The sequence below is a fragment of the Argopecten irradians genome, chromosome 4, assembly GCF_041381155.1.
Source record: "Argopecten irradians isolate NY chromosome 4, Ai_NY, whole genome shotgun sequence".
NCBI lineage: Eukaryota > Metazoa > Mollusca > Bivalvia > Pectinida > Pectinidae > Argopecten > Argopecten irradians.
This window is the reverse complement of record NC_091137.1, coordinates 2,364,249-2,436,337: the sequence shown is the minus strand read 5'-3', so window position 1 is coordinate 2,436,337 and position 72,089 is coordinate 2,364,249. Positions and strand designations below refer to the sequence as shown.

At 35.3% G+C, this 72,089-nt stretch overlaps 1 protein-coding gene and 3 long non-coding RNA genes across 4 annotated transcripts in view; all 4 read left to right on the top strand.

Moving 5' to 3' along the window:
- Positions 1–8,646, top strand: part of LOC138322033 (uncharacterized) — a 17,248-nt gene extending 8,602 nt beyond the window's left edge. Inside the window, exons 15-19 of the mRNA XM_069266089.1 lie at positions 478–535; positions 4,869–5,465; positions 6,446–6,649; positions 8,146–8,313; positions 8,638–8,646. Of these exons, the coding sequence (XP_069122190.1) occupies positions 478–535; positions 4,869–5,465; positions 6,446–6,649; positions 8,146–8,313; positions 8,638–8,646 (1,036 nt within the window). The remainder of the gene's footprint in view (positions 1–477; positions 536–4,868; positions 5,466–6,445; positions 6,650–8,145; positions 8,314–8,637) is intronic.
- Positions 8,647–23,848: 15,202 nt separating this feature from the next.
- On the top strand, positions 23,849–28,433 carry LOC138320355 (uncharacterized). The gene is made up of 2 exons (XR_011208172.1): positions 23,849–27,284; positions 27,567–28,433. It is a non-coding gene; the product is annotated as an uncharacterized lncRNA (long non-coding RNA).
- Positions 28,434–33,092: 4,659 nt separating this feature from the next.
- Positions 33,093–43,119, top strand: LOC138322371 (uncharacterized). The gene is made up of 5 exons (XR_011208374.1): positions 33,093–34,105; positions 35,985–36,161; positions 36,450–36,473; positions 36,880–36,961; positions 42,826–43,119. It is a non-coding gene; the product is annotated as an uncharacterized lncRNA (long non-coding RNA).
- A 23,037-nt stretch (positions 43,120–66,156) lies between these two features.
- Positions 66,157–68,570, top strand: LOC138320354 (uncharacterized). Its single transcript, XR_011208171.1, has 3 exons — positions 66,157–66,555; positions 67,891–67,976; positions 68,345–68,570. It is a non-coding gene; the product is annotated as an uncharacterized lncRNA (long non-coding RNA).
- Positions 68,571–72,089: the final 3,519 nt, after the last annotated feature.

The following is a 72,089-nucleotide window of genomic DNA, read 5'->3' as shown; positions in this document are numbered from 1 at the left end:
ACAGTCATTACGAGATACTAACAATCATTACGAGACACTAACATTTATTACAGGCATTTCGAGACACCAACAGTCATTACTAGACAACAACAGTCATTACGAGACACTAACAATTATTACGAGACACTAACAGTCATTACGAGACACTAACAGTCTTTACGAGACACTAACAATCATTACGAGACACTAACAGTTATTACATACGAGACACTCACATTCATTACGAGATACTAACAATTATTACGAGACATTAACAGTCATTGGTATATAATAGGGATAAGGTTATTATTTCATTTACATTTTTCATTGATTTTATACATCAAATGAACTGGAAATCACACTAGGCATGTGTGTATCAAAGTGATGATGTGTGTCTCATGATAAAATATCCCACCTACTTGTTCTCCACTACGAACTGTACACAAGTATTAATGACCGTATATGACTAACCGTGTTTAACCAATGTTGTCTTTATAGGAAAAAACTAACACGCGATTGCGCAACATATGATTTTGAACTGCCAGGTGTTGAACACGTAAGTTTTTTTTATTCATTGTCATCAACAATTACAGTCGTATCCTAATTGGTGTGAGCATTAGCTTATTCTTTGATATATATATTTCGTAAAAAAAAAGAAATATTCATCAAAGTATCGTTTAAAATACACGAGTCTGGCTGCACTATTTAATATCATATCCCTTGTGTAGACTACCCGGATATTGTCAGGCTAATGGTAGAGGGAAATATATCATACAACTCAAACAAACATGAATACTGATGATGAAACTGGGGAGAAAAACTACCTCACTGGTATTGTGTTATTAACAGAAAGTTCTTTTTGATTTTTTTTATATCCGCACTATTTTTTTTGTCTTGCTGGCTCTTTTCCAATTTTCATTGAGTGATTCTTGTAACACTTTTTAAAAGCTTACTGTAATTCTCATTAAAATGGGAGCTTGGCCCCAATGGACCGAACTGACTTGATAACGGGTTTTGTTCTTGTTGTGCAATCCTGTTATCCATAGCAACTGACGTTGATTTCTACATTATTGTAGGAATATAGATGTTGTGATGAGTCTAAATGACAATATAAGGCCATGGGCTAGGAGGGTCCCACATGCACCCCCCCCCCAAACCTCCGAACCAATATTTTTCTTAACCCTTATGACCCACTGATCACAAATCAAAATGTTAACATTGCATAAGTTGGGATGAACTTCCGGTTATGACGTCATCAAGATGGCCGCCATCTCAAATTTCACTAAAAATGAAAAATAGTCATAACATTGACATTTTTCAACCGAAGCAGACATATGAGGTATCAAAATGACCACAATAGAACACGAAAAACATATCAGAACCAAATAACCAAATATATGTAGTGATTTTTACGCAGGAAGTGAAAAAATAGGATTTTAAGCTCAAAAATGGTAATTTTTTAGTATTTTTTTCACATTTTGCTTGACGCAGCAAAAACGTTTTCCAACCGCAAGCTATTATTTCTAATTAGTTTTTTGTCCGCTTATAAAATCTGTTTAAACAAAAATAACAAAAAACCCAATGTTAACATTGTGTAAGTTCCGTTTATGACGTCATCAAGATGGCCGCCATCTCAAATTTTACTAAAATATGAAAAATATTCATAACATTGACATTTTTCAACTGAAGTAGACAAATGAGCTATCAAAATGACCACAATTGAAAAACAAATACATATCAGGACCAAATCATCCAATATATGTAGCGATTTGTACGTAGGAAATGAAAAAAATAAGATTTTAAGCTCAAAAATGGTAATTTTTCAGCACATTTTTCATATTTGTCTTCATGCAGCAAAAATGTTTCCCAACAATTATTATTGATCATAATCAGTTATTTGATCTCTTGTCAATCAGTTAAAACAACAACAAAATATATAGAAATGTAAAAGAGAATTATTGTTATACCATCATTTGGTTTACAAAGCATCAGCGTTTGCGTATACAGGTCATATAATAGTGTTTTTTCCCCAAACCGCCGACACTACAGTTTCCTGGTGTCTTAGAATTTCCTGAATATAACAGTGGCTATTGAAAATTTAAATCTTAACAAAGAATTTTAAGTTGGCTGAATATCTAAGTGGGACTTCAAAATAATTCACTTTCATGTTCGAAATGTTGTACACTAGTAGCGTCTCAAACTGAATTATTACAGCTAAATGCTAACTAATAGCTATATGGTATCAAATTAAACCTGAGGTAATTCTGTCATACCGTAAATACCATGACACTTTCCGAAACGTTTTGTGCCTTTTAGAATGAGCACATCCAGTGTTATTTCCTGTGAATAACGTCAGGAAATGTCAGGTGGTTACTTAACAGTGTCACATATTTCTTTCACTAGTTCTTTGTCTTCGATAGCGATGAGCTGATGAGCTGATGTGACATTACATTACCGGGTTGCTATCGTGGTTGTAGCTTGTCAGCCGTCTATGGCCAGAGTTAACATAAGAAACATCAGTTTCAGGGATGTAGGAGCTCTTCCTGTTTCCAACCTAGTGATTCAAATATCGTATATGATGTTCCAGACTATCAGATCCACATTCTGCGAAGGTTTAAGCTGGTTCTCCTTATTTCGTATGAAGCACGATTTCTCATTCTTGTGAACCTTCAGTGACCATAGATGGCACAGGTGGATTCTTTGAGGTCATAAATGAGGTCTGCAGTGAAGTTCCACTATTTGCTAAGTCTGGAAAGCACTGTAGAAAACATTTTTTTCTGGAGAGTCTTCAATGGTCTCTTTACGCATACACCAGATGTGACACAACCAGCACCTTCAAGGGAGTGGGAAAGGTCAGACCAATGAAAAACATTTAACATTAATGGCCTCATTAATGACCTCGATGATATCACCTGTGACATTTATGGGCGCACGAGGGTCCACGAGATTAATGAATGGTACTTCATACAAATTATGGAGCTATGTGCTAAGGAGAACCAATTCCACCATTCGAATAATGTGGATCTGGTGTAGTTTCAATTATGCCGAAGAAGTCTGGAACAGCATATACGACATGTGAGAATGTGAGGGAGATCCTACATCTCTGAACCTATTGTTCCTGATATGAACTCTGGCCAAGGATGGGTTATGAAAGATGACAGGATAGAACAACATTGGTAATGTACTGTCACATCAGCTCAGCGACAATGAAGACAAAGCTATGGCTTTCGACAAATTTGTTACTGATATCTCGATTATTCTGATGATTTGGACTACCAGCTACCCGACATGCCGAGCCTCTTCAGTGGATGGAGCAGTGAGGCGAGAAAGCACGCACAATGATAATATATAATGTTTATCATTAAGAACTAGTGAAAGAAATATGTGATACTGTAGTTACCATCTAACATTTTGCCTATGCTATGCATAGGAAATAAACAATGAATGTTCTCATTTTCAAAGACACAAACATTCTGGAAAATGATATAAACAGAAACACAGGCTTGGGTTACATTTGTTACTCTATCAGTAAGTGTTGTGCTGTAATAATTATTTTTGAGACGCTGGTCAGCGTCAGCGGTTTTGAGTTCTAAAAAATAGCATATGCCCATTGTACGCACCTGGTGATGTTTTGTAAACAAAATGAGGGTATAACAATAATTATCTTTTGCATTTCTATATAGTTTTGTTTTTGTTAGTGTTTTCATTGATTTGTTGATTGATAAGAGATCAAATAACTGATTACGAATAATAATTTGTTGTTGGGAAATATTTTTGCTGCGTGAAGACAAATATGAAAAAATTGCTGAAAAATTATCATTTTGAGTTTAAAATCTTATTTTTTCATTTCCTACGTACAAATTGCTACATATATTGGATTATTTGGTCCTGACATGTACTTGTTGTTCTATTGTGGTCATTTTGATACCTCATTTGTCTACTTCAGTTGAAAAATGTCAGTGTTATGAATATTTTTCATTTTTAGTGAAATTCGTGGTGGCGGCCATCTTGATGACGTCATAACCGGAACTTATACAATGTTAACATTGGTTTCTGTTGTTGTTTTTGTTTAAACTTAATTATAAGTGGACAAAAAACCAATTAAAAATAATAGTTTGCTGTTGGAAAACATTTTTGCTGAATCAAGTAAAATATGAAAATTTACTAAAAAATTACCATTTTTGAGCTTAAATTCGTATTTTTCCACTTCCTGCGTAAAAATCACTACATATATTTGGTTATTTGGTCCTGATATGTTTTTCGTGTTCTATTGTGGTCATTTTGATACATCATATGTCTGCTTCGGTTGAAAAATGTCAATGTTATGACTATTTTTCATGTTTTAGTGAAATTTGAGATGGCGGCCATCTTGATGACGTCATAACCGGGTGTTCATCCCAACTTATGCAATGTTAACATTTTCATTTGTGATCAGTGGGTCATAAGGGTTAAGAAAAATATTGGTTCGGAGGTTTGGGGGGGGGTGCATGTGGGACCCTCCTAGCCCATGGCCTAATAGTTTCCGCTATTCATAGCCGCTATGAAAATTAGAAAAATACATCCAATCCCTATACATATACAGTATAATTTACCTCAACCACCGGCCCTTGCCTATCCGGATCTTTGTGTAATCCGGTATAATTGTTTGCCATTGTCTGACCTCTTAATTTATAGTTATTAAACTGGTATAATTGTATGGCATTGCATGACTTCATAATGTATAGCTATTATACTGGTATAATCTGGAAACCTGGCTACACCGGCTAAATATGATGACCGCAGTGACATCCGAAATAGACAAGTTACAATGTTTGGAATGTCGATTTTGTATATTGACACTAAACACATATGGTATGTCATACTTCTAAAGTATAGACGTATCGTTACAGGTCAACCAGCAGCGTGGCCCAGTCCACATGGAAGCGTGTGAATCTATCTGCCGACTGGAGCCTGTAGAAGAGGAGCCTGAGGAGACGAGGAGTTCTGAATACAGCCGTCTACATCCTACAGGTCATGGATTACCAGGTGAGGAGACGAGGAGTTCTGAATACAGCCGTCTACATCCTACAGGTCATGGAGTACCAGGCGAGGAGACGAGGAGTTCTGAATACAACCGTCTACATCCTACAGGTCATGGATTACCAGGCGAGGAGATGAGAAGTTCTGAATACAACCGTCTACATCCTACAGGACATGGATTACCAGGCGAGGAGACGAGGAGTTCTGAATACAACCGTCTACATCCTACAGGTCATGGAGTACCAGGCGAGGAGACGAGGAGTTCTGAATACAACCGTCTACATCCTACAGGTCATGGATTACCAGGCGAGGAGACGAGGAGTTCTGAATATAACCGTCTACATCCTACAGGTCATGGATTACCAGGTGAGGAGATGAGAAGTTCTGAATACAGCCGTCTACATCCTACAGGACATGGATTACCAGGTGATAGCGGAGTGATGTCCCCATTTGTGGGGCCCAACAAGGCAAGTTGTAGCTGGAATCCAAGGGTAAGATCATCTCTCACCAACTTACTTGGATCGCGAAAATTTGCGGAAGTAAATCGCACTTGAAAAAACAGTTGGTTTATATCAGCCAGATTTATACGACAAATCGTCGATTACTCAGAGAATAAATCCTGCCATACATTTCTACTCATAATTCAACAACATTTTACTCTTATTGTATTTTTCGGCAGATTGTTCTATTTCAAAAATTTCTTTAAAAAAAATGGATCATGCAATATTTATCAGTACCTTTAGTAATACACTAATTGGTTAGTATCCAACACTTATAGATGATAGATGAACAGATTTTAATTTACCAATGAAAATTGAAATTAACTACATCCGTGATAATATCTAAGGTCTGTCATGGCTGTATCTAAGGTCTGTCATGGCTGTTTTCAAGCCTCGCAGTGCAAGCTCAGCTACGCTTAGATATTCATTTAGAAAGATTTTGTTAAAGTTTCATGCATAACCCATTCTATCTCAGCTGAGTACGTTGTTTCATATAGTGTGCGCTTGGAGCTTTGTTCAACTTTCGTTCCTTTCACATCATTTCCAAACTTTTCATTAGGGTGTAAACAGAACTATATGGGATGGACTTAATTTTACACGTATCGGATTCTGTAAGTGGTAAACCAAATCCAGGTCACGATCAAGAAATCATTATTGAACAACAGGTTTTGGATTCCGTAAGTGATATACCCAAAACCTAAAATGGTCTTGTTATAGCTATCGAATTTGAAACAGTTGGAGTATTTTTTAACTTGTTCTTCGAATCATTGCTTTATCTATTATTTATAGTTTTACTTCTTATTGATTCATTTTTTGTTATTGCTACCGTTGTTCTCCAACGAAACTTTTGATGATGAATCATTTCCATGCTTAAATATTTTTATTTTGTAATTATTGTTAATGAGAAATGATAAATGATAATGAGACAATGCAGTTTTTTCATGTAGAGAGATGATAATGCTGGTCGATGGACAAGAGTCATGTTCACAAATCAACTGAACAACGATAAACTATCTGAGTTACAAGAAACTGCGAATGGCACCTTTTTGCATTTTGAATATAGTCGTCTTCATCCAGGAGACAACACCGGGAGCAGTACTGCCGTGTCTGACAACGAGTTGTGTCCCTCTGAAGATAGGGAGGCATGTGAGGTAAAGATAAAATATCAATTAATGCTAGTAAGGGCGCCTTTTATTTTAACTTTCATGCTAATAACCAATTTATGATAGTATGGGCGCCTATCATTCTAACTCTCCTTGCTGATAACCAATTTATGTTAGTATGGGCGCCTATCATTTCAACTCTCCATGCTGATAACCAATTTATGTTAGTATGGGCGCCTATCATTTTAACTCTCTATGCTGATAACCAATTTATGTTAGTATGGGCGCCTATCATTTTAACTCTCCATGCTGATAACCAATTTATGTTAGTAAATAGTTTGGATCCCTTTGATCTCCCACACAGCTCGGCGACCAATCAGGGAACAGTATCGGCGTGAGTGTAACACTTTGATTGACTAAAAGTTTGGAAAGAAGGCTGGGCCACTGTTTGTCGCATTTTTTTTCTTTTCAATTTAATAGTTTGTACCATTACTTTATAAGTGATCTTCTTCCTTATTTGTACCGATACACATAAATTCACGATACCAGAAAAATGAATGATTTGCTAATTGTGTTCTCTCTTCCCTCTGCCTACATATTGCCTAGATTTTAATCCAGTTTAAAATGCGTTTTGCAAATTGAAATCTGTAACCAAACATGCAGGGACTATATACATATACGTGTATGTTAACATTTGCTTAGGCAATCTTAAAGTATGAAGTTCTGAAGCTCTGCATGAAATATCCTTGGCAGACATGCAACATTACTGTCGAGATATTTGATATTTGAATGTAATCTTTGAATGTTAAAATTCTATCATGTTTTGAATATTCCGAAAGTTCCATATTTGTAAATTTTCAGATCAACAAAAATGATTGGTTGAACTATTTTTAATAAACTGTTAAAAAAGTTATTTCTTTCATAAATCATTTTCGTCTGGTGTATTAGCTTTTTAACTTATAAGGCAAATTTTCAATAATTGATACATGTACATGGTTATAAAATATTATTTCCCTACTTTATGTTACACATAAAAAAGAAGTTGGTTACAAACTGCACGCTGTGTTTAACGAAAGAGAACATTTAAATATTATCCAAACAATAGTAAAGCAAACAAAAAAGCCATGACTTTTACCGTCAAACGTTGGTCCCGCCTACAAGCAAAACTATTAGTCTATCAAAGTGTTACGCTCACGCCGATACTGTTCCCTGATTGGTTGTTCCAGTCAGAAACGTTATGTAAACTGAACGTCGCCGAGCTGTGTGGGAGATCAAAGGGATCCAAACTATTTACCGTTACAAGTTTTGCTAAATAATAAGCGGTATCGCTGTAGTATACCTGATATAGTGATGGTGAAGATATAACTGGTAAAATTGAAGGTAGCTAGGTCAAAGGAGAACATAACAAATACGTGGAACCTGTTTACTAGAACTATTATTACTGCAATATAACCTATTTACCAGAATATGTTGCTTAAAATAAGAAAATATTATCAACATGTTTCTGGTTAATTGACTGTGCGCTATCTAACAAATCCTGTCAGAAACAAGATCAGCAAACAGAAATGAGGAAACCTTTAAACAGACGTTCATCCTATGTATGTATTCCTGGAGACACTCGGTGTCCTTCCAGCACCACCACCAATAAGGAGGAGGAACCATGCACACAAAGCTGTGAATCGGACGATTCTGTTTGGGTCGAATTCAAAGCAGTAAGTCTTATTGAAAAAATGCAATGACAAGGTGCCTTGATCTGTTACATATTCTTTAATTAGGCGCATTGATCTGTTCTGTTACATATTCATTAATTAGGTGCATTGATCTGGTACATATTCATTAATTAGGTGGCTTGATCTTGTACCTATTCATTAATTAGATACCTTGATCTGTTACATATTCATTAATTAGGTGCATTGATCTGGTACATATTCATTAATTAGGTGCCTTGATCTGGTAGCTATTCATTAATTAGGTGCCTTGATCTGTTACATATTCGTTAATAAGGTGCCTTGATCTGTTACATATTCGTTAATTAGGTGCCTTGATCTGGTACATATTCATTAATTAGGTGCCTTGATCTGTTACATATTCATTAAATAGGTATCTTAATCTGGTACAATATTCATTAATAGGGCCTTGATATGTTACATATTCATTAATTAGGTGCCTGATCTGGTACATATTTATTAATAAGGTGCCTTGATCTGGTACATATTTATTAATTAGGTGCCTGGATCTGGTACATATTCATTAATTAGGTGCCTTGATCTGGTGCATATTCATTAATTAGGTGCCTTGATCTGGTACATATTCATTAATTAGGTGCTTTGATCTGGTACATATTCATTAATTAGGTGCCTTGATCTGTTACATATTCATTAATTAGGTGCCTTGATCTGTTACATATTCATTAATTAGGTGCCTTGATCTGTTACATATTCATTAATTAGGTGCCTTGATCTGTTACATATTCATTAATTAGGTGCCTTGATCTGTTACATATTCATTAATTAGGTGCCTTGATCTGTTACATATTCATTAATTAGGTGCCTTGATCTGGTACATATTCATTAATTAGGTGCCTTGATCTGTTACATATTCATTAATTAGGTGCCTTGATCTGGTACATATTCATTAATTAGGTGCCTTGATCTGTTACATATTCATTAATTAGGTTCCTTGATCTGTTACATATTCATTAATTAGGTACCTTGATCTGGTACATATTCATTAATTAGGTGCCTTGATCTGTTACATATTCATTAATTAGGTGCCTTGATCTGGTACATATTCATTAATTAGGTGCCTTGATCTGGTACATATTCATTAATTAGGTGTCTTGATCTGTTACATATTCATTAATTAGGTGCACTTGATCTGGTACATATTCATTAATTAGGTGCCTTGATCTGGTACATATTCATTAATTAGGTGCTTGATCTGTTACATATTCATTAATTAGGTGCCTTGATCTGTTACATATTCATTAATTAGATACCTTGATCAGGTACATATTCATTAATTAGGTGCCTTGATCTGTTACATATTCATTAATTAGGTGCCTTGATCTGGTACATATTCATTAATTAGGTGCCTTGATCTGGTACATATTCATTAATTAGGTGTCTTGATCTGTTACATATTCATTAATTAGGTGCCTTGATCTGTTACATATTCATTAATTAGGTGCCTTGATCTGGTAACTATTCATTAATTAGGTGCCTTGATCTGTTACATATTCATTAATTAGGTGTCCTTGATCTGTTACATATTCATTAATTAGTGCCTTGATCTGTTACATATTCATTAATTAGGTGCCTTGATCTGGTACATATTCATTAATTAGGTGCCTTGATCTGGTACATATTCATTAATTAGGTGCCTTGATCTGGTACATATTCATTAATTAGGTGCCTTGATCTGGTACATATTCATTAATTAGGTGCCTTGATCTGGTACATATTCATTAATTAGGTGCCTTGATCTGGTACATATTCATTAATTAGGTGCCTTGATCTGGTACATATTCATTAATTAGGGGCCTTGATATGTTACATATTCATTAATTAGGTGCCTTGATCTGGTACATATTCATTAATTAGGTGCCTTGATCTGGTACATATTCATTAATTAGGTGCCTTGATCTGGTACATATTCATTAATTAGGTGCCTTGATCTGGTACATATTCATTAATTAGGTGCCTTGATCTGGTACATATTCATTAATTAGGTGCCTTGATCTGGTACATATTCATTAATTAGGTGCCTTGATCTGTTACATATTCATTAATTAGGTGCCTTGATCTGTTACATATTCATTAATTAGGTGCCTTGATCTGGTACATATTCATTAATTAGGTGCCTTGATCTGGTACATATTCATTAATTAGGTGTCTTGATCTGGTACATATTCATTAATTAGGTGCCTTGATCTGGTACATATTCATTAATTAGGTGCCTTGATCTGGTACATATTCATTAATTAGGTGCCTTGATCTGGTACATATTCATTAATTAGGTGCCTTGATCTGGTACATATTCATTAATTAGGTGCCTTGATCTGTTACATATTCATTAATTAGGTGCCTTGATCTGTTACATATTCATTAATTAGGTGCCTTGATCTGGTACCTATTCATTAATTAGGTGCCTTGATCTGGTACATATTCATTAATTAGGTGCCTTGATCTGGTACATACATTATTAGGTGCCTTGATCTGTTAATATTCATTAATTAGGTGCCTTGATCTGGTACATATTCATTATTAGTCTTAGGTGTCCATTGATCTGGTGCCTGATTGTACATATTCATTAATTAGGTGCCTTGATCTGGTACATATTCATTAATTAGGTGCCTTGATCTGGTACATATTCATTAATTAGGTGCCTTGATCTGGTACATATTCATTAATTAGGTGCCTGATCTGGTCATATTCATAATTAGGTGCTTGATCTGTAATATTCATTAATTAGGTGCCTTGATCTGTACATATTCATTAATTAGGTACCTTGATCTGGTACATATTCATTAATTAGGTGCCTTGATCTGGTACATATTCATTAATTAGGTGCCTTGATCTGGTACATATTCATTAATTAGGTGTCTTGATCTGGTACATATTCATTAATTAGGTGCCTTGATCTGGTACATATTCATTAATTAGGTGCCTTGATCTGGTACATATTCATTAATTAGGTGCCTTGATCTGGTACATATTCATTAATTAGGTGCCTTGATCTGGTACATATTCATTAATTAGGTGCCTTGATCTGGTACATATTCATTAATTAGGTGCCTTGATCTGGTACATATTCATTAATTAGGTGCCTTGATCTGGTACATATTCATTAATTAGGTTGCCTTGATCTGGTACATATTCATTAATTAGGTGTCTTGATCTGGTACATATTCATTAATTAGGTGCCTTGATCTGGTACATATTCATTAATTAGGTGCCTTGATCTGGTACATATTCATTAATTAGGTGCCTTGATCTGGTACATATTCATTAATTAGGTGCCTTGATCTGGTACATATTCATTAATTAGGTGCCTTGATCTGGTACATATTCATTAATTAGGTGCCTTGATCTGGTACATATTCATTAATTAGGTACCTTGATCTGTTACATATTCATTAATTAGGTGCCTTGATCTGGTACATATTCATTAATTAGGTGCCTTGATCTGGTACATATTCATTAATTAGGTGCCTTGATCTGGTACATATTCATTAATTAGGTGCCTTGATCTGGTACATATTCATTAATTAGGTGCCTTGATCTGGTACATATTCATTAATTAGGTGCCTTGATCTGGTACATATTCATTAATTAGGTGCCTTGATCTGGTACATATTCATTAATTAGGTGCCTTGATCTGGTACATATTCATTAATTAGGTGCCTTGATCTGGTACATATTCATTAATTAGGTGCCTTGATCTGGTACATATTCATTAATTAGGTGCCTTGATCTGGTACATATTCATTAATTAGGTGCCTTGATCTGGTACATATTCATTAATTAGGTGTCTTGATCTGGTACATATTCATTAATTAGGTGCCTTGATCTGGTACATATTCATTAATTAGGTGCCTTGATCTGGTACATATTCATTAATTAGGTGCTTGATCTGGTACATATTCATTAATTAGGTGCCTTGATCTGGTACATATTCATTAATTAGGTGCCTTGATCTGTTACATATTCATTAATTAGGTGCCTTGATCTGGTACATATTCATTAATTAGGTGCCTTGATCTGGTACATATTCATTAATTAGGTGCCTTGATCTGGTACATATTCATTAATTAGGTGCCTTGATCTGGTACATATTCATTAATTAGGTGCCTTGATCTGTTACATATTCATTAATTAGGTGCCTTGATCTGGTACATATTCATTAATTAGGTGCCTTGATCTGGTACATATTCATTAATTAGGTGCCTTGATCTGGTACATATTTCATTAATTAGGTGCCTTGATCTGGTACATATTCATTAATTAGGTGCCTTGATCTGGTACATATTCATTAATTAGGTGCCTTGATCTGGTACATATTCATTAATTAGGTGTCTTGATCTGGTACATATTCATTAATTAGGTGCCTTGATCTGGTACATATTCATTAATTAGGTGCCTTGATCTGGTACATATTCATTAATTAGGTGCCTTGATCTGGTACATATTCATTAATTAGGTGCCTTGATCTGGTACGTATTCATTAATTAGGTGTCTTGATCTGGTACATATTCATTAATTAGGTGCCTTGATCTGGTACATATTCATTAATTAGGTGCCTTGATCTGGTACATATTCATTAATTAGGTGCCTTGATCTGGTACATATTCATTAATTAGGTGCCTTGATCTGTTACATATTCATTAATTAGGTGCCTTGATCTGGTACATATTCATTAATTAGGTGCCTTGATCTGGTACATATTCATTAATTAGGTGCCTTGATCTGGTACATATTCATTAATTAGGTGCCTTGATCTGGTACATATTCATTAATTAGGTGCCTTGATCTGGTACATATTCATTGATTAAGTGCCTTGATCTGGTACATATTCATTAATTAGGTGCCTTGATCTGGTACATATTCATTAATTAGGTGCCTTGATCTGGTACATATTCATTAATTAGGTGTCTTGATCTGGTACATATTCATTAATTAGGTGCCTTGATCTGGTACATATTCATTAATTAGGTGCCTTGATCTGGTACATATTCATTAATTAGGTGTCTTGATCTGGTACATATTCATTAATTAGTGCCTTGATTTTAGCTATTCATTAATTAGGTGCCTTGATCTGGTACATATTCATTAATTAGGTGCCTTGATCTGGTACATATTCATTAATTAGGTGCCTTGATCTGGTACATATTCATTAATTAGGTGCCTTGATCTGGTACATATTCATTAATTAGGTGCCTTGATCTGGTACATATTCATTAATTAGGTGCCTTGATCTGGTACATATTCATTAATTAGGTGCCTTGATCTGTTACATATTCATTAATTAGGTGCCTTGATCTGGTACATATTCATTAATTAGGTGCCTTGATCTGGTACATATTCATTAATTAGGTGCCTTGATCTGGTACTTATTCATTAATTAGGTGCCTTGATTGGTACATATTTCATTAATTAGGTGCCTTGATCTTGGTACATATTCATTAATTAGGTGCCTTGATCTGGTACATATTCATTAATTAGGTGCCTTGATCTGGTACATATTCATTAATTAGGTGCCTTGATCTGGTACATATTCATTAATTAGGTGCCTTGATGTTGGTACATATTTCATTAATTAGGTGCCTTGATCTGGTACATATTCATTAATTAGGTGCCTTGATCTGGTACATATTCATTAATTAGGTGCCTTGATCTGGTACATATTCATTAATTAGGTGCCTTGATCTGGTACATATTCATTAATTAGGTGCCTTGATCTGGTACATATTCATTAATTAGGTGCCTTGATCTGTACATATTCATTAATTAGGTGCCTTGATCTGGTACATATTCATTAATTAGGTTGCCTTGATCTGGTACATATTCATTAATTAGGTGCCTTGATCTGGTACATATTCATTAATTAGGTGCCTTGATCTGGTACATATTCATTAATTAGGTGCCTTGATCTGGTACATATTCATTAATTAGGTACCTTGATCTGGTACGTATTCATTATTTAGGTGTCTTGATTTGGTACATATTCATTAATTAGGTGCCTTGATCTGGTACATATTCATTAATTAGGTGCCTTGATCTGGTACATATTCATTAATTAGGTGCCTTGATCTGGTACATATTCATTAATTAGGTGCCTTGATCTGGTACATATTCATTAATTAGGTGCCTTGATCTGGTACATATTCATTAATTAGGTGCCTTGATCTGGTACATATTCATTAATTAGGTGTCTTGATCTGGTACATATTCATTAATTAGGTACCTTGATCTGGTACATATTCATTAATTAGGTGCCTTGATCTGATACATATTCATTAATTAGGTGTCTTGATCTGGTACATATTCATTAATTAGGTGCCTTGATCTGGTACATATTCATTAATTAGGTGCCTTGATCTGGTACATATTCATTAATTAGGTGTCTTGATCTGGTACATATTCATTAATTAGGTGTCTTGATCTGTTACATATTCATTAATTAGTGGCCTTGATCTGTTACATATTCATTAATTAGGTGCCTTGATCTGGTACATATTCATTAATTAGGTGCCTTGATCTGTACATATTCATTAATTAGGTGCCTTGATCTGTACATATTCATTAATTAGGTGCCTTGATCTGGTACATATTCATTAATTAGGTGCCTTGATCTGGTACATATTCATTAATTAGGTGCCTTGATCTGGTACATATTCATTAATTAGGTGCCTTGATCTGGTACATATTCATTAATTAGGTACCTTGATCTGGTACATATTCATTAATTAGGTGCCTTGATCTGGTACATATTCATTAATTAGGTACCTTGATCTGGTACGTATTCATTGATTAGGTGCCTTGATCTGGTACATATTCATTAATTAGGTGCCTTGATCTGGTACATATTCATTAATTAGGTGCCTTGATCTGGTACATATTCATTAATTAGGTGCCTTGATCTGGTACACATATTCATTAATTAGGTGCCTTGATCTGGTACATATTCATTAATTAGGTGTCTTGATCTGGTACATATTCATTAATTAGGTGCCTTGATCTGGTACATATTCATTAATTAGGTGCCTTGATCTGGTACATATTCATTAATTAGGTGCCTTGATCTGGTACATATTCATTAATTAGGTGCCTTGATCTGGTACATATTCATTAATTAGGTGCCTTGATCTGGTACATATTCATTAATTAGGTGCCTTGATCTGGTACATATTCATTAATTAGGTGCCTTGATCTTGTACATATTCATTAATTAGGTGCCTTGATCTGTTACATATTCATTAATTAGGTGCCTTGATCTGGTACATATTCATTAATTAGGTGCCTTGATCTGGTACATATTCATTAATTAGGTGCCTTGATCTGGTACATATTCATTAATTAGGTGCCTTGATCTGGTACATATTCATTAATTAGGTGCCTTGATCTGGTACATATTCATTAATTAGGTGCCTTGATCTGGTACATATTCATTAATTAGGTGCCTTGATCTGGTACATATTCATTAATTAGGTGCCTTGATCTGTACATATTCATTAATTAGGTGCCTTGATCTGGTACATATTCATTAATTAGGTGCCTTGATCTGGTACATATTCATTAATTAGGTGCCTTGATCTGGTACATATTTCATTAATTAGGTGCCTTGATCTGGTACATATTCATTAATTAGGTGCCTTGATCTGGTACATATTCATTAATTAGGTGCCTTGATCTGTTACATATTCATTAATTAGGTGCCTTGATCTGGTACATATTCATTAATTAGGTGCCTTGATCTGGTACATATTCATTAATTAGGTGCCTTGATCTGGTACATATTCATTAATTAGGTGCCTTGATCTGGTACATATTCATTAATTAGGTGCCTTGATCTGGTACATATTCATTAATTAGGTTCCTTGATCTTGTACATATTCATTAATTAGGTACCTTGATCTGGTACATATTCATTAATTAGGTGCCTTGATCTGGTACATATTCATTAATTAGGTGCCTTGATCTGTTACATATTCATTAATTAGGTGCCTTGATCTGGTACATATTCATTAATTAGGTGCCTTGATCTGTTACATATTCATTAATTAGGTGCCTTGATCTGGTACATATTCATTAATTAGGTGCCTTGATCTGTACATATTCATTAATTAGGTGCCTTGATCTGGTACATATTCATTAATTAGGTGCCTTGATCTGGTACATATTCATTAATTAGGTGCCTTGATCTGGTACATATTCATTAATTAGGTGCCTTGATCTGGTACATATTCATTAATTAGGTGCCTTGATCTGGTACATATTCATTAATTAGGTGCCTTGATCTGGTACATATTCATTAATTAGGTGCCTTGATCTGGTACATATTCATTAATTAGGTGCCTTGATCTGGTACATATTCATTAATTAGGTGCCTTGATCTGGTACATATTCATTAATTAGGTGCCTTGATCTGGTACATATTCATTAATTAGGTGCCTTGATCTGGTACATATTCATTTATTAGGTGCCTTGATCTGGTACATATTCATTAATTAGGTGCCTTGATCTGGTACATATTCATTAATTAGGTGCCTTGATCTGGTACATATTCATTAATTAGGTGCCTTGATCTGGTACATATTCATTAATTAGGTGCCTTGATCTGGTACATATTCATTAATTAGGTGCCTTGATCTGGTACATATTCATTAATTAGGTGCCTTGATCTTGTACATATTCATTAATTAGGTGCCTTGATCTGGTACATATTCATTAATTAGGTGCCTTGATCTGGTACATATTCATTAATTAGGTGCCTTGATCTGGTACATATTCATTAATTAGGTGCCTTGATCTGGTACATATTCATTAATTAGGTGCCTTGATCTGGTACATATTCATTAATTAGGTGCCTTGATCTGGTACATATTCATTAATTAGGTGTCTTGATCTGGTACATATTCATTAATTAGGTGCCTTGATCTGGTACATATTCATTAATTAGGTGCCTTGATCTGGTACATATTCATTAATTAGGTGCCTTGATCTGGTACATATTCATTAATTAGGTGCCTTGATCTGGTACATATTCATTAATTAGGTGCCTTGATCTGGTACATATTCATTAATTAGGTACCTTGATCTGGTACATATTCATTAATTAGGTGCCTTGATCTGTTACATATTCATTAATTAGGTGCCTTGATCTGGTACATATTCATTAATTAGGTGCCTTGATCTGGTACATATTCATTAATTAGGTGCCTTGATCTGGTACATATTCATTAATTAGGTGCCTTGATCTGGTACATATTCATTAATTAGGTGCCTTGATCTGGTACATATTCATTAATTAGGTGCCTTGATCTGGTACTATTCTTAATAGGTGCCTGATCTGTACATATTCATTAATTAGGTGCCTTGATCTGTACATATTCATTAATTAGGTGCCTTGATCTGGTACATATTCATTAATTAGGTGCCTTGATCTGGTACATATTCATTAATTAGGTGCCTTGATCTGGTACATATTCATTAATTAGGTGCCTTGATCTGGTACATATTCATTAATTAGGTGCCTTGATCTGGTACATATTCATTAATTAGGTGCCTTGATCTGGTACATATTCATTAATTAGGTGCCTTGATCTGGTACATATTCATTAATTAGGTGCCTTGATCTGGTACATATTCATTAATTAGGTGCCTTGATCTGGTACATATTCATTAATTAGGTGCCTTGATCTGGTACATATTCATTAATTAGGTGCCTTGATCTGGTACATATTCATTAATTAGGTGTCTTGATCTGGTACATATTCATTAATTAGGTGTCTTGATCTGGTACATATTCATTAATTAGGTGCCTTGATCTGGTACATATTCATTAATTAGGTGCCTTGATCTGGTACATATTCATTAATTAGGTGCCTTGATCTGGTACATATTCATTAATTAGGTGCCTTGATCTGGTACATATTCATTAATTAGGTGCCTTGATCTGGTACATATTCATTAATTAGGTGCCTTGATCTGGTACATATTCATTAATTAGGTGCCTTGATCTGGTACATATTCATTAATTAGGTGTCTTGATCTGGTACATATTCATTAATTAGGTGCCTTGATCTGGTACATATTCATTAATTAGGTGCCTTGATCTGGTACATATTCATTAATTAGGTGCCTTGATCTGGTACATATTCATTAATTAGGTGCCTTGATCTGGTACATATTCATTAATTAGGTGCCTTGATCTGTTACATATTCATTAATTAGGTGCCTTGATCTGGTACATATTCATTAATTAGGTGCCTTGATCTGGTACATATTCATTAATTAGGTGCCTTGATCTGGTACATATTCATTAATTAGGTGCCTTGATCTGGTACATATTCATTAATTAGGTGCCTTGATCTGGTACATATTCATTAATTAGGTGCCTTGATCTGGTACATATTCATTAATTAGGTGCCTTGATCTGGTACATATTCATTAATTAGGTGCCTTGATCTGGTACATATTCATTAATTAGGTGCCTTGATCTGGTACATATTCATTAATTAGGTGCCTTGATCTGGTACATATTCATTAATTAGGTGCCTTGATCTGTTACATATTCATTAATTAGGTGCCTTGATCTGGTACATATTCATTAATTAGGTGCCTTGATCTGGTACATATTCATTAATTAGGTGCCTTGATCTGGTACATATTCATTAATTAGGTGCCTTGATCTGGTAACTATTCATTAATTAGGTGCCTTGATCTGGTACATATTCATTAATTAGGTGCCTTGATCTGGTACATATTCATTAATTAGGTGCCTTGATCTGGTACATATTCATTAATTAGGTGCCTTGATCTGTTACATATTCATTAATTAGGTGCCTTGATCTGGTACATATTCATTAATTAGGTGCCTTGATCTGGTACATATTCATTAATTAGGTGCCTTGATCTGGTACATATTCATTAATTAGGTGCCTTGATCTGGTACATATTCATTAATTAGGTGCCTTGATCTGGTACATATTCATTAATTAGGTGCCTTGATCTGGTACATATTCATTAATTAGGTGCCTTGATCTGGTACATATTCATTAATTAGGTGCCTTGATCTGGTACAGTATTCATTAATTAGGTGCTTGATCTGGTACATATTCATTAATTAGGTGCCTTGATCTGGTACATATTCATTAATTAGGTGCCTTGATCTGGTACATATTCATTAATTAGGTGCCTTGATCTGGTACATATTCATTAATTAGGTGCCTTGATCTGGTACATATTCATTAATTAGGTGCCTTGATCTGGTACATATTCATTAATTAGGTGCCTTGATCTGGTACATATTCATTAATTAGGTGCCTTGATCTGGTACATATTCATTAATTAGGTGCCTTGATCTGGTACATATTCATTATTTAGGTGCCTTGATCTGGTACATATTCATTAATTAGGTGCCTTGATCTGGTACATATTCATTAATTAGGTGCCTTGATCTGGTACATATTCATTAATTAGGTGCCTTGATCTTGTACATATTCATTAATTAGGTGCCTTGATCTGGTACATATTCATTAATTAGGTGCCTTGATCTGGTACATATTCATTAATTAGGTGCCTTGATCTGGTACATATTCATTAATTAGGTGCCTTGATCTGGTACATATTCATTAATTAGGTGCCTTGATCTGGTACATATTCATTAATTAGGTGTCTTGATCTGGTACATATTCATTAATTAGGTGCCTTGATCTGGTACATATTCATTAATTAGGTGCCTTGATCTGGTACATATTCATTAATTAGGTGCCTTGATCTGGTACATATTCATTAATTAGGTGCCTTGATCTGGTACATATTCATTAATTAGGTGCCTTGATCTGGTACAAATTCATTAATTAGGTGCCTTGATCTGGTACATATTCATTAATTAGGTGCCTTGATCTGGTACATATTCATTAATTAGGTGCCTTGATCTGGTACATATTCATTAATTAGGTGCCTTGATCTGGTACATATTCATTAATTAGGTGCCTTGATCTGGTACATATTCATTAATTAGGTGCCTTGATCTGTTACATATTCATTAATTAGGTGCCTTGATCTGGTACATATTCATTAATTAGGTGCCTTGATCTGGTACATATTCATTAATTAGGTGTCTTGATCTGGTACATATTCATTAATTAGGTGCCTTGATCTGGTACATATTCATTAATTAGGTGCCTTGATCTTGTACATATTCATTAATTAGGTGCCTTGATCTGGTACATATTCATTAATTAGGTGCCTTGATCTGGTACATATTCATTAATTAGGTGCCTTGATCTGGTACGCATATTCATTAATTAGGTGCCTTGATCTGGTACATATTCATTAATTAGGTGCCTTGATCTGGTACATATTCATTAATTAGGTGCCTTTGATCTGGTACATATTCATTAATTAGGTGCCTTGATCTGGTACATATTCATTAATTAGGTGCCTTGATCTGGTACATATTCATTAATTAGGTGCCTTGATCTGGTACATATTCATTAATTAGGTGCCTTGATCTGGTACATATTCATTAATTAGGTGCCTTGATCTGGTACATATTCATTAATTAGGTGCCTTGATCTGGTACATATTCATTAATTAGGTGCCTTGATCTGGTACTATTCATTAATTAGGTGCTTGATCTGGTACATATTCATTAATTAGGTGCCTTGATCTGGTACATATTCATTAATTAGGTGCCTTGATCTGGTACATATTCATTAATTAGGTGCCTTGATCTGGTACATATTCATTATTTAGGTGCCTTGATCTGGTACATATTCATTAATTAGGTGCCTTGATCTGGTACATATTCATTAATTAGGTGCCTTGATCTGGTACATATTCATTAATTAGGTGCCTTGATCTGTTACATATTCATTAATTAGGTGCCTTGATCTGTTACATATTCATTAATTAGGTGCCTTGATCTGTTACATATTCATTAATTAGGTGCCTTGATCTGGTACATATTCATTAATTAGGTGCCTTGATCTGGTACATATTCATTAATTAGGTGCCTTGATCTGGTACATATTCATTAATTAGGTGCCTTGATCTGGTACATATTCATTAATTAGGTGCCTTGATCTGGTACGTATTCATTAATTAGGTGCCTTGATCTGGTACATATTCATTAATTAGGTGTCTTGATCTGGTACATATTCATTAATTAGGTGTCTTGATCTGGTACGTATTCATTAATTAGGTGCCTTGATCTGGTACATATTCATTAATTAGGTGCCTTGATCTGGTACATATTCATTAATTAGGTGCCTTGATCTGGTACATATTCATTAATTAGGGTACCTCTGGTACATATTCATTAATTAGGTGCCTTGATCTGGTACGTATTCATTAATTAGGTGCCTTGATCTGGTACATATTCATTAATTAGGTGCCTTGATCTGGTACGTATTCATTAATTAGGTGCCTTGATCTGGTACATATTCATTAATTAGGTGTCCTTGATCTGGTACATTTTCATTAATTAGGTGCCTTGATCTGGTACATATTCATTAATTAGGTGTCTTGATCTGGTACATATTCATTAATTAGGTGCCTTGATCTGGTACCTATTCATTAATTAGGTGCCTTGATCTGGTACATATTCATTAATTAGGTGCCTTGATCTGGTACATATTCATTAATTAGGTACCTTGATCTGTACATATTCATTAATTAGGTGCCTTGATCTGTACTATTCATTAATTAGGTGCCTTGATCTGTACATATTCATTAATTAGGTGCCTTGATCTGGTACATATTCATTAATTAGGTGCCTTGATCTGGTACATATTCATTAATTAGGTGCCTTGATCTGGTACATATTCATTAATTAGGTGCCTTGATCTGGTACATATTCATTAATTAGGTGCCTTGATCTGGTACATATTCATTAATTAGGTGCCTTGATCTGGTACGTATTCATTAATTAGGTGCCTTGATCTGGTACATATTCATTAATTAGGTGCCTTGATCTGGTACATATTCATTAATTAGGTGCCTTGATCTGGGTACATATTCATTAATTAGGTGCCTTGATCTGGTACATATTCATTAATTAGTGCCTTGATCTGGTACATATTCATTAATTAGGTGCCTTGATCTGGTACATATTCATTAATTAGGTGCCTTGATCTGGTACATATTCATTAATTAGGTGCCTTGATCTGGTACATATTCATTAATTAGGTGCCTTGATCTGGTACATATTCATTAATTAGGTGCCTTGATCTGGTACATATTCATTAATTAGGTGCCTTGATCTGGTACATATTCATTAATTAGGTGCCTTGATCTGGTACATATTTCATTAATTAGGTGCTTGATCTGGTACATATTCATTAATTAGGTGCCTTGATCTGGTACATATTCATAATTAGGTGCCTTGATCTGGTACATATTCATTAATTAGTGCCTTGATCTGGTACATATTCATTAATTAGGTGCCTTGATCTGGTACATATTCATTAATTAGGTGCCTTGATCTGGTACATATTCATTAATTAGGTGCCTTGATCTGGTACATATTCATTAATTAGGTGCCTTGATCTGGTACATATTCATTAATTAGGTGCCTTGATCTGGTACGTATTCATTGATTAGGTGTCTTGATCTGGTACATATTCATTAATTAGGTGCCTTGATCTGGTACATATTCATTAATTAGGTGCCTTGATGTGGTACATATTCATTAATTAAGTGCCTTGATCTGGTACAAATTCATTAATTAGGTGCCTTGATGTGGTACATATTCATTAATTAGGTGCCTTGATCTGCTACATATTAATTATTTAGGTGCCTTGATCTGGTAGCTATTCATTAATTAGGTGAATTGATCAGGTACCTTTTCATTAATTAGGTGAATTGATCTTGTACATATTCATTAATTAGGTGAATTGAGCAGGTACCTATTCATTAATTAGGTGAATTGATCTGTTACATATTCATTAATTAGGTGTCTTGATCTGGTACATATTGATTAATTAGGTGTCTTGATCTGATACCTATTAATTAATAAGGTACCTTGATCTTGTACATATTCATTAATTAGGTGCCTTGATCTGGTACATATTCATTAATTAGGTACCTTGATCTTGTACATATTCATTAATTAGGTGCCTGGATCTGGTACCTATTCATTAATTAGGTACCTTGATCTTGTACATATTCATTAATTAGGTGCCTTGATCTGGTACATATTCATTAATTAGGTACCTTGATCTTGTACATATTCATTAATTAGGTGTCTTGATCTGGTACATATTCATTAATTAGGTGTCTTGATCTGGTACATATTCATTAATTAGGTGTCTTGATCTGGTACATATTCATTAATTAGGTGTCTTGATCTGTTACATATTCATTAATTAGGTGTCTTGATCTGTTACATATTCATTAATTAGGTGTCTTGATCTGGTACATATTCATTAATTAGGTGTCTTGATCTGGTACATATTCATTAATTAGGTGCCTTGATCTGGTACATATTCATTAATTAGGTGTCTTGATCTGGTACATATTCATTAATTAGGTGTCTTGATCTGGTACAAATTCATTAATTAGGTGTCTTGATCTGGTACATATTCATTAATTAGGTGTCTTGATCTGGTACATATTCATTAATTAGGTGCCTTGATATGGTACATATTCATTAATTAGGTGAATTTATCCGGTACCTATTCATTAATTAGGTGCCATAATTTGGTATCTATTAAATAATGAGGTGCCTTGATCTGGTACATATTCATTAATTAGGTGCCTTGATCTGGTACATATTCATTAATAACCTTGATCTATTAATATTCATTAGCATGAGGTCTATTTTATAGTCCCGCGATGATAAATTATTTGATCGGTTGTTGGAATGAAATAGTTAATTAATCAAAGACTGCTTAAGGTTCTCTATGATTCTATTTTAGTCAAGCCGCTATGTTAATTTCAAATAACAATGATTAGAGAAAAACTAATACGTGTATATTTGATAGCATATTTAAAGTCCACCACCGACTGAACATAGATATTATTTGTTACTCGGAAATAACTCATGTGTCATCGTAACGTAGTTGTATCCAAACTGATATCAATACACGTAGATTTCTCTTATATGACATTAGGTGCTTAGTGTGCTTCACTTTTTTCTGTTTTTTTTTTTTTTTTTTTTTTTTAAACAGCATACAAACTTTATTTTGATGCTTTGCCTTTGTCATGGTAGTGCTTATTTTTTTACTGTTAGAACGATTAATATCATGTGTCGAAATCTTTAGTTCTGTCACATGATGTGATTCCAAATTGATACCCAGCAAGAAAAAAATTATAAAAGTAAAAAAAAAAAAAAAAAAAAAAAATATTGACAAAATATATAAATAGTTGTGATTTTACTTTATAAAGGGGATGTAGTTGCGTTTATTATTTGAGTTATGATGAATACAGTTACATATTTTACTGTAAAAAATGTACAAGTGTAAGACCACGTAATTACTTGTGTGGTATTTCAATGATCTAAATTCAGTTTTCTGTGACATTTACCTTAGCCTATATTGTTCCAATATGTTATATATGTCATAAGAACACTATCAATTATTTTTAGTGATTGTAAAAACATTCAATGTAAATTTAATACAAACATAATTATGGATCAACCAAGTTACAAGATACTTGAATCTAGTAACACTCTTAGTAAAAATCAAGATGGAGAAATAACTCTACACAAAGAGCAATTTGCACGTGATGAAATAAAAAAAAAAATAATGAAAGGCAACTACATTTTTTTCTATTTCCGTTGAGTGTTTATATCTTAAATTTCATTACTTAATAACATTTTCTTTGAGGAGGCCTTTCGCTCTGAAAAACCCTATTATAGTACAAATAGTAATTATCGCACGGACACATTTATAGGGATTAACACTTTTCAGAAAGTCATCAATTTTAAAGTTAAGTATGTAGTTTTCGAGTATCAATTTGGGTACAATGACGTTATATTCATATGACTAACTAACACAAAAAAATATATATATATAAGATAATTTGTTTTTGCGACTGTTACCTCGTTCGTTCCATGAAGGCATAGTTCGAAATGCAATTAATAATTGTAAATACTTCTGTCATTAAAGTTGTATGGTCTATCACTTTCGCTCTTTTTGTCATAGTAAAAACTGTTTAAGTGTTATACACATTTTTCCCCGTCTGTCCGAGGTTTAAACTTTCTACTTTTACCACTTTTATAAAGTTGCAGCACTGGAAGTATTTTTAATTATAGAAGTAAAAAATCTTTTTAACGTGTACACGTCAAAAATAAGCTCGAAAGATGCCGAATCATTCCGAACTCTTCCGAACATCGTCGCAAATGTCAACAATTTTTTTCATAAACAAAACATGCGGTCGACCTCAGCAGACTGGATCTACAAAGAAAATAATGCTTACACATTACAATATTTAGTACACACAATATTGAATTACGGCAATGTGTGAATTAGATGTTTCTAATACTTGCTCTTTGAACATATACCAGCACGATTTGCTCATATTAGCCAGAAGGAAAACGTAAACAAACACATGTGAGCTTACGCTAGTTACCTGGATCACCACGTGCCGGACGTGTGGACACAAGTCACGCGGTACGATTTGGAATGCCGACAAAAGCCGAAGGTACTGAACATGGCGGTGATTGAAGGCGCTGTATTCAAAACCAGGAATATATGATCCCTAGATTTCGGCGCTCTTATAGGCCGACATATTCTTTTGGGGAGCTTAATCAATAAGTTACATGTGCATGTTCAAATATCAAATGTTTAAGCAATATATCGTTACAGTGAAAATTACCAGAAATACAACTTTAAGTAAAATAAGATTTTTAAGATTTAAGAAGTTTTACGGCCACTCAGTCTTAAGAAAAATATTTAACATGAAGATACATTAGGGTCAGCTGCACATTGTGTGCTATTCAGAGTAGCCGATCATGCAGTCGACCAGCAGGCACAGTTCTAACATTCTATCTTCAGTGAAGGTGTTGCTTGAAAACTGCCTTTAAACATGGGAAAATAGCGAATGCTTAGTGGACAGATGATACAATTAATTGAATATGACCTAATTTATGCACGTGAGCAAGTCAATGTAACCATAGGATGTAATCATCTTAAGCAGGTCATGTCAAGATCCACATGCAGTACTATAAACAGCAAAAATATGAAATTTTTTAATGCTAAAATAAAACAAATGCTAAGTAAGTAACTGTAAACTACTACTTTAATTTTCACCAGTTTTCTGAGCTGAACTTTACAATCCAAATATTTACATGCAAAAAATATTATCTCTATTCTAATATTCAATTTATTAGGGCTTAAACAAGGAAAAAAAATGAATTTTCACCCTTCTACCTTTAACCTCTGAAATTACCATGGACCCAGAAAAACGACTATTTTTAATAGCATACCATATTCAGCTGACCCTAAAGTATCTTCATACAAAATATTTTGCTTGTCACTGAACGTTACTGAAGAAAATACCAATTAGCCAGCACGTGGTTATAAAAGATAAAAAAATAACCCTACGTTGGCGGTGTAGTACCTTTAATTAAACATACGTAAATGTAGATCGTTATAATCCTACTTATAATAATCTGTAAGGGTGTTCGTTATAAACGGGTTTTACTATAGGCCAGTAAATGCAATGAGACTGCATTTAATATTAGTATTATATTAGGATGAAATATATTTCAAGGCTAGACATTAATTCATTCAACTTACATGTACATGTAGGAAGCTGTTGTCGGGAAACACTCACCCACATCAAGGTTGCCAAAGGCACAACAACTGGTGAACCCGCGGGAAGGGGATCGAGCAGGAACACATACCGGAAACGTTCCGTTTGTAAGTGAAAATTGCATGACGGGACCAAAGGCTGACGTTTCTAATAAACATCTCTGTACATCTATTCAAATGACTACATCAGAAGGGGAGGTAATAAAAACTTCAGACTTTGCTTATTAATGCTATTAATAATCTAATTATATACGGGTTTCTAGCTGGTGCATTAAAAGAAAGAAATGCTAGTAAATCGCACATAATATTCAGTGATTACCTTAAATGAATAAACGTGCTTTTTCTATTAATTTGTTATGGGAAAGTTTTTACAGGTGCGATTATGTTAATTTTCGGGAAAATAAAATTATATATTGGTTTACCTTTGACTTTTATAGTTACTGCTTCTATTATACTACATTTCCTTATTTTGTCCTATAGATCACATGCAAGGAGTATGAAGGGAATGAAAATTATGATTATGTATTCACTGAGGACGAATCAAAGATGTATCGACACTATGAATTGATGGATAATCTGTGTGAATGTACGGACTGCCAGAAACATTGTCATCGGCAGAAACAAGATAAAAAAGTAACAAAGTATGTGATTATTCCTGGGGATACCTCTCGGATGTTAACAGCTAATGACTACCACAGAACACTACCATTCATTGGTGGTGACAATACACGTAAACAAACGAAAGGTTCCGAACATTATACTTCGGAAATGGGTTGACGTAAAAAAATGAGTTTAGAATTTCAACACGAACATGTGCTGCAAAAATAAATTCAGGGATGCAGCCATTTTGTTCCGCCATCCTCGAAATATTGACGTCACAATTAGTCACTTTATTGTCCTGACGTCACAGTGGATTTCTTGCCGGAGACAATCAATGAAAATATATATACTAGATATAGAGGACATTTTTTGTTTCTTAATGAATACCTGTAATATTTTATCTCGTGAGGTGGAAACTTTGATATTTTTTCATTCGTGTTTCGCAAATAATATCCTATCTATTACACTTGTTTTCTCACATCATTTAACAGAGGACCATCACTACTAATTCCGCCAAAGGTTATTCTGCCAGTGTATTTTTACAATTATTTGCCCCAGCGATTATTACATCGTGTTTTTGTGAGCATAGCGGTATACGTCTATATCAAAATTGATATTTTCACAGAGAAAAGTATATTGCTTTTATGTTCATCATAAAACCTAATATTTCACTAATGTACTTCACAATGTTTCTCTTACAATGATCTTATGTACGCTGTCTAAATATATAAATAAAACACGATGACAGATTGTGTTATGATATTTATGTATATAATTTGACATTATAATATCCCCTTATGTACGCTGTCTAAATGTATAAACACGATGACAGATTGTGTAATGATATTTATGTATATAATTTGACATTATAATATCCCCTTGAATACTCTGACACGATACGATGACAGATTGTGTTATGTAATGATATTTATGTATATAATTTAACATTATAATATCCCCTTGAATACTCTGACACGTGCAGTTATTGCGATCGGGTGAATTGATTGGTTTATAACTACTGCCGGTGTAACGTTGAAAATGGACCTCCGTTGAAAATTGACCTCGGGTCAGTTTTCAACGTTGAAAACGGACCCCGAATGCCGTTGAAAATTGAACATGCCGTTGAAAATTGACAGTGTCTAGGGTCAATTCTCAACGGCAGGTCTGTTGAAAATGACCGTTGAAAAATGACCTTGGAAAACTATCAACAGATGGTCTTTTGAAAAATGACCCTAGTATATTGTTGCACAAACATGATTCTCGAATTCTGTTATCGCCATTCCTAATATAAGCGACCCTTCTGTGCTGGTATTTAAATTACGTAATTACTGCGATTTGAATTGAAATTTGGTATTGTTATCATCGTAACAAACACCTCATTTAATTATTTTAGATGCTTGTATGTTTATTATGGAGAATACGGCACTACAAAACGTTCATTTTTCTATAGTCCGTCCGTGTAGATAATGTTAATTTAATTGTTCTCGAACTGAGGAAATGCTATATAACACTGGGGTAATGTAGTAAATATAAAAGGAATTGTTGTCATCAACTGCATGCAAAGTTTGTACTATGTGGTGTTCACAAAGTGTTACAAAACTATAATTATGGGATGTTATTAATTTGTTTCTTAAGGATGTACTCCTCTGAGAAGTCAAAATTTTCTTGTATTAAACTTTTTTTCTCATATAGATTTTTGGAAAGAAGAGTTCATACCATGAAAGAAAATGAAAGAAAAATCATATGTCCGTGTGCTCGTTTTTGAGCTACTGTCACTCAAAGATACCTAAATGACAAAATGTTGGATTTTATGGGAATTTTGCCGTTTTGACCATATACACAAGATATTAAAGCCATAATTTCCTAATGAGGTGTTTGATATGTATTTATGTTTGTAGAATTTATTTTCCAGTAGTCTTCTTTTAAAATATACCAGTTTTGATCAAAAAGACTAATATTTTTTCTCAGAATAACAAGATATGCTACCCCTACCCCTTAATTTTGAGCTACAAAATGCACCATTTTCAGCCATTTTTGCCAAATCTAACCCTTTATAGAAAAAGTTCTGGTATCAAACTTTTGTTAATATTTTGCATATCAATAGGAAAAGGGTTGTTCTTTCAGAATCAGGCAGCAAAATGGGGGGTCCGTGTGCTTACTTTTTTGCCTCACTTGAATATTTGTTATTTTTCAGTATTTTAGAGTAAAAATTAAAAGTGCTCAAATTACCATTAAATGTAAAAATAAAGTGAAAAAAGTGAATCATTTCATACATTAATGCTCAATATTTTAATTATCACGAACCAAGTAAAGATTTACAGCAAAAATTAGCTCAATACAGCTAAAAATGCTAGTGCAGTGATGATTTAAGTAAAAACAATTTCAGTAAAAAATGGTAAAACTGTGGCTCTACTTGAAGCGAAAAAAGACACAATTTCAAAATGGCCGCCAAATGGGCCATTTCTTAAAATCCCCGTATAAAAAAATCTGCTAAAGTTAGAACTGTAATTTTTTGACAAAATTTGCAACTGGCAACTTGCTACAGATATTGATAAATTGTATTTGAAAATCTCATAACTTCTTTGATCTTTGTCGAAACGAGACTTCAACGGGACTGAAACCTCAGAAGAATACATCCTTAATGATTTTTTTATGATTATATTTTCGACGATCTTACGTTTGTCAGGTATTCAGTAATTGTTAATATATATTTATTCCCTGCAATACAAGAATACGTGTATTATTTATAGATCTGCGTATGAATCAGTTATGTTGTGTTCTGCATATGGTTGTGTTGTGTTGTGTTGTTTTGTGGTTGTGTGTTTTTGTGTTGTGTGTTGTTTGTTGTGTGGTGTTGTTGTGTTGTTGTGTGATGTTTTGTTGTTATGTTGTGTGTTGTGTTGTGTTGTTATGTGTGGTTGTGTAATGTTATTGTGTTGTGTGTTATTGATGTGTTGTTGTATGCTGTGCGGTTGTGTTTTGTGTTGTGTTGTGTTGTTGTGTGTCGTGTTATTGTTTCGTGTTTGTGTAATGTGTTGTTGTGTGATGTTTTTTGTGATGTGTTGTTGCGGTATGTTTTGTGTTGTTGTGTTGTGTGATGTGTTTTTGTTGTGTTATGTTGCGTGGTTGTGTTGTGTGATGTTGTCGTGTGTTGTGTTGTTGTGTATTATTGTGTTGTGTTGTTTTTGGGTGGTGTTGTATTGTTGTTGCGTGGTTGTGTGTGTGATTGTGTTGTGTTGTGTTATGTGTTGTTGTGTGATGTTTTGTTTATATGTTGCGTTGTGGTGTGAGGCGTGCTGTGTTGTTGTGGTGTTGTGTGTTAATGATGTTGTGTTGTTGTTGCGTGTTTGTGTGATGTGCTGTTGTGTTATGTTGTGTGATGTGCTGTTGTGTTATGTTGTGTTGTGTGATGTTGTGTTGTGAAGTGTTGTTGAGTGTTGTTGTTGGATGTTGTTGTATTGTTCTTGCGTGGTTTTGTGTTGTGGTGTGGTTATGTGTGATGTTGTGTTTAGTGTGATGCGTTGTTGTGTTGTGTGATGTTATGTTGTGTGGTGTTGTGTTGTGTGGTGTTGTGTTATTTTGTTGTGTTTTGCTGTGTGGTGTGATGTGTGTTGTTGTGTGTAGTTGTGTTGTGTAGTGTTGTTGTGTTGTTGGTGTGTTGATGTGCTGTGTGATGCTGTGTGGTTTCATGGTGTTGTGGTGTCGTGTTGTGTTGTTGGGTTAAAACGAGTTCTTATGGGGTCACTTTTCAACGGGGTCCATTTTCAACGGGTCGGTGTAAAAAGTGCATTTAAAGTTCAGTTTTTAACGGTTTTTGGGGTCATTTTTCAACGTTGAATTTGTGCTTTATCCTTCAATCCAATTCATATGAATTTTCACTTTCCTGTGAATTACGTCATTCAGTCCCGCCAAAAACGTGACATCACCTTTACTGTAAGATCGTCATATTTACGGTATTATTTCCACGTATTGTGTTATCGTCTTTTTCTTGGCTCATGACAAAGTTATGTAATGGGAATTATGTTTTGTTGGGAAGTGACTGGATCTTTTTATTACTACTATGTCCTTGTTTATTTTAGTGATTTTACTCTCTGGATTCTAAAACATTATTTACAGTTTTCATGGCTATAATAAAGTTTACGCTCTCATTTTCAAAGCGAATGACTCTTTCCCTGCGCGACAAGACAGCGCCTCGCTTCAGGTTAAACCACCTAAATAGCCGCCGATTTGCTTTCGTTTTGAATGCTATCTATATGACATGATTAGAGCCTTACCGTTTATTATATATTTCATAGGCGTTATGTGGGATGTAGTGAGTTCGTGTGGTACGTGAGATTGTGGTAATGTTTGTGGTGTGTGTCCTTGGGAGACTGTGGTATGTTTGTGGGATGTGTCCTTGGGAGACTGTGGTATGTTTGTGGCGTGTGTCCTTGGGAGACTGTGGTTTGTTTGTGGTATGTGTCTTTGGGAATCTGTGGTATGTTTGTTCTGTGTGTCCTTGGGAGACTGGTCATGTTTGTGGGGTGTGTCCTTGGGAGACTTTGGTATGTTTGTGGTGTATGTCCTTTGGAGACTGTGGTATGTTTTGTGGTGTGTGTTGGTGTGTGGTATGTTTGTGTTATGTCCTTGGGAGACTGTGGTATATGTTTTGGTGTGTGTCCTTGGGAGACTGTGGTATGTTTGTGGGTGTGTCCTTGGAAGACTGTGGTATGTTTGTTGGGTGTTTTCTTGGGAGACTGTGGTATGTTTATAATGTGTCTCCTTGGGAGACTGTGGTATGTTTGTGGTGTGTGTCCTTGGGAGACTGTGGTATGTTTGTGGAATTTGTCCTTGGGAGACTGTGGTATGTTTGTGGCGTGTGTCCTTGGGATACTGTGGTATGTTTGTGGTATGTGTCTTTGGGAATCTGTGGTATGTTTGTGGTGTGTGTCCTTGGGAGACTGGTCATGTTTGTGGGGTGTGTCCTTGGGAGACTGTGGTATGTTTGTGGTGTGTGTCCTTTGGAGACTGTGGTATGTTTGTGGTGTGTGTCCTTGGGAGACTGTGGTATGTTTGTGGGGTGTGTCCTTGGGAGACTGGTATGTTTGTGGTGTGTGTCCTTTGGAGACTGTGGTATGTTTGTGGTGTGTGTCCTTGGGAAACTTTGGTGTTGTTGACTGTGGTTGTGTGTTCTTGGGAACTGTGGTATGTTTGTTTTGTGGGTGTGTATCTTGGGAGACTGTGGTATGTTTGTGGTGTTCTTGAATGTCTTTGGGTATTGTGGATGTGTGGTATGTTTTGTGTGTGTTCCTTGGGAGACTGTGGTAATGTTTGTTTGTGTGTGGCGTGTTTGGATGGAACTGGGTATGTTGTGTGTGGGGTGTGGTTTGGCCTTGGAAGACTGTTTTTGTGGGTGTGTCTGAAGACTGTGGTATGTTTGTAGGGTGTTTCTTGGGAGATTGTGGTATGTTTATGGTGTGTCTCCTTGGGAGACTGTGGTATGTTTGTGGTGTGTGTCCTTGGGAGACTGGTATGTTTTTGGTGTGTGTCCTTGGGAGACTTTGGTATGTTTGTAGTGTGTGTCCTTGGGAGACTGTGGTATATTGATAGTGTGTGTCCTTTGGAGATTATGGTATGTTTGTGGTTTGTGTCCTTGGGAGACTGTGGTATGTTTGTGATGTGTGTCCTTGGGAGACTGGTATGTTTGTGGTGTGTGTCCTTTGGAGACTGTGGTATCATTATGGTGTGTGTCCTTGGGAGACTGTGGTATGTTTGTGGTTTGTGTCCTTGAGACACTGGTAATGTTTGTGATTTGTGTCCTTGGGAGACTGTGGTATGTTTGTGGGGTGTGTCTTGGGAGACCTTTGGTATGTTTGTGGGGTGTGTCCTTGGGAGACTGTGGTATGTTTGTGGTTTGTGTTTGGGAGACTGGGGTATGTTTGTGGGGTGTGTCTTGGGAAACTATGGTATGTTTTGATTTGTGACTTGGGAGACTGTGGTATGTTTGTGGTGCGTGTCCTTGGGAAACTGTCGCCTTTTTTGGTAATATAATTACAATTCTAACGCCCTACTTGCCCAACTTTAGCGAACATAAAAGAAATTTTAAAAAAATAGGTAAGGTCAACGCCAAATTGCAATTTCAAAGGAGGAAAGAGAAGGAATCATTTCACATAACACCCGTTAAAAAATTCCCGGACGATTTGACAAGATATCAACAAACCGATTGGGGAATTGTATGTTACAGCGATGCATTACACACTCACTGTATACAAACCCAGATAGTGTTATCAGTACATAGGTGGTCATTTAACACCGAACTTCCGTCCCACTTCAACCTATAACACTGGACGACATCAGCTAGGACAGGAAGATTCTCTTGATCTGATACTTCCTTTATTGGAAAAAAATAATAATAGGAAAGATGCACTTATCTATTAAAGGTAAGATACTAATTATACATTCAACGTATATGTATATGCAGTTGTAATGTATTGGAAACTTTGTATCTATTAGAAAGTGGTTTTTAAATACAATGTTCGAAACGTCTTGAAAAAAGGAAAACACTATTAATTCTAATTAGTCTTATCGTACACGTAATAATTTTATCGGACGCCCAAGCTACACCTGTATATATATATATATATATATTATTTGGTCTAGTTTAATCCATTACAACAAGTTAAAACAAAAATGGTATAGCTTCAAAGGGGTTTTGTCTATTTCAATTACATTTTGCATTTCTCTTGTATTAAAATGTATTAGTGGATAATGTGGCCTTACGATATATTGTAGACTAATTGTAAAATCATCGTAATATGACTTATAGCCGTACGATACCTTTGTAGACTATATATATAACTAATTGTATATTCAATGTAATATTTGATATATACTAACAATACATCTGTAGACTACTTGTAAAAATATTGTAATGTAAAATATAACCTTACAATACCTCTGTAGACTATATATATAGCTTATTGTATATTCAATGTAATATTTTATATATACTAAAAATACATCTGTAGACTACTTGTACAAATATTGTAATGTAAAATATAACCTTACAATACCTCTGTAGACTATATATATAGCTAATTGTATATTCAATGTAATATTTTATATATACTAAAAATACATCTGTAGACTACTTGTACAAATATTGTAATATGAAACACTAACTAACAAAATCTCATAATCTCAATAAAACCATTGGAATATAAAATATCAACTTACACTATATCTGTAGACTTATTGTAACCCATTGTAAGGCTAAAATAAATAATGTCTGTTAGGGTTACCAAACCGACCCTAATTTTTTTTCCACTATTCTAGGAATTGTTTTTTTTTAAGTCAGGATTTCCACCTCAGACTCTGGTTGCGGCCATTATTTTAGTGTGACAGACACACTAAAAAATATCTCGACCTAACGACCCTATTTTTTTTGTCAATGTAACCCTAAACAGACATTTTTTTGCCTAATATAAAATATAAACTTACCCTATTTCTGTAGACTTATTGTAACCCATTGTAATATAAAATATAAACTTACAATATCTCTGTAGACTTATTGTAACCCATTGTAATATAAACAAACAATATATCTGTAAACTTTTGTAAAACCATTATAATATAACATTTAAACTAACAAAATATGTCTAAAGAAATGAACTAATTGTAAAACCACTGTTTTATACACTAACAATACCTCTTTAGACCAATCGTAAAACCATCGTAAATTAACAATATCTCTGCAGACTAATTGTAAGCCATTTGTAACATAAAATATAAACTAACAATGCGTAATTGTAAAACCAATTGTAATACAAATATAAACTAACAATGCGTAATTGTAAAACCATTATAAAATAAAATATAAACAAAAAATAACCCTGGCTTTAGACTTATTGTAACCAATTCAAAATAAATATAAACTAACAATACATCTGTAGACTAATTGTAAACAATTGTAATATAAAATATAAACTTAATTCTTGCAACGTTTATACACACAGATATTATCATTTCACACACGTGAAAACAATGATATAGATCGACTATTTTATCTCAAACAGCCAGGGGTAGCAATGACAATGTTAGATAAAGTTTTGTTACTCTTTACAATACTGCGTCTGAACGTGTACCATGTACTTCCCATAACCTTTATCCTAATTATTGATAACAGCAAATCAGCAAAGCTAGAGGATCACGAATCGAACTCCCCGACATATTCATTAGTTGTACGGATGTCTCTGAACTTATTTCTATTTCCAGAAAATGTTAAGTGAGAAAATGCATCTATTGTTTTATATTTAACAGACAACGGGGAATGATGAAATCAACGGTAAATCACCTCCAAACTTTGTTATCTTGACGACATACATCTTGTAAAGGTGTTGTGGATAATTCAATCTAACCAATCGAAAGATAACAGCAATCTAGAAGGAGTTAACGACTGGAAAAACCCAGACACTGTGACATATGAAGACAGATATTGTAAGTGTTATTTTGGGGGTTTCATTGTTGGTTTTGTATCCTTATTTTGTCGGTCATTATTGATAATATGTTTTTTTAATGTTTTCGATGATTATTTTTATATCTGAGTCAATTATTTCTACTTTTTCTATCGCATGTCTACCTTAATCATCTCGACTTCAGATCAAAGTCTCTCTCCAAATCACTGAAATTCATGATTTATTATTACAACATATCATATTTTGATAAGATATAATTCCTTAACAAAACCTGCATCTATAACATTTGATTGTGATATCTAACTTTCAGACCGGCGGTTAGTCTATAGTAATGGTAAGTATAGCCCGGTAACTATATAAGTGCTATTCCATATAACTGGCTATATCTGAAAGAATACAAATAACCAGTGGTGGTAATTATAGTTAATTGATTGATATGGTTCTCTAATGTACTTGTGTGCCGAAAACCAATTATTCAACCAAACATTGAATGTTTCAAATCATTTTAATTTTCATTTCAAAAAATATTTCAATAAATCAAAATATTCCATTTGGATTGGACAGCAGGTAAAGACAATATAAGGTCTTTCCACATGATTATATGCATGTGTATAGAAGCAGATTTTAAAAGCATGTTGTACTGGACTGGAACTTTAAAATAACACTGAACAATTATCTAATTATTAATATTACGTACAAAAACTATCAGTTCTAACATTGGTTTGCTCTATTTAATACAGATTACTATACCTATGGACTACATCCCAATTGGTCTGATAATATTGATCACACCGCTAATGTCGTTGTGGATTCAACCTACATGTAAGTACACCTTTACGTGTAAGGACAGTTTTATGTGTAGATACAACATTACGTGTAAGTACAACTATACGTGTAAGTACAACTTAACATGTAGTGCAATTTTACGTGTAGGTACAACTTAACATGTAGGTAAAATTTTACGTGTAAGTACAAGTATACGTGTAAGTACAACTTAACATGTAGGTACAATTTTACGTGTAAGTACAACTTAACATGTAGGTATAATTTTACGTGTAAGTACAACTTAACATGTAGGTACAATTTTACGTGTAAGTACAACTTAACATGTAGGTACAATTTTACGTGTAAGTACAACTTAACATGTAGGTACAATTTTACGTGTAAGTACAACTTAACATGTAGGTACAATTTTACGTGTAAGTACAACTTAACATGTAGGTACAATTTTACGTGTAAGTACAACTTAACATGTAGGTACAATTTTACGTGTAAGTACAACTTAACATGTAGGTACAATTTTACGTGTAAGTACAACTTAACATGTAGATACAATTTTACGTGTAAGTACAAGTATACGTGTAAGTACAACTTAACATGTAGGTACAATTTTACGTGTAAGTACAACTTAACATGTAGGTACAATTTTACGTGTAAGTACAACTTAACATGTAGGTACAATTTTACGTGTAAGTACAACTTAACATGTAGTGCAATTTTACGTGTAAGTACAACTTAACATGTAGGTACAATTTTACGTGTAAGTACAACTTAACATGTAGTGCAATTTTACGTGTAAGTACAACTTAACATGTAGTGCAATTTTACGTGGAAGTACAACTTAACATGTAGATACAATTTTACGTGTAAGTACAAGTATACGTGTAAGTACAACTTAACATGTAGGTACAATTTTACGTGTAAGTACAACTTAACATGTAGGTACAATTTTACGTGTAAGTACAACTTAACATGTAGTGCAATTTTACGTGTAAGTACAACTTAACATGTAGTGCAATTTTACGTGTAAGTACAACTTAACATGTAGGTACAATTTTACGTGTAAGTACAACTTAACATGTAGTGCAATTTTACGTGTAAGTACAACTTAACATGTAGGTACAATTTTACGTGTAAGTACAACTTAACATGTAGGTACAATTTTACGTGTAAGTACAACTTAACATGTAGGTACAATTTTACGTGTAAGTACAACTTAACATGTAGTGCAATTTTACGTGTAAGTACAACTTAACATGTAGGTACAATTTTACGTGTAAGTACAACTTAACATGTAGGTACAATTTTACGTGTAAGTACAACTTAACATGTAGGTACAATTTTACGTGTAAGTACAACTTAACATGTAGTGCAATTTTACGTGTAAGTACAACTTAACATGTAGGTACAATTTTACGTGTAAGTACAACTTAACATGTAGGTACAATTTTACGTGTAAGTACAAGTATACGTGTAAGTACAACTTAACATGTAGGTACAATTTTACGTGTAGGTACAACTTAACATGTAGGTACAATTTTACGTGTAAGTACAACTTGCGATTTTTCATATAAGTACAATTTTACGTGTAAGTACAATTTTACGTGTAAGAAATAGTTTACATGGAAGTACAACTTCACGTGTAAGTACAATTTTACGTGTAAGTACAATTTTACGTATAATTACGATTTTTCATATAAGTACAATTTTACGTGTAAGTACAATTTTACGTGTAAGTACAATTTTACGTATAATTACAATTTTACATGTAAGTATAATTTTACGTATAATTACAATTTTTCATATAAGTACAATTTTACGTGTAAGAAATAGTTTACATGGAAGTACAACTTCACGTGTAATTACAATTTTACGTGTAAGTACAATTCTATATGTCATTACAATATATAAACAGACGTATTTCTAACGTAATCTCTTACATTATGCAATCGTAGTCATAAGACAGTTCTCTTTTTTGTTATTTGATCTTATCATTTTATTCATTCTAAATTTTTTTTTTTTTTTTTTAAATTTTATCCTATTCCAATCAATTTTATGAATACATAGACACATATTGGCATGTAAACTCACTTACTATCATTCGTTATTACGTTTGTTTTAAGTTGTTAAAGTTACTAAATCATTAGATTTACATAGACTTCTTAGGGGTTTTTACTTTCTACTAACGTTCTTATACCTGAAATTAGAAAGTTTTCAAAATTACAATATCTTATTTGAAATATTGGCAATGTTTATCAACGTTAAAATATCGCCAAACACAACAAGAAACTGTATCTGTCGGCATTGGCTGTTTATAACGGAAAGAACCGAGTGCAGCTTTGAGTTCAAAATCGGGATCGCTGAAAATCTCATCCGGCTAATGGATATAGATGTAATAACACCACTATAAGAGGCCACTTATATTTTATCGGTTATATTGGCCTGATTCAGTGAAACAGTCGATACATACATTGACAAGTAAATCAACATACGTTCTATGAAGCTTTAGAGTATGTGATGAAAACATGACAAGAAGTGAGAGGTATTTTCACCTGTTGATTATGTATATATTATACAGGTGTACATGTAATTTATTACGCAAACGTATACATTTTACATAGGTCTACCATGTATATGTAAGGTATATTTTTGCTCTGAATACATAAAAATACCCATACAATTAGATACATATATATAGTTCGATTGGTTTTTTAAAGACGCTCCATCGCTGACAAATGGTATTTTTTCACTATCAAAAACAGGATCAGACGATTTAGTGTTTTTCTTCAGTAACAAAAGTTACTTACTTTACACAATTACCACCATTGAAAAGTTAAAAATATGAAAAATAATTAATTGCATCCAGAAAAAATCCGTGATTAGACATATGTACACGATTAAACACCAATTATTGTTCAAATGATAAATATCATTTATGCTCTGTCGGCGGTGGAGCATCTTAAGTAAATCAGATGGGAAAAGGTTATATAAAAGTGACATGTAGCTATATAGGGGAATGTCCATTAGACGGATAGACATTATAACTAGGGATATATATATGGAATGTCCATTAAACGGATAGACATTATAACTAGGTCCATATAGGGAATATCCATTAGACGGATATATATTATAACAAGTGCTATATAAGGAATGTTCATTAGACGGCTATATATTATAACTAGGGCTATATAAGGAATGTCCATTAGACGGATATATATTATAACTAGGGCTATATAAGGAATGTCCATTAGACGGATGGAGACTATAACTAGAGATATATAGGGAATGTCCATTAGACGGATATATATTATAACTAGGGCTATATAAGGAATGTCCATTAGACGGATGGAGACTATAACTAGAGATATATAGGGAATGTCCATTAGATGGATATATATTATAACTAGGGCTATATAAGGAAAGTCCATTAGACGGATCGAGACAATAACTAGAGATATATAGGGAATGTCCATTAGACTGATAGACATTATAACTAAGGATATATAGGGAATGTCAAATATTGATATAATGATAAAAGAAATATACATGTACTTCATTAGCCCGCTAAACATGCCTATATTATTAGTTTTTCCTTATTATAAAGTTTATATATTAGGCCATTTTTTTAACCTAATAATATATTGGCAGGTTTAGCGGACTAGTACCTAATATCATGACAAATGAAAATAAAATAATGGTAGAAGCAAGTATAAAACCATTTAATATAATGAAAACTCTTCTTTAAAGCTGCAAAAACCTGTACAATATATGAATATTTACACTTAGAAACTCTTCACAAAACTTCTGCATACGTTTCAACGTTTATTAGATTAAACACAGTAATCAGGATCTTGTAGTCGATAAATTGGTGTTTTCAGTCGATAGCAGATATGTCCATTAGACAGATGAGGTTTCCTTCGGTAAATGTTCCCACATCGCGCATGCACAGATAATAATATGAAATAGTGACTAGGTCGTTTCTATTTATTTTTAGTTTTTTCTTCATTTTGAACAAAATGGTTAGACAAACTTTTAAATTTTGTTATTAACACAAAGTACACAACTTTTACCATTATTTTCAGTTCTATAATTCGTTTTTTTTTATCTTTTATTACATGATTTTTTAACGATTTAGTCCCTTTAATACCTTGTATACATACATACCTAGTACACAGCATATACTTTATACCTTTTCACACACCATCTCACACACACACATACACACACGTACATATAGACATATGATACAAATATAGACAGAAAGACAAACACAGAGACAGATAGACATTGAATTCGAAACAGAGACATATATGGATAGAGAGGAAAAAAATAGAGAGAAAAAATAAAGAGATGGGGGATGGATCAATTAATATATCATTATAGACTACTAAAAAATAAGTAAATAAAGTTCAAATATTGTTTCAAAGCACAGGAGACAAAATACGTCAAGACATATGAGAGAGACAGAGAGGAGAAAGAAAATACCACATTAATTATAACAAAACAAGTTTTCCCCTTTTTTGCCATTCCTTTCGAATTTTCATTATATAAGACAAACATTTTTAACATTATAATAATCTTGAATAGCATTAATTAGAGAATTAAAATTTAAAGATTTATGAAGACAACGCGTTTTATATATAGAGTGTTTCACTATAATGACTATTTCATTATCAATTCTACTATTTACATTTTGCAAGAGAAGTCCAAAAGGAAAAGATTCTTTATTGAACCTGAAATGGATAAAAAGACTCACAAGAAGTTTATGCAACTCTTCAATTCCCAAAGTAGATGTTTAATAGTTTCATATTCCTAGTTGCAAAGTGCACACATAGTGGTGACTGAGCAATTCGAGATTTAATTTTTTTTTAAAAGAGAATTAGTTACCAGAATATTCTATGATTAACTCTATATTGAACCCACTGAAATTTTGTGGGTTTTTCGTAATCATAACTGGAAGCTTAAAAACATTTTTTCATGATATATTACTCAAATCAAAAATTGAGTTCATTTCATTTGTCCTGGTGGTACAATATTGTTATAGAAGACTATTACAAAACACTGGAACCTTTAAATTTACTAAACATTTGCTCATGAAATATTGGAATAAATGGACAAGTTACTTCTGTTTTAGGAAAACCTGGATTGTAATTGAATTGTTTAACTGCTGATATTACACTGTGATACTGAAGGGAGTCAGTTTCTATGTGATACCTTTGAGTAAATTCTTCAAAAGTATAAATCTATCATAATCACAGTCTCTTATTAAGTCCTTTATATATATAACTCCCTTTTTATATCAGTCTATAACGAAAATCGACTTTCTGTCAATAAGAATTTTGTAATTATACCAAATCCATTTCCTAAGCCAAAAACATTTTTACAAGCTTTCAAAACATCTTACCAAAACTTGTTTTTTTACATACCAAGTTTGAATCAACCTATCTATATTGACATAAGTTTTCAGAATGGCTTGCCGTTTTGGTGCACATTATTCAACCTTATTTAAGAGAATCTATAAAAGTTCTGATATCAATCATTCTTATCAATTCCATCAATATAATCCTGAAAAACTACTTATCTTTTACTTTATCTACCTAACTATTCCATAGAAAATCATATGACGTAGAATTCAATTTCTCAATAATTTTTTCACCTGGGTTTGATAATAATTTTAAACATATGATTGAAATTTGAAAATAAAATAGATTTAGTTACAGCTATTTTGCCAATTTTTGTTGAAAACCTTTTTTTCCAGAATCTAATAAGTGATTTTTATTTATGTTTTTTATCAAAGTTTAACTTAGTAATCCTGTGCAAGGTAATACTGAATTCAATACCAAGCAAAGTGAAGGTTTCCCTCCTGATATAGTTGATATTAAATATGTTTTCTGTCTCTGTAGGCATAAAATCGAACCACGTGACCTGCTGTATCCCACAAGGCTCTGATCTCGCCATCAACTGTTCGCATAATCCAGAATGGCTACCAGAGGCAACTTCAGCAAATATAAGTTTGACAAAACGACACTTGGGTTCACCAACGTCGAGGACAATACACGAATCAACTGATGGTACTGAGGGATTTGTATTTTTGATATCAAACGTGTCTAAAGCTGATTCTGGTGTCTACTGCTGTTGTATAGACGATCACGATACGACTTGTACGGACGATCGATGTACAGCACTGTCCTATAAAGTGGGAGGTGAGTTGTCTTACGTTTATAGTAGTGATTCTTTATTTGGGGATTTTAGACGGTTTATGTTATCATACATTACTATTCAGTATGTCACATTCTATTTATTTACATTCGTCATTGCAAATTAGCGATAACTTCACAATGAGCTTTTCTACTTCATCAACCATGTCAGATAGTGGACGTTTCCTTATTTGGCACTGTACCAAACTTCGACGGTAAATGAGCGTAAAACCCCGGCCATACTTGCATTATATCGAAGCAGAAAATTAAATGAAATTAATTGAAACAAAGACCGTGCAGTGATACCAGTGTACGACAGCGTGACCTTACTAGTGTATGACAGCGTGATCTTACTAGTGTACGACAGCGTGACCTTACTAGTGTACGACAGCGTGACCTTACTAGTGTACGACAGCGTGACTTACTAGTGTACGACAGCGTGATCTTACTAGTGTACGACAGCGTGACCTTACTAGTGTACGACAGCGTGACCTTACTAGTGTACGACAGGTGACCTTAGTGTACGACAGCGTGACCTTACTAGTGTACGACAGCGTGACCTTACTAGTGTACGACAGCGTGATCTTACTAGTGTACGACAGCGTGATCTTACTAGTGTACGACAGCGTGATCTTACTAGTGTACGACAGCGTGATCTTACTAGTGTACGACAGCGTGATCTTACTAGTGTACGACAGCGTGATCTTACTAGTGTACGACAGCTGATCTTATAGTGTACGACAGCGTGATCTTACTAGTGTACGACAGCTTATATCTTACAGCGTGAGTTATAGTGTACGACAGCGTGATCTTACTAGTGTACGACAGTGTGATCTTACTAGTGTACGACAGGTGACTTTAGTGTACGACAGCGTGATCTTACTAGTGTACGACAGTGTGATCTTACTAGTGTACGACAGGTGACCTTGCTAGTGTACGACAGCGTGACCTTACTAGTGTACGACAGCGTGACCTTACTAGTGTACGACAGCGTGATCTTACTAGTGTACGACAGCGTGATCTTACTAGTGTACGACAGCGTGACCTTACTAGTGTACGACAGCGTGATCTTACTAGTGTACGACAGCGTGATCTTACTAGTGTACGACAGCGTGACCTTACTAGTGTACGACAGCGTGATCTTACTAGTGTACGACAGCGTGACCTTACTAGTGTACGACAGCGTGACCTTACTAGTGTACGACAGCGTGACACTAGTGTACGACAGTGATCTTACTAGTGTACGACAGCTTACTAGTGTAGACAGGTGACCTTACTAGTGTACGACAGCGTGACCTTACTAGTGTACGACAGCGTGACCTTACTAGTGTACGACAGCGTGACCTTACTAGTGTACGACAGCGTGACCTTACTAGTGTACGACAGCGTGACCTTACTAGTGTACGACAGCGTGACCTTACTAGTGTACGACAGCGTGACCTTACTAGTGTACGACAGCGTGACCTTACTAGTGTACGACAGCGTGACCTTACTAGTGTACGACAGCTGACCTTACTAGTGTACGACAGGGTGACCTTACTAGTGTACGACAGCGTGACCTTACTAGTGTACGACAGCGTGACCTTACTAGTGTACGACAGCGTGACCTTACTAGTGTACGACAGCGTGACCTTACTAGTGTACGACAGGTGACACCTTACTAGTGTACGACAGCGTGACCTTACTAGTGTACGACAGCGTGACCTTACTAGTGTACGACAGCGTGATCTTACTAGTGTACGACAGCGTGACCTTACTAGTGTACGACAGCGTGACCTTACTAGTGTACGACAGCGTGACCTTACTAGTGTACGACAGCATGACCTTACTAGTGTACGACAGCGTGACCTTACTAGTGTACGACAGCGTGACCTTACTAGTGTACGACAGCGTGACCTTACTAGTGTACGACAGCGTGACCTTACTAGTGTACGACAGCGTGACCTTACTAGTGTACGACAGCGTGACCTTACTAGTGTACGACAGCGTGACCTTACTAGTGTACGACAGCGTGACCTTACTAGTGTACGACAGCGTGATCTTACTAGTGTACGACAGCGTGACCTTACTAGTGTACGACAGCGTGACCTTACTAGTGTACGACAGCGTGACCTTACTAGTGTACGACAGCGTGACCTTACTAGACAGTGACCTTACTAGTGTACGACAGCTTACTAGTGTACGACAGCGTGACCTTACTAGTGTACGACAGCGTGACCTTACTAGTGTACGACAGCGTGACCTTACTAGTGTACGACAGGTGACTACTAGTGTACGACAGGTGACCTTACTAGTGTACGACAGCGTGACCTTACTAGTGTACGACAGCGTGACCTTACTAGTGTACGACAGCGTGACCTTACTAGTGTGACACTAGTGTACGACAGCGTGATCTTACTAGTGTACGACAGCGTGATCTTACTAGTGTACGACAGCGTGACCTTACTAGTGTACGACAGCGTGACTTACTAGTGTACGACAGCGTGATCTTACTAGTGTACGACAGCGTGATCTTACTAGTGTGTACTAGTGTACGAGCGTGATCTTACTAGTGTACGACAGCGTGATGACTAGTGTACGACAGTGATCTTACTAGTGTACGACAGCGTGACCTTACTAGTGTACGACAGCGTGACCTTACTAGTGTACGACAGCGTGACCTTACTAGTGTACGACAGCGTGACCTTACTAGTGTACGACAGCGTGACCTTACTAGTGTACGACAGCGTGACTTACTAGTGTACGACACGTGACCTTACTAGTGTACGACAGCGTGATCTTACTAGTGTACGACAGCGTGACCTTACTAGTGTACGACAGCGTGACCTTACTAGTGTACGACAGCGTGACACTTACTAGTGTACGACAGCGTGACCTTACTAGTGTACGACAGCGTGACCTTACTAGTGTACGACAGCGTGACCTTACTAGTGTACGACAGCGTGATCTTACTAGTGTACGACAGCGTGATCTTACTAGTGTACGACAGCGTGACCTTACTAGTGTACGACAGCGTGACCTTACTAGTGTACGACAGCGTGATCTTACTAGTGTACGACAGCGTGATCTTACTAGTGTACGACAGCGTGATCTTACTAGTGTACGACAGCGTGACCTTACTAGTGTACGACAGCGTGATCTTACTAGTGTACGACAGCGTGATCTTACTAGTGTACGACAGCGTGACCTTACTAGTGTACGACAGCGTGATCTTACTAGTGTACGACAGCGTGACCTTACTAGTGTACGACAGCGTGATCTTACTAGTGTACGACAGCGTGATCTTACTAGTGTACGACAGCGTGACCTTACTAGTGTACGACAGCGTGATCTTACTAGTGTACGACAGCGTGATCTTACTAGTGTACGACAGCGTGATCTTACTAGTGTACGACAGCGTGACCTTACTAGTGTACGACAGCGTGACCTTACTAGTGTACGACAGCGTGATCTTACTAGTGTACGACAGCGTGACCTTACTAGTGTACGACAGCGTGACCTTACTAGTGTACGACAGCGTGACCTTACTAGTGTACGACAGCGTGACCTTACTAGTGTACGACAGCGTGACCTTACTAGTGTACGACAGCGTGACCTTACTAGTGTACGACAGCGTGATCTTACTAGTGTACGACAGCGTGACCTTACTAGTGTACGACAGCGTGACCTTACTAGTGTACGACAGCGTGATTACTAGTGTAACAGCGTGACCTTACTAGTGTACGACAGCGTGACCTTACTAGTGTACGACAGCGTGACCTTACTAGTGTAGACAGCGACCTTACTAGACAGGTGACTACTATGTACACGCGTGACCTTACTAGTGTACGACAGCGTGACCTTACTAGTGTACGACAGCGTGACCTTACTAGTGTACGACAGGGTGACCTTACTAGTGTACGACAGCGTGACCTTACTAGTGTACGACAGCGTGACCTTACTAGTGTACGACAGCGTGACCTTACTAGTGTACGACAGGTGACCTTACTAGTGTACGACAGCGTGACCTTACTAGTGTACGACAGCGTGACCTTACTAGTGTACGACAGCGTGACCTTACTAGTGTACGACAGCGTGACCTTACTAGTGTACGACAGCGTGACCTTACTAGTGTACGACAGCGTGACCTTACTAGTGTACGACAGCGTGACCTTACTAGTGTACGACAGCGTGACCTTACTAGTGTACGACAGCGTGACCTTACTAGTGTACGACAGCGTGACCTTACTAGTGTACGACAGCGTGACCTTACTAGTGTACGACAGCGTGACCTTACTAGTGTACGACAGCGTGACCTTACTAGTGTACGACAGCGTGACCTTACTAGTGTACGACAGCGTGACCTAGTACTAGTGTACGACAGCGTGACCTTACTAGTGTACGACAGCGTGACCTTACTAGTGTACGACAGCGTGACCTTACTAGTGTACGACAGCGTGACCTTACTAGTGTACGACAGCGTGACCTTACTAGTGTACGACAGCGTGACCTTACTAGTGTACGACAGCGTGACCTTACTAGTGTACGACAGCGTGACCTTACTAGTGTACGACAGCGTGACCTTACTAGTGTACGACAGCGTGACCTTACTAGTGTACGACAGGGTGACCTTACTAGTGTACGACAGGGTGACCTTACTAGTGTACGACAGCGTGACCTTACTAGTGTACGACAGCGTGACCTTACTAGTGTACGACAGGGTGACCTTACTAGTGTACGACAGCGTGACCTTACTAGTGTACGACAGCGTGACCTTACTAGTGTACGACAGGGTGACCTTACTAGTGTACGACAGGGTGATCTTACTAGTGTACGACAGGGTGACCTTACTAGTGTACGACAGCGTGACCTTACTAGTGTACGACAGGGTGACCTTACTAGTGTACGACAGCGTGACCTTACTAGTGTACGACAGCGTGACCTTACTAGTGTACGACAGCGTGATCTTACTAGTGTACGACAGCGTGATCTTACTAGTGTACGACAGCGTGACCTTACTAGTGTACGACAGCGTGATCTTACTAGTGTACAACAGCGTGACCTTACTAGTGTACGACAGCGTGACCTTACTAGTGTACGACAGCGTGACCTTACTAGTGTACGACAGCGTGATCTTACTAGTGTACGACAGCGTGATCTTACTAGTGTACGACAGCGTGATCTTACTAGTGTACGACAGCGTGATCTTACTAGTGTACGACAGCGTGACCTTACTAGTGTACGACAGCGTGATCTTACTAGTGTACGACAGCGTGACCTTACTAGTGTACGACAGCGTGATCTTACTAGTGTACGACAGCGTGATCTTACTAGTGTACGACAGCGTGATCTTACTAGTGTACGACAGCGTGACCTTACTAGTGTACGACAGCGTGACCTTACTAGTGTACGACAGCGTGATCTTACTAGTGTACGACAGCGTGATCTTACTAGTGTACGACAGCGTGACCTTACTAGTGTACGACAGCGTGACCTTACTAGTGTACGACAGGGTGACCTTACTAGTGTACGACAGCGTGACCTTACTAGTGTACGACAGCGTGACCTTACTAGTGTACGACAGCGTGACCTTACTAGTGTACGACAGCGTGACCTTACTAGTGTACGACAGCGTGACCTTACTAGTGTACGACAGCGTGACCTTACTAGTGTACGACAGCGTGACCTTACTAGTGTACGACAGCGTGACCTTACTAGTGTACGACAGCGTGATCTTACTAGTGTACGACAGGGTGACCTTACTAGTGTACGACAGCGTGACCTTACTAGTGTACGACAGCGTGACCTTACTAGTGTACGACAGCGTGACCTTACTAGTGTACGACAGCGTGACCTTACTAGTGTACGACAGCGTGACCTTACTAGTGTACGACAGCGTGACCTTACTAGTGTACGACAGCGTGACCTTACTAGTGTACGACAGCGTGACCTTACTAGTGTACGACAGCGTGACCTTACTAGTGTACGACAGCGTGATCTTACTAGTGTACGACAGCGTGACCTTACTAGTGTACGACAGCGTGACCTTACTAGTGTACGACAGCGTGACCTTACTAGTGTACGACAGCGTGACCTTACTAGTGTACGACAGCGTGACCTTACTAGTGTACGACAGCGTGACCTTACTAGTGTACGACAGCGTGACCTTACTAGTGTACGACAGCGTGACCTTGCTAGTGTACGACAGCGTGACCTTACTAGTGTACGACAGCGTGACCTTACTAGTGTACGACAGCGTGACCTTACTAGTGTACGACAGCGTGACCTTACTAGTGTACGACAGCGTGACCTTACTAGTGTACGACAGCATGACCTTACTAGTGTACGACAGCATGACCTAACTAGTGTACGACAGCGTGACCTTACTAGTGTACGACAGCGTGACCTTACTAGTGTACGACAGGGTGACCTTACTAGTGTACGACAGTGTGACCTTACTAGTGTACGACAGCGTGACCTTACTAGTGTACGACAGCGTGACCTTACTAGTGTACGACAGGGTGACCTTACTAGTGTACGACAGCGTGACCTTACTAGTGTACGACAGCGTGACCTTACTAGTGTACGACAGCGTGATCTTACTAGTGTACGACAGCGTGACCTTACTAGTGTACGACAGCGTGATCTTACTAGTGTACGACAGCATGACCTTACTAGTGTACGACAGCGGTGATCTTACTAGTGTACGTAGCGTACTTACAGTACGACACGTGACCTTACTAGTGTACGACAGGTGACCTTACTAGTGTACGACAGCGTGATCTTACTAGTGTACGACAGCATGACCTTACTAGTGTACGACAGCGTGACCTTACTAGTGTACGACAGCGTGACCTTACTAGTGTACGACAGCGTGACCTTACTAGTGTACGACAGCGTGACCTTACTAGTGTACGACAGCGTGACCTTACTAGTGTACGACAGCGTGACCTTACTAGTGTACGACAGCGTGACCTTACTAGTGTACGACAGCGTGACCTTACTAGTGTACGACAGCGTGACCTTACTAGTGTACGACAGCGTGACCTTACTAGTGTACGACAGCATGACCTTACTAGTGTACGACAGCGTGACCTTACTAGTGTACGACAGCGTGACCTTACTAGTGTACGACAGCGTGATCTTACTAGTGTACGACAGCGTGATCTTACTAGTGTACGACAGCGTGACCTTACTAGTGTACGACAGCGTGATCTTACTAGTGTACGACAGCGTGACCTTACTAGTGTACGACAGCGTGACCTTACTAGTGTACGACAGCGTGACCTTACTAGTGTACGACAGGGTGACCTTACTAGTGTACGACAGCGTGACCTTACTAGTGTACGACAGCGTGACCTTACTAGTGTACGACAGCGTGACCTTACTAGTGTACGACAGCGTGATCTTACTAGTGTACGACAGCGTGACCTTACTAGTGTACGACAGCATGACCTTACTAGTGTACGACAGCGTGACCTTACTAGTGTACGACAGGGTGACCTTACTAGTGTACGACAGCGTGATCTTACTAGTGTACGACAGCGTGACCTTACTAGTGTACGACAGGTGATCTTACTAGTGTACGACAGTGTGACCTTACTAGTGTACGACAGCGTGATCTTACTAGTGTACGACAGCGTGACCTTACTAGTGTACGACAGCGTGATCTTACTAGTGTACGACAGCGTGACCTTACTAGTGTACGACAGCGTGACCTTACTAGTGTACGACAGCGTGACCTTACTAGTGTACGACAGCGTGACCTTACTAGTGTACGACAGCGTGACCTTACTAGTGTACGACAGCGTGATCTTACTAGTGTACGAAGCGTGATCCTTACTAGTGTACGACAGCGACCTTACTAGTGTACGACAGCCGTGATTAGTGTGATTTACTAGTGTACGACAGCGTGATCTTACTAGTGTACGACAGGGTGACCTTACTAGTGTACGACAGCGTGACCTTACTAGTGTACGACAGCGTGACCTTACTAGTGTACGACAGCGTGACCTTACTAGTGTACGACAGCGTGACCTTACTAGTGTACGACAGCGTGACCTTACTAGTGTACGACAGCGTGACCTTACTAGTGTACGACAGCGTGACCTTACTAGTGTACGACAGCGTGACCTTACTAGTGTACGACAGCGTGACCTTACTAGTGTACGACAGCGTGACCTTACTAGTGTACGACAGCGTGACCTTACTAGTGTACGACAGCGTGACCTTACTAGTGTACGACAGCGTGACCTTACTAGTGTACGACAGCGTGACCTTACTAGTGTACACAGCGTGACCTTACTAGTGTACGACAGCGTGACCTTACTAGTGTACGACAGCGTGACCTTACTAGTGTACGACAGCGTGACCTTACTAGTGTACGACAAGCGTGACCTTACTAGTGTACGACAGCGTGACCTTACTAGTGTACGACAGCGTGACCTTACTAGTGTACGACAGCGTGACCTTACTAGTGTACGACAGCGTGACCTTACTAGTGTACGACAGCCTTACTAGTGTACGACAGCGTGATCCTTACTAGTGTACGACAGCGTGACCTTACTAGTGTACGACAGCGTGACCTTACTAGTGTACGACAGCGTGACCTTACTAGTGTACGACAGCGTGACCTTACTAGTGTACGACAGCGTGACCTTACTAGTGTACGACAGCGTGATCTTACTAGTGTACGACAGCGTGATCTTACTAGTGTACGACAGCGTGACCTTACTAGTGTACGACAGCGTGACCTTACTAGTGTACGACAGCGTGACCTTACTAGTGTACGACAGCGTGATCTTACTAGTGTACGACAGCGTGATCTTACTAGTGTACGACAGCGTGACCTTACTAGTGTACGACAGCGTGACCTTACTAGTGTACGACAGCGTGACCTTACTAGTGTACGACAGCGTGACCTTACTAGTGTACGACAGCGTGACCTTACTAGTGTACGACAGCGTGACCTTACTAGTGTACGACAGCGTGACCTTACTAGTGTACAACAGCGTGACCTTACTAGTGTACGACAGCGTGACCTTACTAGTGTACGACAGCGGTGACCTTACTAGTGTACGACAGCGTGACCTTACTAGTGTACGACAGCGTGACCTTACTAGTGTACGAACAGCGTGACCTTACTAGTGTACGACAGCGTGACCTTACTAGTGTACGACAGCGTGATCTTACTAGTGTACGACAGCGTGATCTTACTAGTGTACGACAGGGTGACCTTACTAGTGTACGACAGCGTGACCTTACTAGTGTACGACAGCGTGACCTTACTAGTGTACGACAGCGTGATCTTACTAGTGTACGACAGCGTGACCTTACTAGTGTACGACAGCGTGACCTTACTAGTGTACGACAGCGTGACCTTACTAGTGTACGACAGCGTGACCTTACTAGTGTACGACAGCGTGATCTTACTAGTGTACGACAGCGTGATCTTACTAGTGTACGACAGCGTGACCTTACTAGTGTACGACAGGGTGACCTTACTAGTGTACGACAGGTGACCTTACTAGTGTACGACAGCAGCGTGACCTTACTAGTGTACGACAGCGTGACCTTACTAGTGTACGACAGGTGACTTACTAGTGTACGACAGCGTGACCTTAACTAGTGTACGACAGCGTGACCTTACTAGTGTACGACAGCGTGATCTTACTAGTGTACGACAGCGTGACCTTACTAGTGTACGACAGCGTGACCTTACTAGTGTACGACACAGCGTGACCTTACTAGTGTACGACAGCGTGACCTTACTAGTGTACGACAGCGTGACCTTACTAGTGTACGACAGCGTGACCTTACTAGTGTACGACAGCGTGACCTACTAGTGTACGACAGCGTGATCTTACTATGTACGACAGCGTGACCTTACTAGTGTACGACAGCGTGACCTTACTAGTGTACGACAGCGTGACCTTACTAGTGTACGACAGCGTGACCTTACTAGTGTACGACAGCGTGACCTTACTAGTGTAGCGACAGCGTGACCTTACTAGTGTACGACAGCGTGACCTTACTAGTGTACGACAGCGTGACCTTACTAGTGTACGACAGGGTGACCTTACTAGTGTACGACAGCGGTGATCTTACTAGTTGTACTACAGCGTGACCTTACTAGTGTACGACAGCGTGACCTTACTAGTGTACGACAGGGTGACCTTACTAGTGTAACGACAGCGTGACCTTACTAGTGTACAACAAGCGTGACCTTACTAGTATGACCTACAGCGTGACCTTACTAGTGTACGACATTCGTGGCGCTTTAACGTGCCAGAGTGTACGACTAGCATAACCTTTACTATGTACACCCCGTGAGATTACTAGTGTAACGAACATTTTTGAACTTAAGCACGCTAGTACGTACAGCGTGACCTTAACTAGAGTGCAGACAAGCGTGAAAGCATGTCTTTGTGTAGCTTACAGCGTAGCGATTCACTAAAAATGTAGCGTTTGATCAGCGTGTAACTTACTAGTGTACGACAGCGTGTTTACTAGTTTACACAATACATAAGGTAGAATTACACACGTTACAATCACACCCAGCGTGACCTTAATAGTTATAGAAAGCATAGTTGACCTATTTGCCAAGTTTACAATCACACCCAGATCTAGAGGTAGAATTTTGTTCAGATACGCTATTTGCCAAGTTTACAATCACACCCAGATCTAGAGGTAGAATGTTGTTAAGATACGCTATTTGCCAAGTTTACAATCACACCCAGATCTAGAGGTAGAATGTTGTTAAGATACGCTATTTGCCAAGTTTACAATCACACCCAGTTCTAGAGGTAGAATGTTGTTAAGATACGCTATTTGCCAAGTTTACAATCACACCCAGATCTAGAGGTAGAATGTTGTTAAGATACGCTATTTGCCAAGTTTACAATCACACCCAGATCTAGAGGTAGAATGTTGTTAAGATACGCTATTTGCCAAGTTTACAATCACACCCAGATCTAGAGGTAGAATGTAGTTAAGATACGCTATTTGCCAAGTTTACAATCACACCCAGATCTAGAGGTAGAATGTTGTTAAGATACGCTATTTGCCAAGTTTACAATCACACCCAGATCTAGAGGTAGAATGTTGTTAAGATACGCTATTTGCCAAGTTTACAATTAAAACAATCACACACACCAATTCTAGAGGTAGAATGTTGTTAAGATACGCTATTTGCCAAGTTTACAATCACACCCAGATCTAGAGGTAGAATGTTGTTAAGATACGCTATTTGCCAAGTTTACAATCACACCCAGATCTAGAGGTAGAATGTTGTTAAGATACGCTATTTGCCAAGTTTACAATCACACCCAGATCTAGAGGTAGAATGTTGTTAAGATACGCTATTTGCCAAGTTTACAATCACACCCAGATCTAGAGGTAGAATGTTGTTAAGATACGCTATTTGCCAAGTTTACAATCACACACCCAGATCTAGAGGTAGAAATGTTGTTAAGATACGCTATTTGCCAAGTTTAACAATCACACCCAGATCTAGAGGTAGAATGTTGTTAAGATACGCTATTTGCCAAGTTTACAATCACACCCAGATCTAGAGGTAGAATGTTGTTAAGATACGCTATTTGCCAAGTTTACAATCACACCCAGATCTAGAGGTAGAATGTTGTTAAGATACGCTATTTGCCAAGTTTACAATCACACCCAGATCTAGAGGTAGAATGTTGTTAAGATACGCTATTTGCCAAGTTTACAATCACACCCAGATCTAGAGGTAGAATATTGTTAAGAAACGCTATTTGCCAAGTTTACAATCACACCCAGATCTAGAGGTGAATGTTGTTAAGATACGCTATTTGCCAAGTTACACAATCACACCCAGGCTTTTAAGATCTAGAGGTACGCAAATGAATGTTGTTAAGATACGCTATTTGCCAAGTTTACAATCACACCCAGATCTAGAGGTAGAATGTTGTTAAGATACGCTATTTGCCAAGTTTACAATCACACCCAGATCTAGAGGTAGAATGTTGTTAAGATACGCTATTTGCCAAGTTTACAATCACACCCAGATCTAGAGGTAGAATGTTGTTAAGATACGCTATTTGCCAAGTTTACAATCACACCCAGATCTAGAGGTAGAATGTTGTTAAGATACGCTATTTGCCAAGTTTACAATCACACCCAGATCTAGAGGTAGAATGTTGTTAAGATACGCTATTTGCCAAGTTTACAATCACACCCAGATCTAGAGGTAGAATGTTGTTAAGATACGCTATTTGCCAAGTTTACAATCACACCCAGATCTAGAGGTAGAATGTTAGTTAAAGATACGCTATTTGCCAAGTTTACAATCACACCCCAGATCTAGAGGTAGAATGTAGTTAAGATACCGCTATTTGCCCAGTTTACAATCACACCCAGATCTAGAGGTAAAATGTTGTTAAGAAACGCTATTTGCCAAGTTTACAATCACACCCAGATCTAGAGGTAGAATGTTGTTAAGATACGCTATTTGCCAAGTTTACAATCACACCCAGATCTAGAGGTAGAATGTTGTTAAGATACGCTATTTGCCAAGTTTACAATCACACCCAGATCTAGAGGTAGAATGTTGTTAAGATACGCTATTTGCCAAGTTTACAATCACACCCAGATCTAGAGGTAGAATGTTGTTAAGATACGCTATTTGCCAAGTTTACAATCACACCCAGATCTAGAGGTAGAATGTTGTTAAGATACGATATTTGCCAAGTTTACAATCACACCCAGATCTAGTAGTGTAGAATGTAGTTTAGATACCAATTTGCCAATTTTTACAATCACACCCAGATTCTAGAGGTGAATGCTGTTAAGATACGCTAATTGCCAAGTACAAATCACACCCAGATCTAGAGGTAGAAAGTTGTTTAAGATACGCTATTTGCCAAGTTTACAATCACACCCAGATCTAGAGGTACATTGTTGTTAAGATAAGATATTTGCCAAGTTTTCAATCACACCCAGATCTAGAGGTAGAATATTGTTAAGAAACGATATTTGCATAGTGTACAATTACACCCAGATCTAGAGGTAGAATGTTGTTAAGAAACGCTATTTGCCAAGTTTACAATGACACCCAGATCTAGAGGTAGAATGTTGTTAAGATACGCTATTTGCCAAGTTTACAATCACACCCAGATCTAGAGGTAGAATGTTGTTAAGATACGCTATTTGCCAAGTTTACAATCACACCCAGATCTAGAGGTAGAATGTTGTTATGATACGCTATTTGCCAAGTTTACAATCACACCCAGATCTAAAGGTAGAATAACAACAATCACACCCAATCTAGAGGTAGAATGTTGTTAAGATACCTTATTTGTTTTACAATACCCCAGATCTAGAGGTAGATTGAATAATTGTTAAGAAACCAATTTGATTAGTCACCCCAGATCTAGAGGTAGAATGTTGTTAAGATACGCTATTTGCCAAGTTTACAATCACACCCAGATCTAGAGGTAGAATGTTGTTAAGATACGCTATTTGCCAAGTTTACAATCACACCCAGATCTAGAGGTAGAATGTTGTTAAGATACGCTATTTGCCAAGTTTACAATCACACCCAGATCTAGAGGTAGAATGTTGTTAAGATACGCTTATTTGCCAAGTTTATCAATCACACCCAGATCTAGAGAGTAGAATGTTGTTTAAGATACGCCTATTTTTACCAGTTTACAATCACACCCCAGATCTAGAGGTAGAAATGTTGTTAAGATACCCTATTTGCCAAGTTTACAATCACACCCAGATCTAGAGGTAATATGTTGTTAAGATACGCTATTTGCCAAGTTACAATCACACCCAGATCTAGAGAGAATGTTGTTAAGATACGCTATTTGCCAAGTTTAACAATCACACCCAGATCTAGAGGTAGAATGTTGTTAAGAATACGCTATTTGCCCAAGTTTACAATCACACCCCAGATCTAGAGGTAGGTAATGTTGTTAAGATACGCTATTTGCCCAGTTTACAATCACACCCAGATCTAGAGGTAGAATGTTGTTAAGATACGCTATTTGCCAAGTTTACAATCACACCCAGATCTAGAGGTAGAATGTTGTTAAGATACGCTATTTGCCAAGTTTACAATCACACCCAGATCTAGAGGTAGAATGTTGTTAAGATACGCTATTTGTCCAGTTAACAATCACACCCAGATCTAGAGGTAGAATATTGTTAAGATACGCTATTTGTCCAGTTAACAATCACACCCAGATCTAGAGGTAGAATGTTGTTAAGATACGCTATTTGCCAAGTTTACAATCACACCCAGATCTAGAGGTAGAATGTTGTTAAGATACGCTATTTATGCCAACTTTACAATATACATCCAGATCTAGAGATAGAATGTTTGTTAAGATACGCTATTTGCCAAGTTTACAATGGGGGAAAAAAAAAACATCCCAGATCTAGAGGTAGAAATGATTGTTAAGATACGCTATTTGCCAAGTTTACAATCACACACCCAGATCTAGAGGATAGAATTGTTGTTAAGATACGCTATTTGCCAAGATTACAATCACACCCAGATCTAGATGTAGAATGTTTGTTAAGATTACGATATTCGCCAAGTTTACAATCACATCCAGAGTCTAAGAGTGAAGAATGTTGTTAAGATACGCTATTTGCCAAGTTACTGTTACAATCACATCCAGATCTAGAGGTTCTATTAATGTTGTATAAGATACGACTAGTTAACAAACCAAGTTGAATACAATTTCACAGATCCTAGATTGGTAAGGAATGTTAATGTTTGTAATGGGACGCTATTTGCCAAGTTTTACAGATTACCACACCCATACGACGGCTACTAGAGGTAGATGCGGCGTATTAGACTTCACGTAAGATGTTACGCATATTTTCTGAGCCAAAAGTTCCGCAGTAAAAACATTATCACACCCAGATCTAGAGGTCCTATAGAATGTTCATCAAAGAAACGCTAATTGAATCGCCAAGTTTAATGTTTTAACATCACAAATGAGCAATGATCTAATAGAAGAATGTTTTTTCCTCTCAAATTCGGCATAAGGCATGCTATTATAATTCTTATGTCAGTGATTACAATCACACCCAGATTTAACTAGAGTTCATTGAAATGTTTGTTAAATATACATTGAACGTTATTTTTGCCAATTGTTACAATGACATTGATTACACCCAGATCTATAGAGGTAATTTATTTACACAGACATGTTGTTAACTGTACGGCTCCAATTATGCTGGTACTTAGGGGACAATGAAATCACAGCATCTAGAGATAGAGGCCTATGTTTGCATTTAGATGTGAATATAACTTTCAATCTTACTGGTAATGGCCATATGGAAACATCGTCCTATAACTACAGTGTTTCATCAAGCTATAAAATCCGTAAATTCTGCTTATTCCAGTTCATGAAAGAATAAACTTTGTGTTAGTTAATTCACGCTATCAATGAATGATTTAATGATGGAAAGAAAACCCAAACATTTATTTTATAGTAAGCCAGTGGCAAAACTGTGGCATCAATTTACGTCTTCAGGAAAACCGATGAATTGGTCAGGTACAGTGTGCTGTAACATCTCTTTCTTTTTGACTATGGTATCAGTAAGTAAATCACAAGCTAAGACTGAATTCACGGTTCTATAGTATCAGTAAGTACAATTAAGTCTGAATACAGTTTCTCGGTGTTCTATAAGTACGTAAGTATAATTACGTCCTTGAATACAGTTCTCTGGTTCATAGTACAGTAAAGATATAATACGTCCTGAATACAGGTTCGTTCTATAGATACAAGTAAGTATAGATTATGTTCTGAAACTGTTCTCGGTTCATATATGTACAGTAAGCATTAACGTCTGAATACAGTTCTCTATAGGTTCTAAATAGTAACAGTAAGTATAATTACGTCATTCTGACAGTTCTCGGTTCTATACAGTAAGTATCTCGTCTGTTTCATATAGTACAGTAAGTATAATTCCGTCTGAATACAGTTCTCGGTTCTATAGTACAGTAAGTATAATTACGTCTGAATACAGATTCACGGTTGGACAGTTCTCGGTTCTATAGTACAGTAAGTATAATTACGTCTGAATACAGTTCTCGGTTCTATAGTACAGTAAAGTATAATTAATGTCTGAATACAGTTCTCGTATAGTAAGTAAGTACGTCTGAAATACAGTTCTCGGTTCTATAGTACAGTACGTATAAATAATTATGTCCGTCTGAATACAGTTCTCGGTTTTCTATAGTACAGTAAGTATAATTACGTCTGAATACAGTTCTCGGTTCTAATAGTACAGTAAGTACACTTATAATTACGTCTGAATACAGTTCTCGGTTCTATAGTACAGTAAGTGTAATTTAGTCTGAATACAGTTCTCGGTTCTATAGTACAGTAAGTATAAATTACGTCTGAATACAGTTCTCGGTTCTATAGTAACAGTAAGTATAATTACGTCTGAAATGACAGTTCTAATAGTCGGTTCTATAGTCTGAATACAGTTCAAGTAGTATAATTAATCACGTCTGAATACAGTTCACGTTTCTATAGTACAGTAAGTAAATTCAATATAGTTCTCGTTCTATAGTACAGTAAGTATAATTACGTCTGAATACAGTTCTCGGTTGTATAGTACAGTAAGTATAATTACGTCTGAATACAGTTCTCAGTAAGTATACTTACGTCTGAATACAGTTCTCGGTCTTTTTAGAACAGTACAGTAAGTATAATGATGTCTGTAATTCAGTTTCCTAAGTTACAAGTAACTATAATTACGAATACAGTATAGTAAGTATAATGACGTCGAATACAGTTCTCAGATCCTATAGTACAGTAAGTATAATTACGTCTGAATACAGTTCTCAGTTCTATAAGTAAACTATATGATTACAGTTCGGTTCTATATACAGTTATAATCAGTTCTGTACAGTAAGTATAATTCCCGTCTGAATACAGTTCTCGGTTCTATAGTACAGTAAGTATAATTACGTCTGAATACAGTTCTCGGTTCTATAGTACAGTAAGTATAATTACGTCTGAATACAGTTCTCGGTTCTATAGTACAGTAAGTATAATTACGTCTGAATACAGTTCTCGGTTCTATAGTACAGCGTAAGTTTCATTCCTACTGTAAGTTCCTCGCTTCTCATATACAGTTAATCGTCTGAATACAGTTCTCGGTTCTATAGTACAGTTAAGTATAATTAACGTCTGAATTACAGTTCTCGCGTTCTATAGTACAGTAAGTATAATTACGTCTGAATACAGTTCTCGGTTATATAGTACAGTAAGTATAATAACGTCTGAATACAGGTCTCGGTTACTATAGTACAGTAAGTATAATTATGTCTTGAATACAGTTCTCGGTTCTATAGTACAGTAAGTATAATTAAGTCTGAATACAGTTCTCGGTTCTATAGTACAGTAAGTATAATTACCGTCTGAATACAGTTCTCGGTTCTATAGTACAGTAAAGTATAATTACGTCTGAATACAGTTCTCGGTTCTATAGTACAGTAAGTATAATTACGTCTGAATACAGTTCTCGGTTCTATAGTACAGTAAGTATAATTACGTCTGAATACAGTTCTCGGTTCTATAGTAACAGTAAGTATAATTACGTCTGAATACAGTTCTCGGTTCTATAGTACAGTAAGTATAATTACGTCTGAATACAGTTCTCGTTCTATAGTTCAGTAAGTATAATTAATGTCTGAATACAGTTCTCGGTTCTATAGTACAGTAAGTATAATTACGTCTGAATACAGTTCTCAGTTCTATAGTACAGTAAAGTATAAACGTCTTTCGTCTGAATAAGTTCTCGTTCTATAGTACAGTAAGTATAATTACGTCTGAATACAGTTCTCGGTTCTATAGTACAGTAAGTATAATTACGTCTGAATACAGTTCTCGGTTCTATAGTACAGTAAGTATAATTACGTCTGAATACAGTTCTCGGTTCTATAGTACAGTAAGTATAATTACGTCTGAATACAGTTCTCGGTTCTATAGTACAGTAAGTATAATTACGTCTGAATACAGTTCTCGGTTCTATAGTACAGTAAGTATAATTACGTCTGAATACAGTTCTCGGTTCTATAGTACAGTAAGTATAATTTTGTCTGAATACAGTTCTCAGTTCTATAGTACAGTAAGTATAATTACGTCTGAATACAGTTCTCGGTTCTATAGTACAGTAAGTATAATTATGTCTGAATACAGTTCTCGGTTCTATAGTACAGTAAGTATAATTACGTCTGAATACAGTTCTCGGTTCTATAGTACAGTAAGTATAATTACGTCTGAATACAGTTCTCGGTTCTATAGTACAGTAAGTATAATTACGTCTGAATACAGTTCTCGCTTCTATAGTACAGTAAGTATAATTACGTCTGAATACAGTTCTCGCTTCTATAGTACAGTAAGTATAATTACGTCTGAATACAGTTCTCGGTTCTATAGTACAGTAAGTATAATTACGTCTGAATACAGTTCTCGGTTCTATAGTACAGTAAGTATAATTACGTCTGAATACAGTTCTCGCTTTCTATAGTACAGTAAGTATAATTCCGTCTGAATACAAGTTCTATAGTACAGTAAGTATAATTACGTCTGAATACAGTTCTCGCTTCTATAGTACAGTAAGTAAATAAATTACGTCTGAAATACAGTTCTCGGTTCTATAGTACAGTAAGTATAATTACGTCTGAATACAGTTCTCGGTTCTATAGTACAGTAAGTATAATTATGTCTGAATACAGTTCTCGGTTCTATAGTACAGTAAGTATAATTACGTCTGAATACAGTTCTCGGTTCTATAGTACAGTAAGTATAATTACGTCTGAATACAGTTCTCGGTTCTATAGTACAGTAAGTATAATTACGTCTGAATACAGTTCTCGGTTCTATAGTACAGTAAGTATAATTATGTCTGAATACAGTTCTCGGTTCTATAGTACAGTAAGTATAATTATGTCTGAATACTCGTTCTATAGTACAGTAAGTATAATTATGTCTGAATACAGTTCTCGGTTCTATAGTACAGTAAGTATAATTACGTCTGAATACAGTTCTCGGTTCTATAGTACAGTAAGTATAATTACGTCTGAATACAGTTCTCGGTTTCTATAGTACAGTAAGTATAATTATGTCTGAATACAGTTCTCGGTTCTATAGTACAGTAAGTATAATTACGTCTGAATACAGTTCTCGGTTCTATAGTACAGTAAGTATAATTATGTCTGAATACAGTTCTCGGTTCTATAGTACAGTAAGTATAATTACGTCTGAATACAGTTCTCGGTACAGTAATAATAATTAGTCTACAGTTCTCGTTCTATAGTACAGTAAGTATAATTACGTCTGAATACAGTTCTATAGTACGGTTAATTATATCTGAATACAGTAAGTATATAATTAATTACGTCTGAATACAGTTCTCGGTTCTATAGTACAGTAAGTATAATTACGTCTGAATACAGTTCTCGGTTCTATAGTACAGTAAGTATAATTACGTCTGAATACAGTTCTATAGTACAGTAAGTATAATTACGTCTGAATACAGTTCTCGGTTCTATAGTACAGTAAGTATAATTACGTCTGAATACAGTTCTCGGTTCTATAGTACAGTAAGTATAATTACGTCTGAATACAGTTCTCGGTTCTATAGTACAGTAAGTATAATTACGTCTGAATACAGTTCTCGGTTCTATAGTACAGTAAGTATAATTATGTCTGAATACAGTTCTCGGTTCTATAGTACAGTAAGTATAATTATGTCTGAATACAGTTCTCGCTTCTATAGTACAGTAAGTATAATTACGTCTGAATACAGTTCTCGCTTCTATAGTACAGTAAGTATAATTACGTCTGAATACAGTTCTATAGTACAGTAAGTATAATTACGTCTGAATACAGTTCTCGGTTCTATAGTACAGTAAGTATAATTACGTCTGAATACAGTTCTCGGTTCTATAGTACAGTAAGTATAATTACGTCTGAATACAGTTCTCGGTTCTATAGTACAGTAAGTATAATTACGTCTGAATACAGTTCTCGGTTCTATAGTACAGTAAGTATAATTACGTCTGAATACAGTTCTCGGTTCTATAGTACAGTAAGTATAATTATGTCTGAATACAGTTCTCGGTTCTATAGTACAGTAAGTATAATTATGTCTGAATACAGTTCTCGGTTCTATAGTACAGTAGTAAATATACATAAGTTATGTCTGAATACAGTTCTCGGTTCTATAGTACAGTAAGTATAATTACGTCTGAATACAGTTCTCGGTTCTATAGTACAGTAAGTATAATTACGTCTGAATACAGTTCTCGGTTCTATAGTACAGTAAGTATAATTACGTGTCTGAATACAGTTCTCGGTTCTATAGTACAGTAAGTATAATTACGTCTGAATACAGTTCTATAGTACAGTAAGTATAATTATGTCTGAATACAGTTCTCGGTTCTATAGTACAGTAAGTATAATTATGTCTGAATACAGTTCTCGCTTCTATAGTACAGTAAGTATAATTATGTCTGAATACAGTTCTCGGTTCTATAGTACAGTAAGTATAATTACGTCTGAATACAGTTCTCGGTTCTATAGTACAGTAAGTATAATTATGTCTGAATACAGTTCTCGGTTCTATAGTACAGTAAGTATAATTACGTCTGAATACAGTTCTCGGTTCTATAGTACAGTAAGTATAATTATGTCTGAATACAGTTCTCGCTTCTATAGTACAGTAAGTATAATTACGTCTGAATACAGTTCTCGCTTCTATAGTACAGTAAGTATAATTATGTCTGAATACAGTTCTCGGTTCTATAGTACAGTAAGTATAATTATGTCTGAATTACAGTTCGTCTACAGTAGTACAGTAAGTATAATTACGTCTGAATACAGTTCTCGGTTCTATAGTACAGTAAGTATAATTACGTCTGAATACAGTTCTCGGTTCTATAGTACAGTAAGTATAATTACGTCTGAATACAGTTCTCGGTTCTATAGTACAGTAAGTATAATTACGTCTGAATACAGTTCTCGGTTCTATAGTACAGTAAGTATAATTATGTCTGAATACAGTTCTCGGTTCTATAGTACAGTAAGTATAATTACGTCTGAATACAGTTCTCGGTTCTATAGTACAGTAAGTATAATTACGTCTGAATACAGTTCTCGGTTCTATAGTACAGTAAGTAATAAATATTACGTCTGAATACAGTTCTCGCTTCTATAATACAGTAAGTATAATTACGTCTGAATACAGTTCTCGGTTCTATAGTACAGTAAGTATAATTACGTCTGAATACAGTTCTCGGTTCTATAGTACAGTAAGTATAATTACGTCTGAATACAGTTCTCGGTTCTATAGTACAGTAAGTATAATTACGTCTGAATACAGTTCTCGGTTCTATAATACAGTAAGTATAATTACGTCTGAATACAGTTCTCGGTTCTATAGTACAGTAAGTATAATTACGTCTGAATACAGGTTCTCGGTTCTATAGTACAGTAAGTATAATTATGTCTGAATACAGTTCTCGGTTCTATAGTACAGTAAGTATAATTACGTCTGAATACAGTTCTCGGTTCTATAGTACAGTAAGTATAATTATGTCTGAATACAGTTCTCGGTTCTATAGTACAGTAAGTATAATTATGTCTGAATACAGTTCTCGGTTCTATAGTACAGTAAGTATAATTACGTCTGAATACAGTTCTCGGTTCTATAGTACAGTAAGTATAATTACGTCTGAATACAGTTCTCGGTTCTATAGTACAGTAAGTATAATTACGTCTGAATACAGTTCTCGGTTCTATAGTACAGTAAGTATAATTACGTCTGAATACAGTTTCTCGGTTCTATAGTACAGTAAGTATAATTACGTCTGAATACAGTTCTCGGTTCTATAGTACAGTAAGTATAATTATGTCTGAATACAGTTCTATAGTACAGTAAGTATAATTATGTCTGAATACAGTTCTCGGTTCTATAGTACAGTAAGTATAATTACGTCTGAATACAGTTCTCGGTTCTATAGTACAGTAGTTAATACGTAATACAGTTTATAGTACAGTAAGTATAATTATGTCTGAATACAGTTCTCGGTTCTATAGTACAGTAAGTATAATTACGTCTGAATACAGTTCTCGGTTCTATAGTACAGTAAGTATAATTATGTCTGAATACAGTTCTCGTTCTATAGTACAGTAAGTATAATTACGTCTGAATACAGGTCTCGGTTCTATAGTACAGTAAGTATAATTACGTCTGAATACAGTTCTCGGTTCTATAGTACAGTAAGTATAATTATGTCTGAATACAGTTCTCGCTTCTATAGTGCAGTAAGTATAATTACGTCTGAATACAGTTCTATAGTACAGTAAGTTTAATTATGTCTGAATACAGTTCTCGCTTCTATAGTACAGTAAGTATAATTATGTCTGAATACAGTTCTCGGTTCTATAGTACAGTAAGTATAATTACGTCTTAATACAGTTCTCGGTTCTATAGTACAGTAAGTATAATTACGTCTTAATACAGTTCTCGGTTCTATAGTACAGTAAGTATAATTACGTCTGAATACAGTTCTCGGTTCTATAGTACAGTAAGTATAATTCCGTCTGAATACCGTTCTCGGTTCTATAATACAGTAAGTATAATTATGTCTGAATATAGTTCTCGCTTCTGTAGTACAGTAAGTATAATTACGCCTGAATATAGTTCTCGCTTCTATAGTACAGTAAGTATAATTACGCCTGAATATAGTTCTCGGTTCTATAGTACAGTTAGTATAATTATGTCTGAATACAGTTCTCGGTTCTATAGTACAGTAAGTATAATTACGTCTTAATACAGTTCTCGGTTCTATAGTACAGTAAGTATAATTACGTTTGAATACAGTTCTCGGTTCTATAGTACAGTAAGTATAATTATGTATGAATACAGTTCTCGGTTTAATATTACTATAAATATAATATTTCGAATTATCTTAATTCATTAAATTTAAACTCTTAAATAAATGGATAGCGATCCGATCAGATAGGTGTTGCGCACAATTTTGTTATTGATTTTCCCGATGTGTTTTCTTCATTTTAATTTTTTGATCTCATGTAAAAGCCAAGATGAACACAAACCACTATTTGTGGTGCGGAAACATTCAGTGTGTTGATATTACAGTTATATTTCTACTATAAGTGGGCGAAAATTTTGACATTTATATCCATGATTTCATGTTTATACATTATCTATTAATGTTTTTTATACAAAAAAGCAGTATTAATTTTTCTCTTAAATTTGCATAGTCATACATGGGGTCCAAAACAGAATTTTGTTATCAATTGGAGAATACATATCCGTACACAACATACAGCGTGCTATTGGTGTGTCAAGTCAGCGGGAGTCAGTATTGGGCCAATCCGCATCAGTATTCATTTACCACACCAGAAGATGGTAAGGGTCTCATGCATTGTCTAATTAATTAGAAATGTATTAAAAATAATGCGCAATATAAAGAAACAGCGATGAATCTATATTAAATTTTTAAATATCAAATCGGTAAATCAAGTAAACATTTTGAGTTAATAAGAAAGCCGTGAAAAATCATAAAATCAAGAGATGTTTTACAATATATTCCCAATGTGTTATATATTGCCATAATTGAGATGACTTGGCCAGAATCATTTTGACAGATGTCGCGGCTGAAGTAAGAACAATTTCCCGCAGCCATACAGTAAAATTATGTTTGTATTTCGGTTTGTTTTATCAATTTTTATTTTGCATCATAGTTATACTACCAAGTTAGTATGAATTATTTTTAACAGACAAAAATTCTGGTCTTCCAAAAACTTACTCTCATTTTGTAGTAATGAATTGTCTTACTAATTTTCGTGGTAGATTTTTTGTTTCAAATGCATTAAATGCATTATATGTTCAATTTAATTAAAAATATTTTATTGTATATAAATTATACACAATGGGATTGGGTAACAGGTAGTGCCCATATCAACACTTTCACTATTCCAGTTATGTACAATATTTTATACAAATTAAACATTAAATTGATTAATATACACATCCTTACACTCTCTCACACACATCCTCACGTCCCTACCCTGTGAATTATATTAATGAATACTTATGAATCAGGGAGCCTGTTACTTTAAGTAAAGATAGTCAATTATATAGGAAGATGTATAAATAATTGTTTATTAATTAATAATTAAGTAAATGACTGAATACAGGAACATATCAGTTACCGGATATATCACAATATTTATCAAATATTGAGTGTAAACTCACGAATATCAAATTGTATAGAATTATGTCAGTATGTGGAATACTTTTTAATGATCATGTTACCCGTATTATTTTGCATTGTGATAAAAATAGCGAAATTCGTGACGAGTACTGGTGTTTTTTGGTGAATAATTTTCGATTAGAATTCATGTCGTCGCTTCACAATTTAACAGATTTTGATTTATGTAACACCTTGTTGGGTAAAGAATTTGCCTATGATTTCTCAAACTGTGCCTTAGAGGAGTTTAGATTAGGAAATGTATCTTTTTTGTATAGACTCCTGAAAGCATGCGATCCTTATTGCTTTGAATAATCTCAACTAATTACTAATTATTAGACTTGAACTTGTACATATTTTGTAAATTTCTATTTGCTTTGTTTTGTTTCTTGTTTTCACGTTAAATGTCATTCTTTATGTAATTTTCAATTTTGGAGGAAATAAAGATAATAATTATATAAACTCTAAGACATTATATGTTAATTTCTCAGTGCCACTAGTCGGCCCTTCATCTAGCAACCAGTCGTATACAGTTTGGTGCACAGCGGGGAAACTGCATACTTTAGTATATATACAGGTATCGTCTTATTGATCATTACTAAGCAAAGTTACCTATGCTTTACATCTATCAATCAGTGATGTTAAGGCGCAATAATAAAGAGAATAAGTGGTAATATCCTACTAGAGAAGCAATAAATCGAACATCGCATTTAGTCGATCTTAAGTTTCAAAACGTCACAATAATACCGACATTTTCTAAAAGATCTACCATATTGTTTATAAAATACAATCTAGTGAGGCAACGAAACCATACTTAGCATAATGCCTACGTTTTCAGATTTAACTCATGTAATCGAAAGTGGTACAAAATATTTACGTATTAAATCATCTTTTCAATAATTTGGAGGAAATGGTGATTAACTTGATGTTCACTTCATTCAACAGCCACCAAGCGCAAACCTAACCCAAGGAAAACTGACGGGCTACTACATGCAAGTAGACTCGGTTGTTCATTCGTTCAACCAAACATTTATAGGAAACAAGACAACTTTATCATTCAGCGAGAAGGTTAGCACGTGTGGGATTTCCGTACACTATGGCGTCGTTATATGGACACGGACGGTGAAGGGAAATTCCAAGTCTGGGACATACCTGTCTATCACAGCTAACTTAACAAGTAACATCACAATCATTATATTTCTACTTACAGAACATTCATACAGCATATCACACTTGACCTTAACTATAAAATTGTTAAACTATACCCTGATAGATATATAATAGGTTCCATTCTAAAAATAAAACTTGTTTAAACTAATCCTAAGATTTAACCTATAGTTATCCAATTCTAATAATAAACTGTTAAACTATACCTATGATTTATATAGGTCCCATATTCTAATGAATAAACTGTGTTAAACCTATACCTAATGATCTAATATACGGTTCTCATTCTAATGACTAAACTTGTTTAAACTATAACTATACTATGATATGATATAGGTCCCCATTCTAATGATTTTACTTGTTAAACTATACTATGATGTTATAATAGTTCTCCATTCTAATAAATAAAACTTGTTAGATTAACTATACCTAATGATTTTATATAGGTACGCATTCAAATAATACACTTGGATAAACTATACCTATCAAATTATATATAGGTTCCATTCTAATAATAAACTTGTTTAAACTATACCTAAGATTTTTTATATAGGTCCCAATTCTAATGATAAACTTGTTTAAACTATACCTATGAATTTATATAGGTTTCTACTAATAACTTGTAAACTATACCTATGATAATAAACTTGTTAAACTATACCTATGATTTATATATAGGTCCCATTCTAATGATAAACTTGTTTAAACTATACCCTATGATTTATATAGGTCCCATTCTAATGTATAAACTTGTTTTAAACTATACCTATGATTTTATATAGGTTCCATTCTAATAATAAACTTGTTAAACTATACCTATCATTTATATAGGTTCCCATTCTAATAATAAACTTGTTAAACTATACCTATGATTTATTTAGGTCCCATTCTAAATAATAAACTTGTTTAAACTATACCTATGAATTTATATAGGTTCCATTCTAATAATAAACTTGTTAAACTATACCTATGATTTATAGATAGGTCCCATTCTAATAATAAACTTGTTAAACTATACCTATGATTTATATAGGTCCCATTCTAATAGATAAACTTGTTTTAAACTATACCTATGACATTTATATAGGTTCCATTCTAATAATAAACTTGTTAAACTATACCTAACCATTTATTTAGGTCTCCCATTCTAATAATAAACTTGTTAAACTAAACCTAACCTTATGATTTAGATCCCATTCTAATATAGGTTAAAATTACCTAACATTCTAATGATAAACTTGTTAAACTATACCTATGAATTATATAGAGTCCCATTTAATATAAACTTGTTAAACTATACCTATGATTTATATAGGTCCCATTCTAATAATAAACTTGTTAACTTATAACCTAACATTTATTTAGGTCCCATTCTAATTACTAAAATTGTTTAAACTATACCTAAACATTTATATAGGTCCCATTCTAATGAATAAACTTGTTAAACTATACCTATGATTTATTATAGGTTTCCCATTCTAAAATAATAAACTTGTTAAACTATACCTATGATTTATATAGGTCCCATTCTAATGATAAACTTGTTAAACTATACCTATGATTTATATAGGTTCCATTCTAATGAATAAACTTGTTAAACTATACCTATGATTTATATAGGTTCCCATTCTAATAATAAACTTGTTAAGACTAAACTATACCTATGATTTATATATGGTAGGTCCAATTCTAATAATAAACTTGTTAAACTAATACCTATGATTTATATAGGTTCCATTCTAATAATAAACTTTGTTAAAAACTATACCTATATTTATATAGGTTCCATTCTAATAATAAACTTAGTTAAACTATACCTATGATTTATATAGGGTCCATTCTACTTAATAAACCTTGTTTAAACTATACCTATGATTTATATAGTTCCCATTCTAATAATAAAACTTGTTAAACTATACCTATGATTTATATAGGTTCCATTCTAATAATATGAACTTGTTAAACTATAACCTAAATTTATATAGGTTCCATTCTAATAATAAACTTGTTAAACTATACCTATGTTTTATATAGGTCCCATTCTAATAATAACTTGTTTAAAATTCTATACCTATGGATTTATATAGGTTCCATTCTAATAATAAACTTGTTAAACTATACCTATGATTTATATAGGTTCCATTCTAATAATAAACTTGTTAAACTATACCTATGGATTTATATAGGTCCCATTCTAATAATAAACTTGTTAAACTATATCCTATGATTTATATAGGTTCCATTCTAATGATAAAACTTGTTAAACTATACCTATGATTTATATAGGTTTATATAGGTTTCCATTCTAATGAATAAAATACTTGTTAAACTATACCTATGATTTTATATAGGTTCCATTATAATATTAACTAATATATAAATTTATTTAGGTCCCGATTCTAATGAATAAAATCTGTTTAAACTATACCTATGATTTATATAGGTTCCAATTTATTCTAATAAACTTGTTAAACTAATACCTATCCATTTTATATAGGTGCCCATTCTAATTGATAAAACTTGTTAAAACTATACCTATGATTTAGTATAGGTCCCATTCTAATAATAAAACTTGTTAAACTATGATTATATAGTTAAATTTATAATAATAAACTTGTTTCTATAGGTCCTATCATTCTAATAGGTTCCATTTAATAAACTTGTTAAACTAAATACCTATGACCAAAAAGGTTTATATAGGTTCCATTTCTAATAGTATAAACTTGTTAAACTATACCTATGTTTATATAGGTTTCCATTTTTCTAATAATAAACTTGTTAAACTATACCTATGATTTATATAGGTTCCATTTCTCATTGATAAACTAAACTTGTTAAACTATAACCTATGATTTACCTATATAGGATTTCCATTCTAATAATAAACTTGTTAAACTATACCCTATGTTTTTATATAGGTTCCCATTCTAATGATAAACTTGTTAAACTATACCTATGATTTATATAGGTTCCATTCTAATGATAAACTTGTTAAACTATACCTATGATTTATATAGGTCCCATTCTAATGATAAACTTGTTAAACTATACCTATGATTTATATAGGTTCCATTCTAATGATAAACTTGTTAAACTATACCTATGATTTATATAGGTTCCATTCTAATAATAAACTTGTTAAACTATACCTATGATTTATATAGGTCCCATTCTAATAATAAACTTGTTTAAACTATACCTATGATTTATATAGGTTCCCATTCTAATAATTAAACTTGTTAAACTATATACCTATGATTTATATAGGTCCCATTCTAATAATAAACTTGTTTAAACTATACCTATGATTTTTATATAGGTTCCATTCTAATAATAAACTTGTTAAACCTATACCTATGATTTATATAGGTTCCATTCTAATAATAAACTTGTTAAACTATACCTATCATTTATATAGGTTCCATTCTAATAATAAACTTGTTAAACTATACCTATGATTTATATAGGTCCCATTCTAATAATAAACTTGTTAAACTATACCTATGATTTATATAGGTCCCAT